General features: G+C 43.4%; 1 protein-coding gene across 1 annotated transcript; it reads right to left on the minus strand.

The window, feature by feature from the left end:
• Positions 1–4524: 4524 nt before the first annotated feature.
• Positions 4525–47703, minus strand: RERG (RAS like estrogen regulated growth inhibitor). Its single transcript, XM_077468581.1, has 5 exons — positions 47598–47703; positions 22016–22186; positions 19172–19228; positions 16181–16254; positions 4525–5173 (listed from the first exon to the last, which is right to left on the minus strand). The coding sequence occupies exons 2-5, from the start codon at positions 22074–22076 to the stop codon at positions 4766–4768; spliced, it is 600 nt and encodes a 199-aa protein (XP_077324707.1). The 5' UTR covers positions 22077–22186; positions 47598–47703; the 3' UTR covers positions 4525–4765.
• Between the last annotated feature and the right edge of the window lie 24386 nt (positions 47704–72089).

Genomic DNA, 72089 nt, shown 5'->3' on the forward strand with positions numbered 1-72089 from the left:
TCCGTCTCTGCACACTGCGCAGGGACGGACCTGTCGGAGCGCCGTTCTCCCCTATGGGAGATCGGATGACGATGGACCGCCGTCATCTGATCTGCAGAAGAATGGAAAAGTAGGTTTTTCCTCCATCACACTTTTTCAGATCGGAGCGGGTCGGATGTCAGCAGACATGTCACCGCTGACATCCGACGCTCCATAGAGGTCTATGGAGCATCCATTCAGGTCCGCCTGAAAAACTGACAGGCGGACCTGAACAGATTGGTCATGTGAAAGAGGTCTAATGCTGGAGGCTGTTTGAGTTTGCCTGTGCACTGGAGAGATGAGCAATGTAATCTCCCCCTTTTTCTACCCTTGTGTTTGCCATGTAAAACAGATGGATACATGGAGTGAGCAGTTTAGGAATATGTTTATTGTTACAAATGGCTTGGTATACTAAGGTGGTTTAACACACAGAAAATAACTTATATCTGGTGCTATTTAAAGGCGGACATAATTTTAGGTGAGTGTTCATCAAAGTGTTTGGTTATTGAGTATGATTGGATCAGAGTTCCCCATATGGGAAATCAGCAGTGTAGTTTGATATGTTACTATAAGGATAATATTGATTTATTGGGGTTTGCCTCATATTTTCGTAGGCTAAAACCAAATTGCTTCCATGAGTGATATGGCTTAAAGAAGTACCTTGATAATTTCTTCTGACCCAGTGTTTGTGGAATACTATCATGTATTAGGTAAGGAGGAATGGAACTTTCTTAGTTAGCTGTTTTGCGCATTTGTAAAGTAGGTAGAGCAGGGGTCTCAAACTGGCGGCCCTCCAACAGTTGCGAAACTACAAGTCCCATGAGACATTGCAAGGCTCACAGTTACAAGCATAACTCCCACAGGCAGAGGCATGATGGGACTTGTAGTTTCACAACAGCTGGAGGGCCGCAAGTTTGAGACCCCAGAGGTAGAGATATGGTGATTGGTTTACTAACTGTGCCATGCTGGATGTTACAGGTTCTCCGATATATTTATCCCAGCGAATTTGGGGATATTAATCTTCATGATCATTACTCTCTTGCTTTTATTCAGGAAAACAATATCTTAAACTGGTAGGTTTAAATATAATATATTCCATATATATAGCCACCCCTTTCTCCAGTGTACTTAATATGTAGCTCTAACAGGATACCTCCAATAATTGATTACGCTTCGAATACTAGATACATCTCTAGTGTACCCCTACAAACAAACTGTTGTTTTGAGGCATATTTTGCTGCATGGTGTGTTGCTGGCTCTTACTATACTTCAGGATATACATGTAAGAGGCCCTTCTTTTTTATTTGGGAAGACAGGGCATAATTGTTATATACTGTGCTGCATTATGTATATTCTGCATACTATGTAATTATTTGTTGTGAACTTTGTTTCATGGATGGGTCTAGTTTCTTTGTGGTCAAGGAATTGAGGTCCTGAGGAAGCTGTTTGTGAAACGTGTCAACCTCCTGGCCATCTTTAAAGAAACAATTTGTAGAGTATATATATGTACCAGCCTATCCAATAACCATATGATTTTTAAAGCGCATTTGCTATATAACTTTATGTGTAATTTTTTTGTAATAAAATATTTTTTATGTGAATCTAATGTGGTTCAGTCCTTCTTAGGTACCATTAAAGTCCATAAGCTTCGACTGTCTGTTTTTTAATCTGCCAACCGACCTCAGTCCACTGGGGATGAAAGCATTATTTCTGTGGGACTTCCTTAAGGGCAGAGTTTTCATCAACACCATGGCAACATATAATGTATATCCCAATATATACCCCAGTCTCTTACTACCTCCAAACCTCCCCATCAGGGTTGTTGATACAAATATTTTTATAGTAAAAATCCAGAATTACCTAAAAAATTATGATTATTCTGGTAAAAACAAACATCCTATTGCTATTGTGATGGCCCCTCTATGCCTTCTATGTGTTTTCTTCCTCCTATCTCTTCCCCCCCCTCTTCTCTTTTCTATTTATTTCCCCCTCCTCTTCTCTACCTTTACCGTCTGTTTCCTACACCTTTATGTTAGGAATATAAAAGATCCTCTGGATTGTATAGTGTTTTTCAACGAGTCTGTTATGAACATCTTGAATTGACTAGAGAGCCTTTCTATGTTGGCTTGGGATGTCACATATTTGTACGTTGTGTTTTCATTATGGCTTTGATTTAACACAATAAAAAATCATGCCATTGTTTAATGAGGATGGAGGTAAAACTTGCACAACGACATGATAGATACGAGGTCTTTCGTTTAAGGTGGGCCCCCCTGAATTATTAATATGAAAACAGATAATTTTAGGACCTTAATGTATAGCTTTGTGTCTGTGAAATTGATTAAGGTCTCTCTTATTGTCCTTATTATTTTTTTTTTGTGTAATTTTAAGGAAGTCCAATAGAGTTTTAGGAAAAATAATGTTCATATTAGTATTGATATAAGACTGGGAGGAAAGATACATAGGCATGTGTAGAAATACATATGACTAGACTTTATACATGGTTATGTTTATTGAAGAGGAAGTATGAATACTGAAGGATTTTTGTATTCTCCCCTTTTATCTTTTATATCATTTACTTCTTCCTTTCTTTTTTTTCCTGTCAATGAAAATTTAGAAATTTTTATAACATTTTTTAATTTGGCAAAACTGTGCCCGCACAGCCACATAATTCATTAACAGGAATCTGAAAAAACAAGTACTATTTGCCACTGCGGCAGAAGGATCTGTAGTTCTCAATGGAGCACAGGTGCAGTGACATTATTGCAGAAGAATAGTCTGCAGGAGTTTAAGCATTGTACTTGTAATCCACTCATTACTTTTTCATTGCTTTGCAGGCTCCACTGTAGAAAACAATAGGTGGATTTAAGCCGGGTACATACTGTACATACGGAAATTTGGCAGGTTCAGCAGGAACTTTTGGTATGTGTGTACTCCTCTCTGTTCAAAAGAAAGTGGTCTCTCACGCGTTCATGCTGGAAAGCCTATGGCTGCAGCTCTAATCTGTGCATATTGATGAGGAGCGAGTCCCCGCTGTCAGAATACAATAGTGTGACAGTGGAGATCCCACATCGCCTGTGTAGATGTAATTTTTTTGATTTTTTGTTCAACCCAGGGACTTGATAAAAGTGAACCTTTTTCTAATAATGACATTGCCAATCTGCTTAACAATGGTGGCCCATCCATTAAGGGCGCCCGAGCACCACCCCTCTCTCCACTCTACCCCCCTATTTGCAATGGATAGATTCATGCATAGAATAAATATATCACGCCTCTAGCCTTTTTCAGGGCACCGGGTGCATGAATTACAGCAGCTGTTTTTTTTAAGCACCTGATTAGAGCCAGAGGCTTTAATAGGCCACAAAATAGGGTGGGCTCAGGCGCTCCGATCCCACCCAGGTGTGTTACAACAGTGAATGAATATACCGTATATACTCGAGTATAAGCCGAGATTTTCAGCCTCTTTTTTGAGGCTGAAAGTGCCCCCCTCGGCTTATACTCGAGTCATCGCTGTCTGCCCGCTCGATCAGCGTGTCGAGCAGACAGACAGCGGCCATTCTGATTCAAAAGCCGCGCCTCCGGCTCCGCCTTCGCCTGTGATAGGCGGAACACTGAATTTCCCAGCAGCCTGTGTTCCGCCTATCACGGGCATCCGCTCATCCTCGTACTACGGACGAGGATGATACGACGTCCGTGATAGGCGGAACACAGGCTGCTGGGAAATTCAGTGTTCCGCCTATCACAGGCGAAGGAGGAGGCGCGGCTTTTGAATTTTACAATGGCCGCCGAAGAGGGCACGGGACGGAGGCAAGGCAAGGCAAGGCAAGGCAAGGCACGGCACCGCACGGGACGGGACGGGACGGAGGCAAGGCAAGGCAAGGCAAGGCACGACACGACGGCAAGGCACGGCACGGGACGGAACGGAGGCAAGGAGGCAAGGCACGGGACGGAGGCTCGGGACAAAGGTAGGCTGGACACACACACACACACACACACACACACACACACACACACACACACACACACATGGATACACACACACACAGGGATGGGTGGATGGATGGAGACACACACAGGGATGGGTGGATGGATGGAGACACACACAGGGATGGATGGATGGAGACACACACACACAGGGATGGATGGATGGATGGATGGATGGAGACACACACACACAGGGATGGATGGATGGATGGACACACACACACACAGGGATGGATGGACGGACACACAGGGATGGACGGACACACAGGGATGGACGGACACACAGGGATGGACGGACACACACACAGGGATGGACAGGCATGTCTCACCCTCGGCTTATACACGAGTCAATAAGTTTGCCAGTTTTTTTGGGGGTAAATTGGGGGCCTCGGCTTATATTCGGGTCGGCCTATACTCGAGTATATACGGTACTGTTTGCCGCCCCCCTAAAAAAAAAAATTCCCCCCCGGCCGCCACTGCTGCTTAATAAACTATTCCCAGAAAAAGACTTAACAATAACGCTACATGTAAAATAGTTTAATCATTCCTGCAACATTGCCAATATCATATATAAGCAGGTGTTCGAACATAATAAAGGATATAGCTATAACACCAGTGTATAAATATGGTTATTTACAATGACAATAAAATACATAACAATTTCAAAATATTAAAAATAATTTAAAATAGTAGCTACTAGCTAACATCTTTATTTTTAAGCAAGAAGACAGAGATCAGCTTCATACACATCGATTCTCTCTCTTCAGCTACTAATCTTAGTTAGCATTTTGTTAATAGCTTGTTTGACATGAGTCGTAGAACTTCTTCTTCTAGTCTTTCCTTGAACCATTTTGCGACGTTTTATTTCTCGGCATAGTTCATAAAAAGCATCAGTGATGTTTCCTTCACCGGTACATGCAGAGCATTCGTAAAAAGCGCAGGACAGCTCTGCGGCCAGTCTTTCTCCTTCTTCTGTACTTACTTGCCGTGAATGTGTCAGGTCTGCTTTATTTCCTACTAGAATAAAAGTAACATTTTTGGGTTTTTTGACTTCATCTAACAAGTTCTTAAAGTACATGGCATCTTCAAAACTTCCTCTGTCAGTGATGTCATAAACAATAACAAAACCTTCGCCCCAGCGTATGTGGCCATCTCTTTGCAAAGGGTCTTCCTGAGACAAGACAAAGTGAGAAACAGAAGATTATACACACTGCAAATGAAATAAAATAAAATAACTTATTCAAAATTACTTGAAATAAAAAACAGAGAGAAAACATAATTTCACCAATTTCATTCAAACTAGAATTTGTAGAATATAAGTTCTAGAAAAATCTGAGTTTGGCTGAAGAAGACAGCACTACATCTCTTAGCCCTTGTACACACGGTCGGAGATTCAGACGGAATGTGTCCTATCGGACCGGTTTGTCGGATAATCCGACTGTGTGAGTTTTCCAACTTGTCCGTAAAATTTACCGACAAAATGCTCCGATCGGACATACTCCGTTCATGTGTAGCCTACTCCGACAGACAAAGTGCCACGCATGCTCAGATCAAATTCCTAGACCAAAGCTATTGGCTACTAGCCTGAACGTAGTCCCGTCGTAACGAAATAACGTCATCGCGTTATGTACAATCGGATTTTCCGACAACTTTGTCCGACCGTGTGTATGCAACATTTTCGGACAAAATCCGTTGGACAAAATCCAACGGATTTGGTTGTCAGAATGTCTGACCATATGTACAAGGGCTCACTACAGTGGTCATCAACCCTGTCCTCAGGGCCCACTAACAGGCCAGGTTTGCAAGATAACTGAAATACATCACAGGTGATATAATTTGCTGCTCAGTGATTGCAGTATTCTGGTCTGCATCTCCCCAAGATAATACCACCGCCTTAGTAAACTAAAAACATTATGCCATGCAGAATGGGACTTTAGAAGTGCTGGAAACCCCCCCTCTCAGAATAAAGGTCAATGCATAATTGAAGGTAAAAAAGTATTTTTACATAAATAGTAAAAAAGACACGAGACATAATAGGGGTCTATCCCCTTAAAACATGAATAATTGTTCCTACACATAATATCAAAACCATAACAAACACCCCTGAAGGTGGAGTTCTCATGTAGTTAGTGGGTTGATCTATTATCTGAGGTGTTGCACCCGTGTTTTGCGGACACATTTTGTAGATACATGTGAGTAGACTGTTATGTATTCTATGGGCAAATCTATATGGGTAACATATAAAAATAAAATAAAGTAAATTATAAATGCTCATTGTTTATGGATTGTATATTATGTATATGTAGCGGTGCCCCCATGGGGTCGCTGCATGTTCTAGCTCCACACATCACCCTGCTTGGTCAGACATCCATTTCAGGCACACTTTCTCCAGTCAATAAACAGTCTTGCTTGTTTTTGTTGTTTTTATTAGGGGATTAAACTTGGATGGGGAAAAGGGACATGGGATGCCCAAATGATTAATCTTTCTTAGTTGAAATAAAGGTAGTTGAATCTAAATTGGCAGTCTCTCCTACTTCACATCACCTCCAGCACACTACTTGAGATCACTTGCTTTCCTCTACTGTCCAATTCTAGATTCCTGTCACCGCTAGCACATGGCTAGGCCTCACTCTGAATAAGTCCTAACATTTTCCTAGTAGCCATTTGCAGGCAGGGGTCTGCAGTCCCCTTAGTTGTAGAAACCATTTTAGATGAAAAGAATAGTTATGCTAACTGATACTTGGTGGACTACTGATCCCAGAAAGTCTGGTGCAAATCCTGCCAACTCTCCTGGCTGCAGTGACTTGACTTCACAACACCACAGTCTCTCCCTCTGGCTTCACATAAAAAATCCTGGCATGTCTCTCCCAGAGATTCTCACTGTGATTCTCACTCAGCGACCCCGGCATGGATCCCTCCTGAATGATCTGCCCAGCAGTGCTCCCCACTGTCCTCCTCCTGCTCCTGTTCCAGAACACCTCTCAATGACCTTGTAGAGAGAGGCTCCCTCCCAGCTCCCCAGCTCCAGGCCTGAGTCCTCCCCCCCAAAAAGGGGGTTCCCTCAAAGGCAACGACAGTCTAACACTCCATCATTCAGTTCTTCCACCAGACAACTCCTCCCACAACAGGCTGACCATGGGTATATATAGGAGACCTGCCCCCTGCCAATCCTAGTTGGGGATTGGTCAGGGCTCCCAGATGCACCCCATGTCACTCCAGCCCTCTGCCCTGCCTCCTTCCCAGAACCTTCTGGAAACAGAGGAGGCGCCAGAGAGATTAAGTACATCTCAGTCACCTGTTGCTACACTAAACCACTCCCCTACCCCATATCAAAAACAAACAGGCCTAGCTCACAGCTAGGCCTGCCTACATTTACCTGCACTGGCAGTACACAAAAAACACTAGCAACCTACCTACCTAAGGTAGAGGGTGCTACATATATGATCTTGTTTTTTCAGTTGTTCCAAACCACACATATCCCCTGAACCCTTTGACGAAGCCAATGCAGGCAAAACTCAGCACGGGACAAGTTATTCCCTGCTGTAACTTATATTAGAATAGTTTAATACTAGAAAACTCTACCTTCAGGGGTGTTTGTTATGGTTTTGATATTATGTATAGGAACAATTATTCATATTTTTAAGGGTATAGACTCCTAGTTTTTCTCATGACTTTTTTTACTATTTTTGTAATACTTTTTTACCTTCAGTTATGTTTTGACCTTTAGAGGGGGTTTCCAGCACCTCTAAAGTCCCATCCTGCATGGCATAATGTTTTCAGAATTTGAAGAATGTTTACGTATGCCTAAATCAAAAAAGCAAGTTTTCATTACCTTATATATTTTATCTTCTTTCATTTTTAATTGAATATAGATTTTATAGTTCACTAAATTACAGCACTGATCAGATAACCTTCCTGCACCCACATTGTTTAATAGATTTTCTTTATCATACATCACAGGACACAGAGCCATAGTAGTTACTATGTGGGTTATAGGCCACCTTCAGGTGATGGACACTGGCACACCCTAAGACAGGAAGTCCACTCCCTATATAACCCCTCCCACTACTAGGAGTACCTCAGTTTTTTCGCCAGTGCCTAGGTGTTGGTCACGAGTAAAGATGTGCTATGCTGAGCTCCACTGGAATACTCCTTGCTGGGGCAGACTATGCAACTGGATCCATCCAAAGTGTCTTTTCAGGCCGAATTGAATGCTACCCAGGCCTCGGGGTGGAAGAAACAAGGATTAGCCCGTAACGCTTCTCTTTTTAGAGAGCTAGACCCCGGGATCCAATGCTTTGGTTTTTTTCAGCCATAAAGTTTCCTGGCGGGGTGTTTTACTAAAGCAGGCTGAGCACTAATAGCAGCGGCAGTTGCTGGATTATTTGCTCAAGCAGTAGATGCAATTTCTTCTGGCAGTACCTCTGCATTTGTGCAGCGGGCTGGGATAGGCGGCGCTTCGGAGCATGCATGCTCCGAAGCTTTGATCAAAGCCTGATGAAGGAGCATGCATGCTCCGGAGCGCCACCTATCCCAGCCTATCTCCTGATGACACAGACTCCCTGAAGATCTGACCAAGGGCACTACAGCGACCAGCACTACCTCGACCATCCTGACCATCCTGAAGAACTTCATGGAATGGACTAAGCCACTAACCATCGGCCAAAAAGTTAGATGCTGTGAACCCTGTACTACAGCCCCATGAGTCGTGCCTATGGACATACGGATGAAACATTGTATATAAGATATGCCTTTACACCACTAATCTAATGTGAGTGTTTTTAAACCGTTTTTAATAAATTTGAGTAACTTTATTGCTGCACTTAGAGGGCGTCGTCTTTCTCTATTTATTGTTTCCTAGAGCTACTTCTTGCTTTAAGACTGGCAGCCCACTAGGGTACAGCTTGTACTATGGACCCTCCTCATGGACCACCTTGATGATCTACATAGACCATGAACCCCTTATTGTGGACACTGGTGTGTGGATATATTTATAACCCACACAAATAAATCTATATACGTTTTTTATATAGACACGATTCATTGTTCATCTAATATCTTAATATTTTAATTCATTGTATTATATATATATATATATTTTTTTTTTAATTCCCAGAGAGCGCCATATTACCCTACTCCCTCCTCTGCGTTGATCCTTGTGGCCCCAGCATGGCACAGAAGATCCTGGTATACAGAGATCATAAGGATGGCGGTTGGGGACCCATGGGCCCTACCACTACGTCCAGACCTTCTCTCGCAGGGTCTGGTATACCATCCTACCTTACAAACGTTAAATTTAACGGTTTGGCTATTGAGACCCATATTCTGAAGAAACGTGGGCTATCAGGTTCAGTGGTATCTACCTTGATTAATGCAAGGAAGTCAGCCTCCAGAATCATATATTATAGAGTCTGGAAAGCATATGTCTCCTGGTGTGAATCTAGGTGTTGGCACCCCAGGAAGTATGTCATAGGTAGAAGCCTTGACTTTCTGCAGATGGGGTTAGAAATGAAGCTGGACTTGTGTACTATCAAAGGCCAGGTCTCGGCCTTATCAGTATTATTCCAATGACCACTTGCTTCACATTCTTTGGCTCATAGATTTATTTGGGGGGTAACGCGGCTTAATCCTGCAAGAAGGGTATCAGAATTGGCTGCTCTTTCTTGTAAAGAGCCATATTTAATTATTCACAAGGATAAGGTGGTATGGCATTACGTCCTCATCCTAACTTTCTACCAAAATTAGTGTGGGGTGGCACAGTGGTGTAGTGGTTAGCACTCTCGCCTAGCAGCAAAAAGGGCTGCTGGTTCAAATCCCAACCACGACACTACCTGCCTGGAGTTTGCATGTTCTCCCTGTGCCTGCATGGGTTTCCTCCCACACTCCAAAGACATGCAGGTATGCTAATTGGCTTCTGTCCAAAATTGGCCCTAGTATATGAATGGGGACCTTGGATTGTGGGCTCCTTGAGGGTAGGGACCAAGTGTGCAATGTACAGGGATAGGGACAATTGTAGACATGCACAAAGGTTGAACTGGGTGGACTGGTGTCTTTATTAAACCTTACTAATTATGTAACTATGTCTAAACCAGGATATTGTTCTACCTTCATTTGTCATTTGTGTTGCCTGAAGGTCCTAGAAAAGGACAGGCAGCATCGAAATCTACTATTTTTAAATGGATTCGGCAAGTAATTGTTCAAGCTTATGGTTTCAAAAGGAGGATTACACCCTCTCAAATCAAAGCACACTCCACTAGGGCTGTTAGTGCTTCGTGGGCAGTGCATCACCAAGCTTCCATGATTCAAATCTGTAAGGCTGCAACTTGGTCTTCAGTCCATACATTTACCGGATTCTATCAGGTGGATGTAAAAAGGCATGGGTGTAGTGTGCTGCAGGCAGCAGTATAAGTCCTCTAGTCTCATGGTGCCCTACATTTGTTGTCCCTTCTGTTGTCTCCCTTCCTTCAGTTGGCATTGCTCTGGGACATCCCACATAGTAACTACTATGGCTCTGCGTCCCGTGATTTACGATAAAGAAAATAGGATTTTTATAACAGCTTACCTGTAAAATCCTTTTCTTGGAGTACATCGTGGGACACAGGGGTCCCTCCCCTCTTCTAATACATGTATATTGCTTTGCTACAAAAACTGAGGTACTCCCAGTAGTGGGAGGGCTTATATAGGGAGTGGACTTCCTGTCTTAGGGTGTGTCAGTGTCCATCACCTGAAGGTGGTCTATAACCCACACAGTAACTACTATGGCCCTGTGTCCCATGTACTCCAAGAAAAGGAGGGCAATACTATTGGTTGACTTTAACCTCTTTCCTCCCCACCAGGGCACTCACCTTTCCTTTATTCACCTCCACTAGGTGCTCTGCATTGATCAAGGTGAGAGCAGGGCATGTAGCCAAAATTAAAACAGTATCATTGAGTTTGGGCAGTATCAGTGATCCGTCACACGCGTACAGTCCGAAATGGAATGGTAATTTATTTTTGTCAATGAACTGCTTTATAAAAGATGAGTGAGTTTGAGATGGAGGAACTTGACTGGCCTGCACAGTCTTGACCTCAACCTGATAGAACACCTTTGGGATGAATTAGAGCAGAGACTGGGAGCCAGGCCTTCTCATCCACAGTAGTCCCTGACCTCACAAATGTGCTTCTGGGAGAATGGTCAAACATTCCCATAGTTAAAGTGGAAGTAAACCCACTTTTTTAACTTTTACCTACAGGAAAGCCTATAATAAGGCTTACCTGTAGGTAAAAAAAATATCTCCTAAACCTGTACGGTTTAGGAGATATTCCCCTCGGTATGCGCCGCTGACTGCAGCGGCGCATGCGCACAAGGGGGTTCTCTCCGCGAAAATCCGGCAGCGCTCGTCCGGCCGGATTTAAATCTCCCGCGCGCATGCGCGGGAGTGACGATATCGCGGCTCCGGCCACTCACAGCGCCGGAGCCGCGATACCCGGAAGAGACGCCGAGGGAGCATGTCGGCTTCCTCGGCGTGGATCGGGCGAGATGTCGGGGCCTCGTTCTAAGGTAAGTATTTCATAATGAGCTAGTATGCGGTGCATACTAGCTCATTATGCCTTTTGCTTTGCAGGTTTAAAAAAAAAAAAAAAAAAAATGCGGGTTTACTACCGCTTTAACAAGAGCTGACAGTGCTCATGGGTGATCCATCAGTGCCCCAGCCAGCCTCCAGTCAGCGCGGTACCGTTACAACCAGTGCTCAATGGCATATATACTGTTCAAAATATTTTTGAATAAACCGTCAACTAGCATATTAGGTGTAATTTGTGAGTCACTGCCATCACTGGTCAATATCGATCCCTCTAGCCCCTGATCGCTGTCAGCTCTTGTTGTTAACATTCTCTCCAGCATTCAATCCCATGCTATATGACAGCAGCACAGTTGAGCTGAATGTACACAAATCCAGCATAAGGTGGTTTTCACAGTCAACAGCGCCTGGAACTCAAGTTTAAACATTTCCATTGACACACTCCCAAACCTTGTGGACAGCCTTCCCAGAAGAGTTGAAGCTGTTATAGCTGCAAAGGTGTGGGACAACTTAATAGTGAACCCTATGGACTAAGACTGGAATGCCATTAAAGTTCATGTGCATGTTAAGGCAGGTGTCCCAATACTTTTGGTAATATAGTGTATGTTTTATAAATTTGTCTTGGCATAAGCTGTAAAGGACTGTGCCAGCAGGCAGGCAATTTAGATGGGTTTTACATTGTCATACAAGTCTATGTAAGGGTGGTTTCATACTGCGGTTTTCGTGCAAGTTAGCTGCACTCTCCCATAGATTTCTAAGAGGCCCTGTGGTTTTGGAGTGGTGCAGTTAACCTGCACGAAAACTGTGAGTTAGCTGCACTTTGCACAATCGCAATGGGACCGCACCAGGCAGTGTGGAGCTTTTGACGCAATATGGAATTACCTGTAAAGAAAAAGCCTTGAATCCTGACAAGTTTCACCTAACTGACATTAGCAGATAAACGCCTCCGCTAACACAAGAGCTTTGATTAGAAGCAGGATGTAAAATAATATGTGCCCTTTCATTGAGAGATCTCACTGAATCTTCCCAAGGACACCTGTTCCTGACAAAGCGTTCAATAGAAACCACTGAATGGAGCGTGGGAGGGCTGACATTGCTTATAACAAGAAATTATTACTGCAAAATGTTTTCTGGTTACAAGGGAAACATGCATTTCACTGACAGGAAGTCCCAAATTTTCCTTAATTTAGGCATGTCGGGACAGCATAAGACAGCCCATTCACTGAAATGAGCTGTCCTACACGTAACAATGTGCCAAAGTAGCTAATGCATCTTTTTTTAAAAATTTTTGGGCAGTGAGCCTCATGCATATTTGTAATGCACATATTGGCATGTTTTTCTGCTAGCTGTGAAATGGGGCAGTGGCGGCCTATCCATTAGGGACTGACAGGCGCTGTCCCCCTGATATACAGGGCTGGACGCATGGACTCCAAGGGGGGGGGGCATTTTTTTTAAAGCACGTGGTTAAAGTCAGAGGTTCTAAAAGGCTTAAAAAAAGCATGAGACCCATCCTCCGATTGGCCAAAATGAGATCCGATCAGATTGGCCGCCAGGAGGAGGAAGGAGGAAATGCTGGGGAATGGAGACAGCAGTCGCCCGGAGAGAAGCTGCCGTGGCAGTGGGTGGATTGTTTGCCACCCCCCCCAACAAAAAAAAACCAGCAGCCGCCACTGGATTGGGGTGTCATTAAAAACTGGTGTAATTTAGCATGCGTTTTTGGAAATATGCGCAAAACTGCACTTTTCTGTGCATGTTCCTGGAATGCGAAGGTGTGAATAGGGTCCCAGGTCAAAGCAATCAAAATCCCTGAAGCAAATCATATCTGGGAGATGGATTAACAAAAACGACCGCATAGTCATTAGGAGAGTTGGACTATGTACAGTATGCATACCTCCCAACTTTTTGATATGGGAACAAGGGACACCTATTAGCAAAAGTATGTAGGCATAGGACACACACCCTGCCACACCCCTTAAAGCAGAATTGCAAAAAAAAAACTGATTATTGAACCCACAAGTGTTTTTTTTTTACCCACTACTATTCCTTTATATTGGCTTTTGAAATTTAAAATTCAGCAATTGGATGAAAGGTTTAACACTGGGAAACACTTCTTAAAAGATAAAAAGTGCATTTTATATACAACTATATAGATCAGATCAAAATGAGGGACAAATGAGAAAGAGAGAGTGACAAATCATCCCAAATCAGGGACAGTCCCTCGAAATCAGGGACAGTTGGGAGCTATGCAGTGTGTTATAGCTGTAAGTTAATACTAGGGGCCTGATAAACAATCAGCTGTGCAACATTAACACATGCATGTTAAGAAGCCTCCATGCAGAGGACTTCTTTCTAGAGGGGAAGGGACAAGTGCTACCCTACAGGAGGTTGATTTTGCATCCGCCGGCCAGTCAAGGCCATTAGGGGACTGTGGCACACTCATGATTTCGAGGGACTGTCCCTGATTTGGAATAATGTCCCTCTGTCCCTCATTCCTCCTCATTTGTCCCTCATTTTGGTCTGATCTATATCAATGTATATAAAATGCACTTTTATCTATCAAAATGTATTATCCAGAGCTAAACCTTTCATCTGATTTCTAAATTGATGCATTTGTAAGTTTCAAAAGCCAATATAAAGGAATAAAAGGTAAAAATAGTGTAGCGCTTCTATGGTGATAAGTGTAATCAACATAAATTAAAAGGATAATCATATAACAGAGATCATATGAATAATATGGATGGGTGAAGAAAAAGTCCAAAAATGGGCACAAATTTCCACAATGCAGCTGGCACGAGGATGGCCGAACCGCCTCAAAGCAGGAGGGAGATCCCACTAAACGAATGTGTCCATGTGAATCAGCTTGTCTGTAAACATCAAGGAAGGTAGATAAATACTTCTTACCAACTCTGTTGGACTCACACAGTCGTATGACAGTTGAGTCTGAAAGGCTTGAGGTCACAATCTGGGACCAAGGAGTGGATCGAGGGAGGTCCGTCGAACTGGTGAGGAAACTCCAAACGGCTGTATGCCCGATGATGTATTTCACAGATGGAACATGAGGATAGTTTATAATCCAGCTCAGACGTGGCCCATTACACACCGATACTCCAATCTCCCCAAGATGGGGAGGAAGATGTTTGGGGGTTTAGACCAAAAAGAAGAAAGGGGAAAAGAAAAAAGGGCTCCACATGGTGCGGGTCAGACGGTATAAAATAGTAATTTATTAAAGTCAAAAAATTATTAATGACTTAGTGATCACAAAAAATGGAATAAAATGAAACTAAAAGCAAATAGGGCTAGCTGTTGGCACCCTACATTGCTTTTAGTTTCACTTTATTCCATTTTTTGTGATCACTAAGTCATTAATAATTTTTTGACTTTAATAAATTACTATTTTATACCGTCTGACCCGCACCATGTGGAGCCCTTTTTTCTTTTCCCCTTTCTTCTTTTTGGTCTAAACCCCCAAACATCTTCCTCTCCATCTTGGGGAGATTGGAGTATCGGTGTGTAATGGGCCACGTCTGAGCTGGATTATAAACTATCCTGATGTTCCATCTGTGAAATACATCATCGGGCATACAGCCGTTTGGAGTTTCCTCACCAGTTCGACGGACCTCCCTCGATCCACTCCTTGGTCCCAGATTGTGACCTCAAGCCTTTCAGACTCAACTGTCATACGACTGTGTGAGTCCAACAGAGTTGGTAAGAAGTATTTATCTACCTTCCTTGATGTTTACAGACAAGCTGATTCACATGGACACATTCGTTTAGTGGGATCTCCCTCCTGCTTTGAGGCGGTTAGGCCATCCTCGTGCCAGCTGCATTGTGGAAATTTGTGCCCATTTTTGGACTTTTTCTTCACCCATCCATATTATTCATATGATCTCTGTTATATGATTATCCTTTTAATTTATGTTGATTACACTTATCACCATAGAAGCGCTACACTATTTTTACCTTTTGCTTGTTGAACTTTGTTTGTTTTTGGTGTTGGCTGCTGTTTTGGCTGTTGTGGCTGTTTTTCTGTATATATTTGACTATAGCGCAGTGTTTTTTCCCCCTATTTCTAATATAAAGGAATAGTAGTGGTAAAAAAGCACTTGTGAGTTTAACCAATCTTATTTTTTGTACAATTCTCCTTTAAGGGGGTGTGGCAAGGAGTATGTCCTATGCCTGCATACTTTTGCTGATAGGTGTCCCTCATTCCCATCTCAGAAAGTTGGGAGGTATCAATAAAGGAGTTTTTTTTATCTGCCAAAAGATTTGTATTTTAGTGCATTCCAGTTCTGAGATTTACTCAGCTCTGACACACAGCACAGTCCTGTCTGACAGATCAGGAGATCATATTTTTATCTGCTACAATGACTGTCCAGTAAAAGAAAGAACAGACTGATGAGCTCATCTTTCTGTCTGGTAGCTTGTGCTGCTTTTTCCTTACCCAGTCTGTGTTCTACTGTAGAGAAAACTACAAAAGGAGGATACCAGGTCATATGGTACCTATACTGATTGCATTTAAAAAATACATTTGATAATGTATTAATAACTATAGAGCTGCATTCATTTTTGTCTTATACATCTGCCTCGAGCACAGCTTTAACTCAATAAATAATGTTTACCTGACCCGCAGTATCAAGTATTTCCATAGTAACAATTTCATCCTCCATTGTTGTCTGATGCCGATACGTTGATTCTTAAGACATGGGAGAGAGAAGAGACAAAGGCCATCTATGACTATGCTGCATGATATTGATTATCTCACTTGACGGTTTAATTACTTTTTTTTGTGACTTAAGGCGGAACTAAACCTACCAATTTAAAGCGAAACTAAAGACTCCATTACAAAAAAAACTGCAAACAGGCAGAGTCTTTATTGCAGAAGAAACTTGCAATGTCTCTTCTGCAATGAAATAAACCTACTTGCTTGCTCACAGGTCCTTAGAATGTACTCCAAACCACGCATGTGCTGCTCAGTTTATATTCCAGAACAAATCCTGTGTCGGGATGACTCAGCTCCTGTGCATGAGAAGTAATGCCATCCCGTGTGGGCCAATGAAGTCGCAGCCTGGCATCCGGAAGAAGCCAGGCAGAAGATCCCTGCACTCTTGAGGGACCTTGAACCATTGAAGGAGAGGTAAGTATTGTGGGTTTTAGTTCCGCTTTAGCTGTTTCCCAAAACAGTTAAATTCAAGGAATGCCTTGAATGATAAATGTTACTGTTACTAGTGTGCTTATGTAGGTTGTGAAGCCATCAAATGGCTGGTGTGATAGCTGACTACATGTGCAGCACCATGGCAAGTGCAGATCATATTGGAGTTAAAATAGCAGCGTATTTGGCTGTAAAAGATAGGAGAGCTTTGTTCACCTTTAATGAAGGTAATATAAACCGAGAGAATGCTGGCAAAAGACATCTGTACATTAAAGAATATCTAAAGCTGAAACACGGTTAAATGGTTAAAACCCCTGTTAGTTTTTTTGTCATTTTTGTACCATTGGGGACATTTTCCTTCATTTCCTGGCCAGTACGCACAACAGGAAGTGAGAGGAAATCTGCCATAGCGAAAAAAAAAAACCCCTGTCAGATAGCTGCCAAAAGAACAAGTATCAAGCTATTATTATTCTTGTTCCGATATTTACCCAAAATAGATTCCCTCACTTTTTCTCCCAATGTCAATTGGCAAATTGATTCAGCAATTCATAGAGGAGTTAGCAATAAGATAGAGCTGGATCAAATGAAAAGTCAGTCACATTGTAGATCTGGATTCATTGAGGTGTCAGCCACATTGTAGAGATGGATCCACTGAGGAATCAGCCACGTTGTGCAGCTGGATCCACTGAGGAGTCATCCATCCTGTTGCTGAAGAGTCAGCAACATTGTAGAACTGGATTAACTGAGGAGTCAACTACATTAAAGAGTCAGCAACATCGTAGAGCCAGATTTAATGAGGAGTCAGCAATATTTCAAATCTTGATCTACTAAGGAGTGGGCAACATTGCAGATTGGGATCCTCTAAGGGGTCAGCAACATTGTAGAGCTGGATCGACTGAGGAGTCAATAACACTGAAGAGCTAGATTCACTGAGGAGTCAGACACATTGTAGGGCTGGATCCACTCAGAGGTCAGCCATGTTGTACAGCTGGATCCAATGAGGGGTCAGCCACGTTGTAGACCCAGATCCACTGAGTTAAAAAGAATGTTCATTAGTAGAGAGATCAATCCAACTTTATTCCTATCACCTGGAGCAGCGTTACTCTTCTTGAATCAGAAAGATTTACTACCTACATTTAAAGTAGAGCTCCAGCCATAACTCTTCTTTCCATTTTGTTTTAACTTTTGATAAGTAGGAAAGGTTTAGAACATCTGTCAGGTTTTTTTTTTCCTCCTTGGGGAGATTTTCTCTCATAAAAAAACTGAAAAAAAAAGGTTCTGGCCTTCTATGGAAGTATTTTTTTTTGCTGTTAAGTCCCTGTTACAGAGATCTCCCATTACTTACTCTGCCTGTAATAGGTCAAGAAATGTGGGGTTTTCTCCCCAATCAGGTCACAGAAACGCTAGACAAAGTTTCAGAACCTTACCAGTTTTGTCCAAAAATAAACTAACATTTTGGCTAAAATGTTTTGTTTTTTTCAAGCTTGTAAATTTTCCTTTATTAATATGCTTCTAAATAGCCTATGTGTGCATGGACACATAGGCTAACATAGAAGTGTGTTTACAGGCACAAAAGTCAAATGCCTGTACAAGTAATGTTTAAAGGAGTTGTAAAGGCAGAAGATTTTTTATCTTAATGCATTCTATGTGTAGCAGCCGCCCCAGCACCCCCTAATTACCTACTTGAGCCCCTTCTCTCTCCAGCGATGTCCACTCAGCCATCCAGGCCTCTCCTCCTGATTGGCTGAGACAGAGCAGTGCCATTGGCTTCTGCGGCTGTCAATCAAAGCCAGTCAGCCAATCAGGGGAGAGGGGGGTGGGGCCAGGTCAGGGCTCTGTGTCGGAATGGATACACAGAGCTCTGACTTGGCTTGTGTGCTCCCTGTAGCAAGCTACTGGCTGAGGGGGGCACTCAAAGGAGGGAAGGGCTAGAAGCAGCAAAAAGGGACCCAAGAAGAGGAGGATCCAGGCTGCTCTGTGCAAAACCAACTGCACAGAGGAGGTAAGTATAACATGTTTGTTATTTAAAAAAAATAAAAAATAAACGAGCCTTTACAATCACTTTAAGCCCAGTTTGTATGAGCCCTTAAAGAGTGTGTTTACCTCATCTGGAGAGACAAGCCTGTTCACCTTGTTTTAGCCTGCAGGTCCTGGCTTCTCCCTTACATCCCGTTACATTGGTCCAGCTTGGACCTGTGTAAGTATGCATATTCTGTGTCTGTGAGATCCTTCTGGAAGCAGCTCATCATTGTAGTATTCATTACTACTACAGTGACCACCACTATCTTCCAGGTCCAAGGCCGAGTGGCTTCTCTGCTGCACAGTGAACACTGGTGATGACTTTGTCAGCTAGGTTAACTTAAATGTGCACAAAATTGATAATACACATTGAAGTGGCATTGAAGATTTTGTAGTAGTTTACAGTTCATACTTGCCCATCTACAGAAAGTCAGGAACTTACCTAAAGTGGGATCATACTCCCAGATGAACCTCTTGGTTAAGAACCTCACAACAAGAGCTGTAAAGACAAAATACTTAATACAGACAGTTCTTAAAATTAATGTGCAATTTAGAAGGACAAGAATTTTTTTTGACATGTCAGCACTGTGCTTATTGGTTATTGAGTAGCAAACAGATACAGACCACGTCAGGGTCAGGTGATCCTTATTTGACAGTATCTAGGAGGTCATAGATAGTTTCCTATCACTGATACCCACCACCATTGTATTAACCTCCTTAAGCAGGGTATACATTTATAGTTTTTTTTCTGTTCAACTAATGGCTGCGAGCTCTGACCATTTCACAGAAGCGGGTTGCTACCTCTGAAAACAACCTCTAGATATATTACCCAATTACACTTAGGGCCGGTTCACACTGCTGTGACTTGTTATGCGATAAAGTCGCACCCAGTTAATGCCAATGGAACTGTTCTAATTGGTGATATTCAAGTTGCTTTGGCTTAGAAAAGGGTTCCTGCACTAGTTTGGGGGGACTTCATTAGGACTTGCCTTGACTTCTGTTAAAGAAGTCATGTGCAAGCTGAGATGAAGTCACACAGGGATGCTGGCTTCAAAGTCACACAACTTTGAAGATCTACTGATGTGAACTGACCCTTCGACATAACTTTCTGTTACTGTCTCCACATGGCTGGATAGTACCCTTAGCTCTAGACCAGACCTGGGAAAATTGCGGCCCCAAGACCACATCTGGCCCTTTGGCTATTCCTGTCTGGCCCTTGATGCCTCCTCTGTTAGCATGCTTCTCTGAGCCTGTCAGTTTCCTCACTGAACAAGTTGAAAGGCTCAAAGAGGCATGCTGACAGATGTCCATGTGGAAAGCTGCAAGAACTTGAGGAGCCGATTGGTACAGTGGGGAGGCTCAGTTCTGATGGGAGAGTGTTGCCTAGATGTCCTGACACACTCTCGCCATTCTGATACCCAGCCAAGTTCAGTATCTGCGGAAATCCTCACTGTAACAACCTCAGATTCTCTCCTTCTAGTGCTTACAGCTCTGCCAGTTATCTTCCTGAACCTGTCAATCACACATTAGCAATAAGAATAGGAAATCGATGAATTAACCCCTGGGCCTGTCAGCTCCCTTACTCCTTTTACCAGCCTATCCCACACCAGCATTGTGACCAGCAGAGGACATTTCTTCGATACTGCTTCTAATAAGAATGAGTGTGCACACTATTTCATGTGCAGTTGTGCCTATTATTACTAGCGCCAGATAGTTGTCTGTATGTTCACATACTTGTGGACCTTCCCAGTCCAGTGTTGTTCACCTAAGGCTGCTGGTTTGATCAAATTTTTTTACTATAAACCAAACTTTGGTTTGACCCTCAACAACCGTACCAGTTTCTCATGTGGTTCCTTGGGAAAATGTATTTCTTACCCTGCTCTAGACTGGTCACAAATTTGCCTAACAATCGGCAACTTGCCACTTTAAATTGCTTGTTGCTACCAGGGAGTAGTCACCACTTGTGTTTTAGGCACTATACCAATAGTCTGGTGAAGACCTGGAACTTCCAGAGTTTGCACCCTGTTATAAACTAATTTGTGTTCTAATGATGGCTATGAACATCTATCTAGTAAACACAGGTCCTGTCCACATATGGTATCATTACATTAGATGTTTCAAACATCAGTATTTGACCATGGAGGAACTGGAGGCTACAATCCATGACTTTGTCATCTACAGCTGCAATGCTGCATTAATTGGTAAATAGACCGTTTGAATTTTAAGAGATGACATTGACATACATTTTGCAATTTCTTTTTATGTCTGCAAGCTTTTCCTGGGCTTCTTCAATTGCCATTGTTCAGTTTTTCATATGCTCTTCCCATTGGGCCCTGTCTACCATTTACTAGGTTTACCTTTCCCTGGTTTCACAAAGCACTAATCTTGCATATTTTAACTACTGATAAGAGAGCCATTCCTATGTACTGGCTATACATAGACCCACCATCTCAATCTCAGCTGCTGAATATCATTGCGGATATTAGGAGAATGGAATATTTCAAAGCTGTAACTGGCGGCCCTTTAACACAATTTAACAAACTTTTGGCCACTTGGAACCAATCTGAGTTTGTCTCCCTTCTTTCACATCGGTCCTTTGATGACCTAATCTTTTCTTCGGCTTTTAGCTTCATTGACTGTTAGAATTACTTATCTCTGGTGTGTACTTTATGTTTACCACAACCTCCTTGGGCTTATAGATGCTCACTATTTGACTGATCCGGGGTCAGGGCTGATCCTATCCTGGCTCTCGCATTTGTCTTTTACTTGTTGCTGTTGTGTTTTTGTTATAGCCATATGTTCTGACTTTGTGATCTCTCACTGTGCTTCCACATAGGAAAAGTTGAATCCATCATTACTTGCACTCTAAGTTGAGGGAAAGTTCCCTTATAGGAAAATAACAGTAAAACCCTGAGAGTATTGCAATTTCTCCTGCTCTATCTAAGGATGTGCATCTTGTTGCAGAGAAATATCTTCTATTCCTATTGGATGATGGAAGTCAGCAGAGCTTCCCCTCATTTACTTCTCTCTGGAGCAAATGTCCTTGTAGAGCACAACTTCACATACAAAGTGCCCAGTCAATATGCCCTTAGTAATTCAACCCCATTTTTAGCATGCCATAAGTGACAGCTTGATCAATTAAGCAGATTCTGACCACTTAATAACTTAGTCTAAAAAAGGAAATATTCAATGTGCACAAATGATAATTGCACAAAGAATAATTTAAAACAACTTGCAGAAATATGTGCTTTTTTATAAAATGATCATAATATAACCAAGAACTTACCAGATTTACCAACTCCAGCTCTGCCAAACACTGCAATCTTCACTTCTGTACTCTTTGCCATTATCACGGTAAAATTATTGATCTTCTTTAATCGTTGATGCAACAGTTGGATTTTAAATTTTAAGCTGACTGTACCATGTTTGTTCTCCTTGAACAGGTTAAATCTACAACCTATAAAGACACAAATAATCTTAGTAAATGCTGAACTATACTGTATGTGACAACATACTTGTAGGGTAAAAGGTCCTCCCCATGGAGACATCATGGGTGCCTTCTCTGTATCCATCAGATACAAATCAGGAAAAAACAGTAGCCAAACTGCAGCTCAGACCATTGACACACTAATGCTAAGTAGTCAGTAGTAGACTAATACAGAAGCAGTCATTTGCAGGTTAAATGTTTGCAGAGAAGATCACTGAACTGGAGGTAATTGATTTCCTCCAGCTCAGCAACCTGACTCCAGTCAATGAAGTCTGGGGCTCATTGTTTTCTTTCAGGAGTTTAAAACATCTCCAGAGAGAAAGGTGAATCCAAGGACCAGAGGATGATTACAGTGAATGGGGAGGAAGCCTTTGTTTGATCTGCAGCTGCGATGTTGCTGCACTTGTGATCAGTTATGACACCAGCCATTTGATGGCATGACGGTTTGGTTGAGAGCACAAGCACTTGTGACAGTTGACATTCACAGCATGCCTTCACTTCAATGTAACTGTTTTGGGTTTAGTTCATTTGTAAGTGCAACAGTGAGAAAGTCAGATTGGAATGGATGGAGTTGAATTAAAACAGTGGCAGAATATCCCTGTGCTTCAAATGGAAGTTCTCCCCAGAATAAGCTTTTGTATTATATACACTATATTACCAAAAGTATTGGAACACCTACCTTTACATACACATGAACTTTAATGGCATCCCAGTCTTAGTCCGTAGGGTATTGCGTTTACCCACCCTTTGCACAGGGGTCAAGTCCTGGGGAAAAAAGTGTGGGAACTCCCACCCAAGATCCACTCCCCCACCAAAAAAAAAAAAAATATGATACGCTCTTATATGCACGAACACTTCAAAAATTTTATTTTCATCCAATTTTCGTATTGTGTGTATGAAGCTTAACTGTTAGTACATAAAAAAAAACAATCTTCAATAAACATGGATACGGTAATTCTCTGAATAATCAGCATTCATTCAATGCAAATGTGAACATCGTGTTCTGATCTTTATTGGGGAATTTTATTTTGTATATAGAGTGTTTATGTGGTGAGTTTACGACTTTTCATTGAACAGAGTTTGGATAACACAGGGTTATACGGAAATTTCATAAATGAACTGCACATTATCTGGACAGAATGCTTGGGGAGATAGTGATGTGTTCCTGCTTAGGAGATGTATGTTAGCTTGGGGGGCTGCAAACTCTGCAGGGCTCCAACACACACTCGCTGCTATTCCAACCTAAGCTATTTCCACATAAACTTCCCTCCTGGCATTAAACTTTGCCAGGTATTGTGCTCAGCTTACCACCCCAAACTGATGTTCCTCCCTCAGCTCACCTCTTTCCCTGCATGTCCTGTGAGCAGAATAGCTGATCTACCCATCAGCTAGACTTAGACCTGATCTACCCGTCAGCTAGCTGTGATTGACAGGTAGATCAAAGTGGAAGCTGTCATGGGGCCCCCTACTGGCAATGCCTGAATGGTCAGGTGTGCGGCGCTTACTATTGCGGGCTGTGTCAGCAGCTGCTGGTGTAGCACCTGCCACACAGCTCACATACTTCAAATTCTTGCAGGACACGGCTGCTAACAGGAACTGAGTTCCTGTTGTGGAAAAAGTACAGGAACTCCGTTCCCATGCGTTCCCGCAGGACTTGAGTCATTCTTCCAGAAGCGCATTTGTGAGGTCAGGCACTGATGTGGACGAGATGCCTGGCTCGCAGCCCTGCTCTTATTCACCACAAAGGTGTTCTTTCGGGTTGAGGTTGGGACTCTATGAAGGCTTGTTTCTCCACCCCAAACTCGCTCATCCATGTCTTTATGAACCTTGCTTTGTGCACAGTTATGTTGGAACAGGAAGGAGCCATCCCCAAACTGTTCTCACAAAGTTGGGAGGATGAAATTGTCCAAAATGTCTTGGTATGCTGACGCCTTAGGAGTTCCCTTCACTGGAACTAAAGGGCCAAGCCCAACCCCTGAAAGACATCCTCACATCATAATCCCCCTCCACCAAATGATTTGGATCAGTGCACAAAGCAGAGTCCATAAAGACATGGATGAGCGAGTTTGGGGTGGAGGAACACCCTGCACAGAGTCCTGACCTCAATCCGATAGAACACCTCTGGGATAAATTACAGCGAAGACTGGAAGCCAGGCATCAGTGTCTGACCTCACAAATTTACTTCTGGAAGAATGGTCAAACATTCCCATAAACACACTTCTAAACCTTGTGGACAGCCTTCCCATAAGAGTTGAAGCACTTATAGCTGCAAAGGGTGGGCAAACTCAATATTAAACCCTACGGACTAAGACTGGGATGCCAAAAGTTCATGTGCGTGTAAAGGCAGGTGTCCCAATACTTTTGGTAATACAGTGTATATTTAAGTAAACACATTTGCATTGAATTGGTGGTCTACCCTATAGTCGCAGTTCCACCTCTAACTGGAGCACTCCCTTCAGCGTGCCTACCTCCTTTGTATGCAATTCTCAGCAATAATTCCCCTGAAAGCAAAGTGTTTGTAAACCCCTCCATATACCAAGTGAAGTGACTATCCTCAGGTGATACACAGAGATGAAACAAATCCTCCCACAAAAGTTGTTTACCTGAAGTCTTCTCTTCTCTACATCCATTCAAAGTGCAAAATGTATAAAGCTTGTCTGAGCAGTCACAAAAAATGGGCCCAAGAGCTGAAGTTGCACTGTGCAGAGCTCAGTGAGGAGAGCTTTTAGAGCTGATTGGAGGGAAGGGACAATCTCCCCCATCACACAGCACATAGGAACAGAGTTGAGACTGCCAATCTGCTGGAGGTCCCTCCCGTTACCTTTTTTTCTCTTGGCGTCAGGAAAACTTGTCAGAAGTGACTTATGCTGATAGCAGAGGAACAAAGCAGCACTCAGAAATGGCACTTAGTGCTCTTAAAGTGGTTTGTAACAGTTGAAGTTTTTATTTCTTTACCTTCATGCATCCTATGCACGAAGACAAAAAAAAAACATTCAGTATGCACTTTCCTCCCTGTAGCCACCCCTAATACATACCTGAGCCCGATCTCGATCCAGAGATGTGCACGAGTATGACTGCTCGCCGCCTCCTCATTGGCTGAGACACAGCAGCAGGAGCTATTGGCTCCAGCTGTTGTCAATCACAGCCAGTGAGCCAATGAGGAGAGACATTATGGACACAGAGATCAGGGCTTGTGAGTGAGCACGCATGAGTGCCTCCATAGCAAGCTGCTTGCTATGGCAGCACTTGGAGAAGAGGAGCTGCCAGGGAACCACAATTTAACAAGAGGAGACCAGCAAAGAGGAGGTTTAGGGCTGCTCTGTGCAAAACCATTGCACAGAACTGGTAAGTATAAGATGTTTGTTATTTAAAAAAAAAAAAAAAAAAAAGAATAATTAAACATTTAATATCACTTTAAATGAGACAAGTACACACTATAGAGGAATATGCTTTGTCCATATTTCACGTCTGAGTTTTTCAACCACTTAAATGTTTCCGAATGAGTGTACCTAGCAATGAAGCAAAGCTCTAATCCTTCTCTGTGTGCTTGCCCACATCTGAGCCTTCCCTTGTTCAGTGTTCTTATATTCAAGAGCTTGTATGCTATGCAAACACGGAGACAATTGCTCTCTGCAGCGAATGTTGGCATCTATAATAATTTCTCTCCACTGGATGCTACTTTAATGCTATTTGCAGTATTTCACATGTGCCCAGTCACCAACAGGCGGTCATTATAATAAAAAATACCTATACTGCCCCCGGAAAAACTACCTTCTTCAAGGTTTTGAGATTCATGGAGTTACAAATGCTAGAGGATCAGAAAGCAGGAAGGCTCTAAAGCAGGGATATGCAATTAGCGGACCGCCAGCTGTTGCAAAACTACAAGTCCCATCATGCCTCTGCCTCTGGGTGTCATTGTTGTGGCTGTCAGAGTCTTGCTATGCCTTATGGGACTTGTAGTTCTGCAACAGCTGGAGGTCCGCTAATTGCATATCCCTGCTCTAAAGGAAGATTCCAACAAACAATGCATTTGTGTAAAGGACAGTTAATAAACTTTGTGTTTGATGAGTTGATAAACACATACAGAGCGAGCGAGCGAGCGAGAACGTGGGCTGAAACATTGGCGTAGGAAGAACAGAATGAAGCAACCAGTTGAATATAAAAGGAAAGCGGGGAGGGTGCTGAGCTATGTATTATGAAAGAAATACTATGAATAACTTATGCATCATTCTAAAAATAGCCTAAGCTACAGAAACAGGACTCATATTGTAGGCAAACCAAAAAAAAAGAGACTGCCTTCCGAAAAAAGAAAGTGTTAATTATGATTACTAATAGTCATCAGATATAGGAGAACCTTAGAGGCCATGTTTTATATAGATGAAGATTTTTTGTTACCTTGGTTACAGAGATTTTATTGTTCATTGAATAAAATAATAAGAAACTAGTTGCTTGGGAGCGTTAATCTAACTGTGCCCACAGATTTACACCCCCAAGAGGCATTTTCACCTTCCTCAAGCACTGCTCTTAGGCAGCTTCATCATAAAAATAAATACGCAGGTCCCTAAATATAGTGCAGAGCAGATAACGATATTTGCTCTCCAATGGACACCACAAAATTATTCTACACAATGGGCCCTCCATTTTACATCCCATTCATAAAACGCAGGCTGCAGGGTGGAGACTGTCATGGAGTCCTTTAGCAAGTGGAGCACTGAACCCATTTGTGTTTTGTAGTGGTATGCAGGGCCATCTTTAATATTGATTGGACCCTGGGCAAAAATGTTCTTCGCCCCCCCCATACAATTTCACTCTCCACCTGCTCTGAGACATACAATAAATAGCAGCTAGACTTAAAATCAGTTTACTGCATCAGATCAGGCAGAAATTGTGATTGGTTGCCAGCAGTTAAATCATATCATTACTGCTTAATGACTGGTTGCTAGAGGTTACAGCACACATTATGGCTCACTGATTAGTTGCTAGAGGTTACAGCACATCATCTTCTCACTGCAGGGGAGCATGATATACATATGAATGCTGCCTTTATTTACATATCAATGCTGCCAGCTGCAGTTATTAACATATGAATTCCGGTTATTTACATGTAAACACAGGGTCTGCAGGTGAGTCATCTGTACACAATAGGGCAGAGCTGGGCAGCATCAGTACCAGCACTTCACTCTGAAATATCGGCACACAGCACAGGACTAAAACTTCAAGGGACAAGGGAATTTAAACTGGGATAGTTGGCAAGTATGAGGAAGCTGCTTTGGGCCCCACAACAATGACAGGGCCCAGGGCAGCTGCCCCTTTTGCACTGCCTTAAAGACAGCCCTGGTGGTCTGTCTGCAAGATAGGAGTGGCCAGATGCTGCCAACAAGGTTAAGCTGGAGGCTGGGGGGATGTAGAGCATATTTTTTAACCTACCTGCCAGATAGTTCCCAGCCAAGTTAGTTAGTTGGCAGGGACTAACCTGACCCATAGACATAAGATCAGGTGGTTTTGGTGATGAAAATAAGGTCTGGGCAACCCCAAAACTCAGAAACCCTTATTATGGTAAAAGGTTGCAACACAAGTTAGATTCAAATATAATGCCGTCTGTAAGGCATCACATAATGGATTCCATAATAAGCATCCAAGTCTGGTGTTTAATAGCTATCATAAAGCATTCCAGTTTAAAGGCTTAAGTAATTAGGAAGTACACATCCATCCAGGTTAACATTAGGCTAGGCTTATTACCCTATCGTAGAATAGTTTAGCCTGCAGAAAAGGCATTCCTGGCTGAATATCTCTCCTTGCAGAGTAAAAATGTAAGTGTGTTTCAGCCAAGGAGTTAACATTACATCAAGATTACATTAAGCTGCTCACATGTATCAACTAATTACCAGCATTTTAGGATCAAACATACTATATTATGAGTTAAAAATCCTTATTTCAACTTCCAAATGCCCAGATTCTTAGACTTATACAGCTGCGGCATGCCTACCAGGATGTGCTCCTGTATCAGTCACTTTTTAAAGTCTAGAGATTTTACTGAGGAACGAGGACATAGTCGATACGACGGGGTTAAAAGCATTATATACAAAACGTTGATGTCCAAAGCACAAGGGACAATATTTTTAGTGTAACATTACTGTTTCCACGCCTTTATTTCAACATGTTTCGCCAGATGGCTTCTTCAGGAAATGGCATGGTGTCATGATTACTAGATAAATATTGGTACACATGTCAACGGGGAGGATGTGTGGGAGGCTCCATTCACTAGGCTCATCTTGACCAGGGACCAGCTCATAAATTGTACATTTTTGCATTAGGGCAGCACAGGGGTGTAGTGGTTAGCACTCTCACCTAGCAGCAATAGGGTCGCTGGTTTAAATCCTGACCACAACACCACCTGCCTGGAGTTTGAATGTTCTCCCTGTGCCTGCATGGGTTTCTTCCATGTACTTTGGTTTCCTCCCACACTCCAAAGACATGCTGGTATGTTAATTGTCTTCTGGTGGGTGGACTGGTGTCTTTATTCAACCTTACTAACTATGTAACTATTGTATTTATCTGACACTTGCTAAACTAGGGAAGATTTTTGGTACTGTCCCATCTTCCTGTTGGATGCCCTGCCACCTGGGGCAGATTTAATGCATATTTTCTGGGATTGCTCCGCTATTTGAGGTTATTGGACTCAGGTCCCTCAGTATATTCAATCAGTTACATAAATTACCTTTAGCCCCTCTGTAGGGACCTATCTACTGGGATTCGTGGAGGGATAACCCCCACAAGAGTCATACTTACTTTGCTCGCCCTTTTACTCTATTATGCAAGAAAACTAAGAATACTCTTGTGGAAGAAAATAGCTGCCCCCACTATTGAGTCTTGGAAGGCACTAGTCAATAGGGCTCTTCCACTTTATAAAGCGACTTACAACAGTAGGGGAGTGCCGCATAAGTTTGACAAGGTGTGATGGTGGTTGAATCACCTCACACTGTCTCCAATTGATCTGTTGTGATATACTATTTCACTGCCTTAACCTAGATTTAAAGGGTTTAGGCCTTTAAATTTAATTATGAGAGATGCAGGGAGGCCCTCCTATCCTGTATACTCCTTACTTACAGAGTGTGCTGTACTAGCTGCAGGCAAAGCTGTTTTTCTTAGTTTTTTTGTACCAATTTATTTTGTGTTTATTTCTTTGTTTTTTAGACTGCCTGTCGTTTACTGTGTATACAGGCAGTCTCTGTTTGTAATGCTTAGGTAAACATCAATAAAAATAATAATAATACAAAAAAAACACACCTTCAAGCGGGATTCCACCCTAAAGTGGAACCTCCGCTGATCGGAACCCTCTCCCCCTTCGGTGTCACAATTGACACCTTTCAGGGGGGAGGGGGGTGGAGATACCTGTCAAACAAGGTATTTTCACCCACTTCCGGGCATAGACTCCCGTGGGAGTCTACGCCATTTCCTGCCCTGCCGCGCTGTCTGCTGGGACACACACGGGTCCCAGTGACAGCGCGGAGATTTCCTATTGCGCGGCGCGGCTCGCGCATGCGCAGTAGGGAACCGGGAAGTGAAGCCGATTCGCTTCACTTCCTGATTCCCTCACCTAGAATGGTGGCGACAGCAGCCGAGAGCCGAGCGATCGATCGGCCTCGGCATCGCTGGAACCCGGGACAGGTGAGTGTCCATTTATTAAAAGTCAGCAGCTGTAGTATTTATAGCTGCTGGCTTTTAATATTTTTTTTTTTGGTGGAATCCCTCTTTCAGTAGGAAATTGATTATTTGCTCCCCTGCATATTTTGTAAGTTTGCCCACTTACGAAAGAAATGAAGGGTCTATAATTTTTATTGTAGGTTTACTTTAACCACTGCAGCCCCGTACGGATTTGCCCCCTTCCTGAACAGGCCAATGTTTGTGATATGGCACTATGTCATTTTAACTGACAATTGCATGGTCGTGCAATGTTGAACCCAAACAAAATTTATGTCTTTTATTTCCCACAAATACAGCTTTCTTTTGGTGGTATTTGATCACCTCTGCAGTTTTTATTTTTCGCGCTATAAATAGAAAAAATTGTGGCAATTTTGAAAAAAACACAATATTTTGTACTTTTTGCTATAATAAATATCCCAAAAAAATGATTTCTTCATCAGTTTAGGCCGATATGTATTATTCTACATATTTTTAGTAAAAAGCATATATTGATTGGTTTGCGCAAAAGTTATAGCGCCTACAAAATAGTGGATAGATTTATGGCATTTTTATTATTATTTTTTTACTAGTAATGGCGGTGATCTGTGATTTTTATCGGGACTGCAACATTGCGACAGACACTTTTGACACTTTTTTGGGACCAGTGATCACAGCTAAAAATAGCCACTGATTACTGTATAAATGTCACTGGCAGGGAAGGGGATAACACTAGGGGGCGATCAAGGGGTTAACTGTGTTCCCTCACTGTGTGTGGGGGGGATGTGGCTGACTAGAAGAGGAGAGAGATCGTTGTTCCTACTTAGTAGGCACTCCATGACCTTAATGTGCTACTACTTGAGCCACCCTTTGTTGCCTTGGCAGTATGTTTTGGGTCATTGTCATGCTGAAAGAGCCACCCACTGCCCATATTCAGAGTTCTAGCTAAGGGAAGAAGGTTCTCATCCAAGATTTTACAATACATGGCCTCATCTATTGGCCCCTCAATGTGGCAAAGTTGGCCTGTACCTTTAGCAGAGAAACATCCCCAAAGTATCATGTTTCCATCTTTGTGCTTGACTGTAGGGATTGTGTTCTTAGGGTCATAGTCAGCATTTTCTTCCTCCAAACAGCTAGTCGAGTTAATGCCAAAGAGCTCCATTTTGGTCTCATCTGACCACAGCATTTTCTCCCAATCCTTCTCTGAATCATTGACTGTAGATGTTCATTGGCATGACTGTACATGTGCCTTTTTGAGGAGGGGGATTTGCGGTGTTTGAATGAAGAAAAATGCTGACTATGATCCTAAGAACACCATCTCTACAGTCAAGCACGGAGGTGGAAACATTATGCTTTGGGGCTGTTTCTCTGCTAAAGGTACAGACTGACTTTGCTGCATTGAGGGACCAATGGATGGGGCCATGTATTGTAAAATCTTCGTTGAGAACCTTCTTCCCTCAGCCAGAACACTGGAAATGGCTCATGGATGGATCTTTCAGCATGACAATGACTCAAAACATAACACCAAGGCAACAAAGGAGTGGCTCAAGCAGAGGCACATTAAGGTCGTGGAGTGGTCTAGGCAGTTGGCAGACCCTAATCCTACAGAGAATTTATGGAGGGAGTTTAAACTTCAAGAAACCTCAAGGATTTAGAGAAGGTCTGTAAAAAAGAGTGGACCTAAATCCCTCCTGAGATGTGTGCAAACCTGGTCACTAACTACAAGAAACGTCTTACCTCTGTGCTTGCCAACAAGGGTTTCTCCACCAAGTACTAAGTCATGTTTTGGTTGGGGATCAAATATTTATTTTACTCACTGAACTGCAACTTAATTTACAGCATTTGTTTTATGTGTTTTCTTTTCTGGATTTTTGGTTGATAGCCTATCATTTAAAATGCACCTATGATAAACATTATTACATATTATAGTGGGCAAACTTAAAAAATCTGCAGGGGGTCAAATAATTATCTTCCCCGCTGTATATTATGAAGTACCGGAGTTGGGTTAGGCACATTCCATCTCCAATTTTATACAGACATCTGATAAGTATCATATCTGTATTCATTCAAATGGTAATACAATTCTGGATAACAATATATTGTTTTCCAGAATGTAACCTGTAGACATCCGCAACATACAGTGGTGTGAAAAAGTGTTTGCCCCCTTCCTCATTTCCTGTTCCTTTGCATGTTTGTCACACTTAAGTGTTTCGGAACATCAAACCAATTTAAACAATAGTCAAGGACAACACAAGTAAACACAAAATGCAATTTGTAAATGAAGGTGTTTATTATTAAAGGTGAAAAAAAATCCAAACCATCATGGCCCTGTGTGAAAAAGTGATTGCCCCCCTTGTTAAAACATACTATAACTGTGGTTGTCCACACCTGAGTTCAATTTCTCTAGCCACACCCAGGCCCGATTATTGCCACACCTGTTCACAATCAAGGCATTACTTAAATAGGAGCTGCTTGACACAGTAAGGTCCACCAGAAGATCCTTAAAAGCTACACATCATGCCGAGACCCAAAGAAATTCAGGAACAATTGAGAAAGAAAGTAATTGAGATCTATCAGTCTGGAAAGGGTTATAAAGCCATTTCCAAAGCTTTGGGAATCCAGCGAACCACAGTGAGAGCCATTATCCACAAATGGCGAAGACATGGAACAGTGGTGAACCTTCCCAGGAGTGGCCGGCCGCCCAAAATTACCCCAAGAGCGCAGCGACGACTCATCCAAGAGGTCACAAAAGACCCCACAACAACGTCCAAGGAACTGCAGGCCTCACTTGCCTCAGTTAAGGTCAGCGTTCATGCCTCCACCATCAGGAAAAGACTGGGCAAAAATGGCCTGCATGGCAGAGTTCCAAGGAGAAAACCACTGCTGAGCAAAAAGAACATCAAAGCTCGTCTCAATTTCTCCACAACACATCTTGATGATCCCCAAGACTTTTGGGACAACATTCTGTGGACCGATGAGACAAAAGTGGAACTCTTTGGAAGGTGTGTGTCCAAGTATATCTGGCGTAGAAGGAACACTGCATTTCATAAAAAGAACATTATACCAACAGTAAAATATGGTGGTGGTAGTGTGATGGTCTGGGGCTGTTTTGCTGCTTCAGGACCTGGAAGAGTTGCCGTGATAAAAGGAACTATGAATTCTGCTGTCTACCAAGAGATCCTGAAGGAGAATGTCCGACCATCTGTTCGTGTACTCAAGCTGAAACGAACTTGGGTTCTGCAGCAGGACAATGATCCTAAACACACCAGCAAGTCCACCACCGAATGGCTGAAGAAAAACAAACTGAAGACTTTGGAGTGGCCTAGCCAAAGTCCTGACCTGAATCCTATTGAGATGTTGTGGTATGACCTTAAAAAGGCTGTTCATGCTCGAAAAACCCTCTAATGTAACTGAATTAGGACAATTCTGCAAAGATGAGTGGGCCAAAATTCCTCCAGGACGCTGTAAAAGCCTCATTGCACGTTATCGCAAACGCTTGGTTGCAGTTGTTGCTGCTAAGGGTGGCCCAACCAGTTATTAGGTTTAGGGGGCAATCACTTTTTCACACAGGGCCATGATGGTTTGGATTTTTTTTCACCTTTAATAATAAACACCTTCATTTACAAATTGCATTTTGTGTTTACTTGTGTTGTCCTTGACTATTGTTTAAATTGGTTTGATGTTCCGAAACACTTAAGTGTGACAAACATGCAAAGGAACAGGAAATGAGGAAGGGGGCAAACACTTTTTCACACCACTGTATTATTACATATAGAAAACGGTATCTGAGGGAGTGGCATCTGCTTGATCATAAACATTTTTGACATCCCCTCAGCCATTTCTTAGACCCTTTGATTGGTAAGATCATTTCTGTCAGCACCCTCAAGGACCAGAAAAAGAGTGTCTTTCTATGAAACAAAGAACATCAGCCAATTTTTTTGATGTGGTGCCAACACTGATCCATCTTACGCCCATTGGCTGAAGATTGCTGGAACCCAAATGGCCCAAAACGTTGTTAAAGGCATTACTGTATAAACTTTCCTAGCTGCATCTTGTGTTTTTCACCTGCATAAGTTGTTCACTGATCGTGTGTTTTCCTGTGACAAATGTGTGTCATTTGTCTGTTGTGTGAAAACTGAACTTCCTGTGAAGAAACTACATACCCCACAATCCCTGGGTCTCTCAGTCTAATGTTCTGCAGGTGAAAGCTGCATAGCAATGAGACTTGAAGCAGACAGGGCAATGAATGTAAGAGATGTGCTTTATCATATTAGAATTCCTGCATTTGTAAAACAGATACTCATAGAGAATGGAGAGACATGGATTAGACACCGCATGTGCCAGAACAAAAAGTAGTCTGTCTCTTAAGCGAACAGGGACAAGCTAGCTAAATGAATACATTAACAAGAGAATTTATCAGCCGTGGCACTACAAACTGCAGTAGCAATATGTGAGACCATCATTACAAGGTAAAGCAAACAAGCGACAAAGGGAATATAACTACTGTAAAGGCTTTGTAGACAGTTTGAGTTTCCCAGTAAGGCATATGGTGACAGTTGTTATAATGTGTAACAGGTTCAATGCGTAGTTTACCACTTGACATCCAGAAGATATACCCCTCTTTATGACCAGGCAATTTTTTGCTATTTGGCACTGCATTACTTTAACTGACAATTGTGCAGTCATGCAACGCTGTACCCAAATGAAATTTGTGTCCCTTTTTCCCAAAAATATAGCTCTGCTTTAAGGGTAGTTGATCACCTGTAGGTTTTTTTTTGCATTTATAAATAAAAAAGACTGACAATTTAATTTTTTTTAAAAAATTTTTACTTTCTGCAATAGAACATATCCAATAAAAAAAAAAAGTAAAAAAATCTAATTTCACCATAAACTTAGGCCAATATTAATTCTGCTACATAGTTTTGGTAAAGTAAATCCCAATAAGCATATATTGAATAGTTTGCACAAAAGTTATAGCGTCTACAAACTATGGGATATATACTGGAATTTTTTATTTTTTTTTATACTAGTAATGGTGGTGATCAGTGACTTATAGCAGGACTGCAATATTGTGGTGGACAGTCTGACACTAACTGACACTTTGTGGGAACCAGTGACACTAATACAGTGATCAGTGATAAAAAGATGCATTTCAGTTAAAACCGCATCCATTTCGCACATATGGGAACCCGGCCTTACTAGAATTTGGAGCAACTGCACTTGCGGAGTGCAATGACACTTGCAAAAGTGCGCAGTCTATTTTCCTTTAGTAAATCAACCCCTTAATCTTACTTCACTAAAGTTAACATTTATTAATGGTCTATTGTGTACAAATTTTCTGCAAAATAATGCTAAAATTATACTGCAGCAAAATCAAATGAACTGTTCTTTTCTATCTGAGCAGCTTGTACACACTTTTGTCTGCAGTTACTCACATTGTTGGCCACATAAAAAATAATAGTAATAAAAAATCATGTGACATATCATTTCAGTAAAATTAACACACAATTGTCTCTACATATTTTTTTTTTTTTAAGTCTCTTTTGTGAGTAATTCCTTATTAGTTCTTTTTTTTTTTTAATGCACATTAAAGAGCTTGTAAACCTCAGATATGAAATATGAACAAAGCATATCCCTTTAAAGTGTGTACATGTCTCAATCCGGAGCACTAAGTGTCATTTCTGTCTGCTGTTTCATTCCCCTGCTATCAGCATGATTCACTTCTGACAAATTTTCCTGACACCAAGAGAGGGGGGGCTTCCCTCCAATCAGCTGTCAGAGCTCTCCTCACTGAGCACCGCAGAGTGTGACTTCAGCTCTCTGCCTCCTTTTTCTCACATCTCAGGCAATCTGTATAAATTCTGGACTTTGAATGGCTGTACAGAAGAGAGGACTGCAAATGAACAGGTACAACTTTTGCAGGAGGATTTGTTTCATCTCTGTGTATCACCTGAGGCCAGTCCATTTACTGGGTATATGTAAATCCCCATACACACTATCAGATTTTCTGCAGATTTTTTCCTTCAGATTTACCAAAACCATATAATATGAGGTCAAACCTCAGGAGTTTCAATTTGTATGCAATCAGGCAGGCCCTTGCACTACATGGTTTTGTTAAACCTGAAGACAAAAATCTGCAGAAAATCTGATCGTGTGTATGGGGCTTTTAGGGTTTAAAACCACTTTAATGTGAGAGGACTCATAACAAACTTCAGTAGGAATGTAGTGAGTGCTTGGGAACTACTGGGTTTCGCTCTGTGTATCTGCGTGTATATTTACTAAATGATTGAACAAAGGTGTCATATGTTCAAAAAGATGATATTTATAAATGAACACAGGTGGTATTCATGGACAGATACAGTGCCTTAAAAAAGTATTCATACTCCTTGAAATTTTCTACATTTTGTCATGTTACAACCAAAAACTTATTTATTTTTTTATTGGGATTTTATGTGCTAGACCAACACAAAGTGGCACATAATTGTGAAGTGGAAGGAAAATGATAAATGGTTTTCAAAACTTTTTACAAATAAATATGTGAAGAGTGTTTCGTGCATTTGTAGTCAGACCCCCTGAGTCAATACTTTGTAGAACCACCTTTCACTGCAATTACAGCTGCAAGTCTTAGAGTTACCATTAGACATGTGCAATTTGTTTAGTTCCGAATTTGTTTTTTAACAAATTTTTACAAATTAGTTAATTACGAAATTTTCAAATTTCTGAATTTTTGGGGATTTCCGAAATTTCGAATTTTCGAAAAATTCTGAACTTTGTAAATTCAAAATTTGTCAATTCAGAATTTCTGAAATTCTAAATTTCAGAAATTCTGAATTTCAGAAATTCGAAAATCCAAAAATAAGAATGTAGCAGGAATGTTGTAATGCAATTTCTTCTTTTGGACACAAGATGGAGACAGAGAGATTCTGACTGGTGACTGACTGGTCCTTCCAGAGACACAGAGCATACTCGGAACAATGGGGAGTTTCAGGAAGTGCTGAGGGGATGGAAGAGAGGGAAGTACTAAGGTAAAAGGGAGAATGCTGACAAGACACAGTGAAGAGAGGAGATTGCTTAAAAGAGAGGGAGATACCAAGGCTTAAAAAGTCTTTTGCTGGGACACAGTGACACTTAACAGTGAGGAGAGGAGGAGTGTGTGAGGGAAGGAACTGAGGTGCCAGAGTGAGGAAAGAGACACACGCTGACACCAGCCCCAAACAGAGGAGGAGGCATATCCTGAAGCCCGGGAAAAAGAGTCTGTGAGGAGAATAAGGAGAGCGGTCTGAGGAGAGAGAGAGAGAGAGTGTGTGTGGTGAAACTGAGAGAGAGAGACTCTATAAGCATGAGAAAGCCAAGCTTTTCCAGAGACTGCCAGGAGAGTGTTGCCTGGAGACGGAGGAGTGAGGACGCCTGAGGGGAGCCAGGAGCAGAGATGGCCATGTGGTCCATTACTATTTAGTCCAGGGACCCTACTAAACATCCCAGCACCACTCATCTCAGCAGATACGACCCACGCCTTTCAATGATAGAGATACCCATGAGGGTATCGGGTCTGCTCCTGCCTGTTCACCATGCTAGTTTCACTACCAGTCATCTCAATTGGCCATCGGCAAGAGACTCAGTGCCTTACAACATTCATAGGAGCATCAGGACCAGCACCAGGGACTATCGCTGTGTCATCGCACAGAGGACTGGTGTGCGGGTGTAAACCAAACATCCTTCTTGACACCATCCTGACACTGCATACAGACACCAATTTCCCTTTTTAGTGTCACAGGATGCTTGTTTGGAGCTGCCATCTCCAGTAGTTTGCCCTTTTAAATCTCTACCCAACGGAACATTCTAGAGGATTACTGCTCCATGCAAGCGTGTTTAAACCTACTCTTAAAACAAGGGCCCCACCGTTTTCTAGCAGAATATACCTCAGGATTCTTCACCTCAGGACCTGCAACATTTTTTCTTTTCGTTGTGTGTTTGCCTCTCAAAGGTGTTTGCAGCCCAGAAGGAGCTGAGAAGTTGACAAGTCTTCTCTCCTCCCTCTCAGCGCCTGTGTTAAGGACAAATAGATTACTGCCCTTTTTATACCGGCAGTTGCTAAATATTGAAGGTTGTCTTTTCTAATGTATTAGAGCTGCACGATTAATTGTCAAGAATCGTTATTGTGATCTTGACTAAAGTGTTTCACAATTCTTTCTATGCAAAGAATTCTCTCTGCTCTTCTGAAGCCACATCCATCAAAAGAAAGGAAGAGAAAAACTGGGCAGTCTCCCAAGAATCAAAACATTCTTTATCAGTTGAACTTAAGTATAAACATTGTAACAATTTGTCAATGGAATAGACTGTGTGTAAGTGAAAAAAGATTAACAACTTAAACACTAAACCTTTTTCTGACATTTGTTGGTTTCAAGTTAAAATCATTTTTTTTTTTTTGCTAGAAAATTACTAAGAACCCTAGAGAATAAAATGGTGGGTATTGCAATATTTTATGTCATATTGTATTTGCGTAGTGGTCTTTCAAATGCAATTTTTTTTAAATTACTTTAATGAATTAAAAAATAAATAAAATAACCAGTAAAGTTAGACCATTTTTGTATAATGTGAAAGATTTTACATTGTGAGAATCGTGATCTTTCTATTCTAAGCAAAAAAAAATCGTAATTCTCATTTTGGCCAGAATCGTGCAGCTCTAGTATTATTTATATGTAGCAAGGTTTACCAGTGTTGTAAGTTTCCAAATGCTTTAAACCGTGCTAATATATTCAACTTGTTTATCACTACCAGGTGTGTGTCTATTTTTGGTGATAATCCACAGCCAGGATAATGGTATTTACCACATGTCCTTAAATGTGTTTGCAATAATTTTATTTAACCAGGTGTGTCAGAGGGGCTAAGGTCATTCTTGGAGTTGAGGCAGAGATCAGAAAATCCAAATTCACCCAGCGGCTCCTTTGGGGGTAGCGCTACAGAATGAAAATCTGAAAATTCAAGAGAACGAAAATTCGAAAACCAGAAAATCTGAAATAACAACTAATAATAACGTAGCTATTACTAACTATTAAATTATAGGTATTGGAATTTCCTTTCAAATTTGACTGTAATGCTGCGTACACACGAGCGGACTTTTCGACAGACTAGGTCCGACGGTCTTTCCAACGGACTTTCCGAATGAACGGACCACACAATCACACCAAAGTCTGACGGATTCTAACATGATGACGTACGACTGGACTAGAATAAGGAAGTTCATAGCCAGTAGCCAATAGCTGCCCTAGCGTTGGTTTTTGTCTGTCGGACTAGCATACACACGAGCGGATTTCTCAATAGGAACTGGGTCCGGCGGAGTTCCCGGCGAAAAAATTTGAAACATGTTCTATTTCTAAAGTCCATCAGATTTTTGGACAGCAAAGGTCGATGGAGCCCACACACGATCGAATTGTCCGCCAGATTCGTTCCGTCGGATCTTTGCTGTCAAAAAGTCCGGTCGTGTGTACACAGCATTAGTGAACGCAACGAATACAAATTATCCGAAATAACGAATGCCGTATCTAAACGAATGGAATGTAACAAATTAATAATAATAAATAATAATAATAGTAATACAAATGTTTTATTATTATTATTATTTATTATTAATTTGTTCTATTCTATTTGTTTAGAGGCGGCATTCGTTATTTTACATAATTCATAACTTCAGATAAGTTTGTAACTGTTACGTTCATTAACAGACAAATTTAAAAGGAAATTGCAATATCTATAATTTTGATGTTAGTTATTATTAGTTTTATTATTAGTTAGTTATTCTTTAGAATTTTTTTTTTTTTTAAATTTTATGGACTTTCTTTCTTATTTTCGGATTTTCAAATTCTGAATTTCCAAATTTTCCGATTTTTGAATTTTTGGATTTCCTAATTTTCAAATTTGCAAAAATTCGGAAATTTGAGAATTTGGAAATCCGAAAATTCGGAATTCAAAAATCCAAAAATATGGAAATTAAAAAATCTGGAAATTAAAAAATCTGGAAATTAAAAAATCTGAAAATTCAGATTGTCGTATTTCCGAATTGCGAATTTTCAAAAAAAACAAATTAAACAAAAATGAACACATTTTTTGGCAGTGCACATGCCTAGCTACCATGGTCCTCTTGGTTGCATCTCTCATTAATAATGCTCTCCTTGCCCGTCCTGTAATTTTAGGTGGACAGTCATGTCTTGGTAGGTTTGAAGTTGTGCCATACTCTTTCCATTTTTGGATGATGGATTGAACAGTGCACCGTGAGATGTTTAAAGCTTGGGATATTTTTTTATAACCTAACCCTGCTTTAAACCTCTCCACAACTTTATCGCTGACCTGTCTGGTGTGTTCCTTGGCCTTCATGATGCTGTTTGTTCACTAAGGTTCTCTAACAAACCTCTGAGGGCTTTACGGAACAGCTGTATTTATACAGATTAAATTTGGACTCTATTTATGATTTAGGTGAATTATGAAGACAATTGGTTCAACTAGATTTTAGTTAGGGGTATCAGGGCTGAATACAAATGCACGCCACACTTTTCAGGTATTTATTTGTAAAAAAAAATGTGAAAAACATTCATCATTTTCCTTCCACTTCACAATTATATGCCACTTTGTGTTGGTCTAACTCTATCATATAAAATCCTAATGAAATACATTTATGTTTTTGGCTGTCACATGAAAAAAATGTGGAAAAATTCAAGGGGTATGAATACTTTTTCAAGGCACTGTACAGGTGATATTCATGGACAGATACAGGTAATATTCATGTAGGGACACTGGTGATATTCATGGACAGATACAGGGGATATTTATGGACTATAGAAGGGACAGACCGCACCTAAATGAGGAGGGTGCAGATCTGTTGGGAGTGAAGATGGCCTAAAAGTTTACGTTTTTTTTTTTAACTAGGCGATGGGGGGGGGGGGGGGGCAGAGGTAGAGCTAGTCAGCGTGAAACATATCCCAGAGGGTAGTATTGGGGGCATTAGTGGTAGGTTGACCAAAGCACATAAACCCAAAGGTAAGTATAGTAACAACTCCTAGTTGCAATCTTGAAACACCCAATAAAAGGATAGTATGCGACCGGTCTAAACTATGTGGCATGTTTACTAATGCCAGGAGCCTGACGGACAAGATGGGTGAACTAGAGATACTGTTGTACGAGGAGGATTTGGATTTTGTGGGAATTTCAGAGACCTGGTTCAACAGCTCTCATGATTGGCTGGCAACTAATCAAGGGTATACCCTTTATCGCAGGGATAGAGAGGATAAAAAAGGGGGAGGGGTATGCCTATATATCAAGAATAATGTACAATTGAATGTGAGTGATGACATCACACTAAGGGAGTTAGGGAGGAGGTGGAATCCTTACGGGTAGAGCTCCAGAGGGATGAAGCTAAGGGAAAAATAAAACTAGGAGTATGCTATAGGCCCCCTAACCTGAGGGAGGAAGGGGAGACAAATCTCTCAAACCACAAGTTGGATTAGCAGCAAGGATGGGAAGTGTTATCATAATGGGGGATTTTAATTATCCAGACATAGACTGGGTGGAGGGAACCACACATTCGTCAAAAGCCTCATACACACGATCGGACTTTGTACAAACTTTCCTGTGGACTTTTGTACAAAGGGCATGGTCCACAAGTTTGTATTGCATACACACGGTCGGACTTTTTGACAACAAACACGAACGTAGTGACGTCACAACGTACTGACGCCACTTCAAAAGAGGACGTTCAATGACTCCAGCGCCACCTTTGGTCAACTTCTGTATTGTAGTCTGATCTTTTGCATTGGTTCTGAGCATGCATGTTTGTACTTTGTACAAAAGTCTGATGCTTTTGCGTACACACGGTTGGACTTTGCTCCATCGGACTTTTGTTGCCAGAAAGTTTGTCCGTTCGCACAGCCAACAAAAGTCAGATGAAAACAGAAAAAGTTTGTCCGATGGAGCGTACACACAGTCGGATGTTGCTCCAAAACAGCTAATTTGTATGTTTGTTGTCAAAAAGTCCGACCATGTGTACGGGCCTTAAGGCTCGCCAGTTCTTAAATTTCTTGCAGGACAAGTTCATGGTTCAGATGGTAGACACACGAACTAGAAATAAAGCGTTACTGGATCTACTGCTTGCCAACAATACAGACCTGATCACGGATGTGGAAATACGGGGCAATTTAGGAAACATCGATCACAGGTCAATTGGCTTCAGTATAAGTCACACAAATAGGAAACATAAGGGTAATACAAAGACACTGAATTCCAAAAGAGCCAACTTCCATAAACTACGAACCTTGCTATAAGGCATGAATTGGGATAAAATCTTAGGAACAAAGAACACGGAAGAGAGATGGGTTTGCTTTAAGAGCATATTAGCTAAGGGCATTAGCCAATGTATCCCATTGGGTAATAAATTTAAAAGAAAAAAGTCCTGGATGGCTTAACTCCAAAAGTAAAAATGCATATAAAAGCAAAGGAGAAGGCCTTCAAAAAATACAAGGTTGAGGGATCATCATCAGCATTCAGACTTTATAAAGAATGCAGCAAGAAATGTAAGGGTGCAATTAGGGCGGCTAAGATAGAACACGAAAGACACATAGCGGAGGAGAGCAAAAATAAATCCCAAGAAATTCTTTAAGTATGTAAAAAAGGGAGGACAGTCCATAATGGCCCCATAAAGAACTAGCAGGGACATCTGGTTACAAAGGATGGGGATATGGTGAAGGTATTGAATTTATTCTTTTCCTCAGTTTTCGTGAGGGAATCGGGGGGCTTCAGTAACCAAAACTGCAGTGTTTATACTCACTCATGACACATCACAGGAAGCACCTCCATGGTTAACAGAGGACAGAATTAAAATTAGACTTTGGAAACTAAACATTAATAAATCACCGGGACCAGATGGTTTTCAATCCGAGGGTACTTGGGGAACTCAGTCAAGTAATTGCCAGACCATTGTTCCTAATTTTTACTGACAGTCTACTGACTGGAATTGTACCAGGTGATTGGAGAAAAGCCAATGTAGCACCAATATTTAAAAAGGGCCCAAAATACATCCCTGGGAATTACAGACCAGTTAGCCTAACATCAATAGTATGCAAGCTCTTGGAGGAGATGATAAGGGACTATATACAAGATTTTAGTAATGAGAACGGTATCATTAGCAGTAATCAGCATGGGTTCATGAAGAATTGTTCTTGCTAAACCAATCTATTAAAATTCTATGAGGAGGTGTGTTGCCATCTAGATAAAGGAAGGCCCGTAGGCATGGTGTATCTGTATTTTGCAAAAGCAACTGACACAGCTCCCCATAAATGTTTACTGTACAAAATAAGGTCCGTTGGCATGGACCATAGGGTGAGTACATGGATTGAAAGCTACAAGGGTGAGTTCAGAGGGTGGTGATAAATGGGGAGTACTTGGAATGGTCAAGAGTGGGTAGTGGGGTCCCCCAGGGTTCTGTGCTGGGACCAATTCTAATTAATTTGTTCATAAACGACCTGGAGGATGGGGTAAACAGTTCAATCTCTGTGTTTGCAGACAATACTAAGCTAAGCAGGGCAATAACTTCTCCATAGGATGTGAAAACCTTGCAAAAAGATCTGAACAAATGAATGGGGTGGGCAACTATATGGTAAATGAGGTTTAATGTAGGAAAAATGTAAATAATGAATGAAAATATAAATGCAATCTATACACTGGGGGGAGAACCTCTGGGTGGAATCTAGGATGGAAAAGGACCTGAGGGTCCTAGTAGCATGCATTAAAAACGGAATCAACTCCAGAGATAAAATTATAATTATGCCACTCTACAAGACTCTGGTCCGGCCGCATCTAGAGTTTGCTGTCCAGTTCTGGGCACCGGTCCTCAGGAAGGATGTACTGGAAATGGAGCGAGTATAAAGAAGAGCAACAAAGCTAATGAAGGTTCTGGAGGATATTAGTTATGAGGAAATGTTGCAAGCACTGAATTTATTCTCTCTGGAGAAGAGACGCTTGAGAGGGGACACGAATTAAAGCGGTAGTAAACCCGCAATTTTTATTTTTATTTATTTTTAAACCTGCAAAGCAAAATGCATAATGAGCTAGTATGCACCGCATACTAGCTCATTATGAAATACTTACCTTAGAACGAGGCCCCGACATCTGGCCCGATCCACGCCAAGGGAGCTCACATGCTCCCTCTGCGTTTCTTCCGGGTATCGCGGCTCCGGCGCTGTGAGTGGCCGGAGCCACGATATCGTCACTCCCGCGCATGCGCGCGGGAGATTTCATTCCCGGCCGGCCGGCCACTGCCGGATTTTCAGGCAGAGAATCCCCTTGTGCGCATGCGCCGCTGCAGTCAGCGGCGCATACCGAGGGGAATATCTCCTAAACCGTACGGTTTAGGAGATATTTTTTTTACCTACAGGTAAGCCTTATTATAGGCTTTCCTGTAGGTAAAAGTTAAAAATTTGGGTATACAACCACTTTAAATTTATAAATACCGTACTGGTGTGATCCCACAATAAGGATAAAACTTTTTCGCGGAAGGGAGTTTAACAAGACACGTGGCCACTCATTAAAATTGGAAGAAAAGAGGTTTAATCTTAAACTATGTAGAGGGCTCTTTACTGTAAGAGTGTCAAGAATGTGGAATTCCCTTCCACAGGCGATGGTCTCAGCGGGGAGATAAGCACCTGAACGACCGCAACATACAGGGATATACAATGTAATACTGACATGTAATCGCACACATAGGTTGCCATTGATGGACTTGTGTCTTTTTTCAACCTCACCTACTATGTTACTATGCAACTATATGTATAGGCACAGGTGATATTCATGGACAGATAAAGGTGATGTTCATGGACAGATACAGGTGATATGCATGGACAGATACAGGTAATATTCATGTAGGGACACAGGTTATATTGATTAGCAGATAAAGTTGATATTCATGGACAGATACAGTTAATATTCATGTAGGGACACAGGTGATATTCATGGACAAATACAGATGATATTCGTGTATGGCCATATGTGATATTCATGTATAGACACAGGTGATATTCATGTATGGACACAGGTTATATTCATGTATGGACACTGGTGATATTGATTAGCAGATAAAGATGATATTCATGGACAGATACAGGTAATATTCATGTAGAGACACAGATGATATTCATGTATAGGCACAGGTGATATTCATGGACAGGTAATATTCATGTAGGGACACAGGTGATATCCATGTACAGATACAGGTGATATTCATGGACAGATATGGGTGATATTCATGTATGGACACAGGTGATACTCATGTATTAGCACAGGTGATATTCATGGACAGATATGGGTGATACTCATGTATAGGCACAGGTGATATTCATGGACAGATACAGGTGATATTTATGTATGGACACAGGTGATATTCATGGACAGACACAGGTGATATTCATGGACAGATAAAATTGATATTCATGGACAGATACAGGTGATATTCATGTAGAGACACAGGTGATATTCATGGACAGATACAGGCGATGTTCATGGACAAATACAAGTGATATTCATGGACAGACACAGGTGATAGTAATGTATGGACACAGGTGATATTCAGGGACAGATACTGGTGATAGTAATTTATGGACACAGGTGATATCCATGGACAGATACTGGTGATATGCATGTACGGACACAGGTGATATTCATGTAGAGACACAGGTGATATTCATGGACAGATACAGGTGATATTCATGGACAGATACAGGCGATGTTCATGGACAAATACAAGTGATATTCATGGACAGACACAGGTGATAGTAATGTATGGACACAGGTGATATTCAGGGACAGATACTGGTGATAGTAATTTATGGACACTGTACAGGTGATATTCATGGACAGATACAGGTAATATTCATGTAGGGACACTGGTGATATTCATGGACAGCTACAGGTGATATTTATGGACAATATTCATGGGCAGATACAAGTGATATTCATGGACAGATATAGGTGATATTTATGGACAATATTCATGGACAGATACAGGTGATATTTATGTATGGACACAGGTGATATTCATGGACAGATACAGGGGATATTTATGGACAGATACAGGTGATATTCATGGACAGATACAGGTGATATTTATGAACAGATACAGGTGATATTCATGGACAGATACAGGTGATATTCATGGACAGATACAGGTGATATTCATGAACAGATACAGGTGATATTCATGGACAGATACAGGTGATATTTATGGACAGATACAGGTGATATTTATGAACAGATACAGGTGATATTTATGAACAGATACAGGTGATATTTATGAACAGATACAGGTGATATTCATGGACAGATACAGGTGATATTTATGGAAAGATACAGGTGATATTTATGGACAGATACAGGTGATATTTATGAACAGATACAGGTGATATTCATGGACAGATACAGGTGATATTTATGTATGGACACAGGTGATATTTATGTATGGACACAGGTGATATTCATGGACAAATACAGGAGATATTTATGGACAGATACAGGTGATATTCATGGACAGATACAGGTGATATTTATGAACAGATACAGGTGATATTCATGGACAGATACAGGTGATATTCATGGACAGATACAGGTGATATTTATGGACAGATACAGGTGATATTTATGAACAGATACAGGTGATATTCATGGACAGATACAGGTGATATTTATGGAAAGATACAGGTGATATTTATGGACAGATACAGGTGATATTTATGAACAGATACAGGTGATATTCATGGACAGATACAGGTGATATTTATGTATGGACACAGGTGATATTTATGTATGGACACAGGTGATATTCATGGACAAATACAGGAGATATTTATGGACAGATACAGGTGATATTCATGGACAGATACAGGTGATATTTATGGACATATACAGGTGATATTTATGGACAGATACAGGTGATATTTATGGACAATATTCACGGTGAGATACGGGTGATATTCATGGACAGAAACGGGTGATAGTCATGGACTGATACAGGGGATATTCATGGAGAGATATTGGTGATATTCATGGACGGATACAGGTGATATTCAAGTATCAGCAGTTATGTTATTGATAATAATATCTGGATTCAGGTAATGTTCATCTAAGTACACATGTGATAATTCTGGATGAACCCTGGTGATAATTATGTACCTACAAAGTAAATAGTCCTGTATAGACGCAGGTGATAAATATCTATGTACCAGCAGTTATTAATGATCATGTATGTACACTGGATATAACGATGCATTGACAGTCAACATCCATAGACAGGCAGGTATGGACAGTCAGTGTTGATGTACTGGCACTGCTGTGGTCACTCACTGCTGCATTCGTCATCATCAGCAACACAACAATACAGCTGCAGAAAGAAGTGTGTAGAGAGCAGCCTGATGCTCCATGTGCAAACAAACATGATTCTGCAGTGCTACAAATATGCCAACATATACATCATACACATCATTCACAATATACACATCATACACAATCTGAACATCATTCACAATATACACATCATACACAATCTACACATCATACAAAATCTGCACATCATACACAATCTGCACATCATACACAATCTGCACATCATACACAATCTACAAATCATACACAATCTGCACATCATACACAATCTGCACAATTTACACACCTGCAGAGCCCAGAGAAGCTGTTCACTCTCCACTGCAGAAGGAGGATGTGTCTGCACTTCTCACCCTTCCCTCTTCTCCCTCTCTGATTGAGTGGGAGGTAGAGGCAAAGCCTAGCCCTAGAAGAAGGTGATTAGGTGACCTCTACTGGACAAAAAGGGGTATTGCAAGAGTTGAATAGTCATACGCCCACATGCTATACAATGTTGAATTTAATTAATCAAGTATTCATTAACAACATAGTTGCAAAGTGTCAAGAATTCTGCAAGAAAGTCTCCACATTTTAGACCTTGCTCTACAGTGTTTGCGTCCCATGGGCTGCTCCACAGGTTCTACGACCCTGTGCAGAGAGACCACTGGTTGCCAAGTGTTGGAATGCCCTGTGTTCTAGAGATGGGCACTGCAATTATTCCACCCTACAAGGATGAAGATTACCATGTGTGATGTAGATGACAAAAAAATTATGCTCATTTTCAATAAGAGCCACACTCATTGAAAATTCCAATATAACTATGATTACCATTTGTCCCCATTTTCCTGTTGACAGTACTCGTAGCAAAGAGGTCCGTGCCTTGTAAATGATCACCCCTTGATTTGTCCTCAAGAGCTACTGGGTAGAGTAAAGTTTGTAGTGCACACACTCCAACCATGAATTGGTAACAGACGGAATAAAAAAATTAGGCTTACTTCTAAACCCTGAATTCTGTGCGTTACTTAATACTGATCCCTGAACTATGTGCATTACTTAATCCTGACCCTTGAACTCTATGTGTTCCTCCATCCTAACCTCTGGACTATCTGCTTTACATAATTCTGACCACTGAACTCAGTGCATTACTCAAACCTAATTGTACCCTTTTAAACCCTGCCCACTGTTGCTGCAATTTGGCTACACCCACAATTTACCACAGCACATTATGTCCCCGCAAAAAATCCCTAAAAAACATTGAGGGTTTTTTTTTTCCGCTGTACATTTAGCAAGTCATGGTAGGCAAAAAATTTAGTTTTATTTAAAATGGGTATGGTTTTATAATGTAGGGGGGTCACATGTGGCCTGTTGCAATTCCCTTTTGGGCCACTAGATGTCCTCGTAGTCAGGGAAGACCCGGGGGTAAGTAGAATTGAGTGCCAGCTGATCTGTCATCCCTTCCATTGGGTGGATGTCCATGCAACATCTGGTGCCTACACATCTTTTGGCCGCCCTAGCACAGGCCCTGATATGCCTCAGTCAGTCTGATGAGGTTTGGGGGAGATCGAGGTTCATAATCAAGCATTATGTTTAATATGGATTGTCTGTCAGCCATATTTTAATCCTTTCCATTCTTGGAATTCTTTGACTTTGATTTTGCAATAAATCTTTTAGTCACAAAACCATAGCATAGACCTTTTTTATGACCTTTCTGAGGTATGCCTCAAGTGGTTTGTAGCTATCACCCCTTAGCGCTGGATTTAGAGGAATCTTTTGTTGTTTGTTGTTATAAAAATTATGCTGTTGCAGACTCCCTTCACACTTACAAATGTAGCAAGGTCCCAGGCCTCCTTTGATCTAATGAGAACCTCCAGGGCCAGGGATAGATGACATCCTTCTGTATGAAGTGGATTCTGAAGCATGGTGGGTGCAGAGTAGTTAAAGTTATTGGGTGCCAATAGAGGGTTAGAGCCAGGACAGCCTTAGGTAGTTGCAAGATTAATTGGCAGACTCTGAGACTTCAATAGGAGAACAGCCATGCAGGGAAAGGCATCCAGCAAGACGCCACATCTGCATGTGCAGGAATGCTGTCTCCTATGGCAACATTCTTTAACAGTTCCTAACACAAACATAACAGTTCTTTCACTTTCACTACAATCACTCCTTGTAGTTCTTCAGCCCACTGAGCTCCCGGTCTCTCACTAGATCCACTGATTCACTGCCACTGAATCCCTTGAGCTGCTACAATCTTCATGAGTGGTATCTTCCTCAAGTGTCACCATCTTGAAGTCTCTCTGCTGGGTCCCTAGCTTGGCACTCAAGATACCTCTCAAGGTTCAACCCACTGGCCTGCTCGGTCCCTGACTTGACACACAAGGCTGCTCTGCAAGCATCACCTCCTCTGGCTGGGTCCCTGGCTTGATACCCACTGAAACTTCTTGATCCTTCACCGTCCTCAGTTGGTGAGAATGCTGCTCCTGTACTTGCTTAAGTTACTCACTGTGGTCCCTGGTAATTAGGCGGATAGTCCCTTACTGGCAACAGCTTCCCATCTACCTCCAACCACAACAGGTTCTCTGACCGGCAGAACCATCACTTTTTGTTGGACTGCAAGCCGCAGTCCCAACCCTGCACTGCTCTCTTGCTTCTGGATAGGCCCTCAGACAGCCTAGCAGCCAGATGTGCTCGGGATAGGCTCCATCTCTGGCCTAGCAGCCCGGGCACTACAACTCACATCCATATGGCACAGAACCTAGATCACCTGACTCCACCTGACACCCCATATACCCATAACCTGACCTTGCATTGCCCTTCTCATATCTAGTACCACCAAGTACCCAGCCACCTAGTGGTAGAAGAGAAAAGTGCAACAAGGCCAAACTTAGGGAGAAATTAATAGATCTCTAACAATCAACCAGGATAATTATTCCTTCTGTTTGTGACAAGAAAACCCTGCCTAAACTCCAGGGTGCTACACAAGCACATGGCTTTTCCATTTGGGACTGCTGCTCCTCTCTGCCAATCCCTTCACTGGCTTCCACTACCCCACCATATAAAATTCTAAATACTAACCACAACAGGCTATACACAACATCACCCCCAGCTACATCACCAACTTCATCTGCAGATATCGCCCAAATCGTCCTCTCCGCTCCTCCCATGACCTCTTGCTCTCTAGCTCCCTTGATACCGCCTCCCATGCTCGCCTCCAGGACTTATCTAGAGCCTGTCCCATCCTCTGGAACTCCCTGCTCCGTAATGTCCGGTCAGCCCCTACTCTGTCCTTCTTTAGAAGATCCCTGAAAACTCATTTATTCCGGGAAGCCTATCCCACACCAATTCCCTTTTGGGCCACTAGATGTCCTCGTAGTCAGGGAAGACCCGGGGGTAAGTAGAATTGAGTGCCAGCTGATCTGTCATCCCTTCCATTGGGTGGATGTCCATGCAACATCTGGTGCCTACACATCTTTTGGCCGCCCTAGCACAGGCCCTGATATGCCTCAGTCAGTCTGATGAGGTTTGGGGGAGATCGAGGTTCATAATCAAGCATTATGTTTAATATGGATTGTCTGTCAGCCATATTTTAATCCTTTCCATTCTTGGAATTCTTTGACTTTGATTTTGCAATAAATCTTTTAGTCACAAAACCATAGCATAGACCTTTTTTATGACCTTTCTGAGGTATGCCTCAAGTGGTTTGTAGCTATCACCCCTTAGCGCTGGATTTAGAGGAATCTTTTGTTGTTTGTTGTTATAAAAATTATGCTGTTGCAGACTCCCTTCACACTTACAAGTGTAGCAAGGTCCCAGGCCTCCTTTGATCTAATGAGAACCTCCAGGGCCAGGGATAGATGACATCCTTCTGTATGAAGTGGATTCTGAAGCATGGTGGGTGCAGAGTAGTTAAAGTTATTGGGTGCCAATAGAGGGTTAGAGCCAGGACAGCCTTAGGTAGTTGCAAGATTAATTGGCAGACTCTGAGACTTCAATAGGAGGACAGCCATGCAGGGAAAGGCATCCAGCAAGACGCCACATCTGCATGTGCAGGAATGCTGTCTCCTATGGCAACATTCTTTAACAGTTCCTAACACAAACATAACAGTTCTTTCACTTTCACTACAATCACTCCTTGTAGTTCTTCAGCCCACTGAGCTCCCGGTCTCTCACTAGATCCACTGATTCACTGCCACTGAATCCCTTGAGCTGCTACAATCTTCATGAGTGGTATCTTCCTCAAGTGTCACCATCTTGAAGTCTCTCTGCTGGGTCCCTAGCTTGGCACTCAAGATACCTCTCAAGGTTCAACCCACTGGCCTGCTCGGTCCCTGACTTGACACACAAGGCTGCTCTGCAAGCATAACCTCCTCTGGCTGGGTCCCTGGCTTGATACCCACTGAAACTTCTTGATCCTTCACCGTCCTCAGTTGGTGAGAATGCTGCTCCTGTACTTGCTTAAGTTACTCACTGTGGTCCCTGGTAATTAGGCGGATAGTCCCTTACTGGCAACAGCTTCCCATCTACCTCCAACCACAACAGGTTCTCTGACCGGCAGAACCATCACTTTTTGTTGGACTGCAAGCCGCAGTCCCAACCCTGCACTGCTCTCTTGCTTCTGGATAGGCCCTCAGACAGCCTAGCAGCCAGATGTGCTCGGGATAGGCTCCATCTCTGGCCTAGCAGCCCGGGCACTACAACTCACATCCATATGGCACAGAACCTAGATCACCTGACTCCACCTGACACCCCATATACCCATAACCTGACCTTGCATTGCCCTTCTCATATCTAGTACCACCAAGTACCCAGCCACCTAGTGGTAGAAGAGAAAAGTGCAACAAGGCCAAACTTAGGGAGAAATTAATAGATCTCTAACAATCAACCAGGATAATTATTCCTTCTGTTTGTGACAAGAAAACCCTGCCTAAACTCCAGGGTGCTACACAAGCACATGGCTTTTCCATTTGGGACTGCTGCTCCTCTCTGCCAATCCCTTCACTGGCTTCCACTACCCCACCATATAAAATTCTAAATACTAACCACAACAGGCTATACACAACATCACCCCCAGCTACATCACCAACTTCATCTGCAGATATCGCCCAAATCGTCCTCTCCGCTCCTCCCATGACCTCTTGCTCTCTAGCTCCCTTGATACCGCCTCCCATGCTCGCCTCCAGGACTTATCTAGAGCCTGTCCCATCCTCTGGAACTCCCTGCTCCGTAATGTCCGGTCAGCCCCTACTCTGTCCTTCTTTAGAAGATCCCTGAAAACTCATTTATTCCGGGAAGCCTATCCCACACCCACCTAAGAACTGTATCAGAGCCATCCCCATCAGACATTCTCCCCGCAGCTATTACCTTTGTACCACCACCCCTCTCCCTCTGAGAAGTGAAAGAGGACACCAGTGGCAACCTGTGAAGCTCTGGTGAACTCCATGCCAAGAGGGTTAAGGCAGTGCTGGAAAATATGGTGGCCACACAATATATTGATACTTTGGGCCCAATTTGGACATTTTAACTTAGGGGTGTACTCACTTTTGTTGCCAGTGGTTTAGACATAATAGCATTTGTTAACATAAAAAAATGGATTCTGCTCCTTTAAAGTATGTTACATAACACAGTGCTTATCCTGTGTCATTTGGCCCCCTGTAACACCTAAAAAACCTGGCTGATCCTGCCAGTTTCCCCCATGCCTCTGTAAACTGACCACAGTGTATCATAGCTGCTGAGCCCTGACACCGTGGTCAGTTTACGTGCCTCTGTGATCAGCAGCCTGCTATCTGCTCCCCCCTCTACTCTTGTGTCCTCCTCCCCCCTCCCCTCTCTGTCTGTATGTGAGCCGCCCTTCCCCCCTCCTGCTGCTCTCATAACACTAACCTGTATACACCATCAGCACTGCCTCCTTTTGCAGTGTCCCCCTCTGTGAATGATTTATAAATATAAATGCTGTAAATACCTAATTTAAGAGCCAAGATTGCGATCACAAACCAGCCAGCTCTTCTCTCCTCTCCTCCTTACCTCCTCCCCTCCAGACTGACATCTGCAGGGGATTCTCAGCGCCGCCCATTGCATCTCTCAGAGGAGAGAAGGAGAAAGCTGGCCAGCCATGTGATCGCAATCTTGGCAGCAAAATTAGGTATTTGCAGCATTTATTTTTATAAATCACACACAGAGGGGGATACCACAATAGAAGCCAGTGCTGATGGTATATACAGGCCACTCTGGCTTAACCCTTTTGCTGCCAGGCCCTCTGCTCCATTTTATACTCAGGTGGCCAGACCATTTTTGCAATTTTTCCTTTGTTTTTTTATTTTTCACATATAGCTTTCAGAATTTGTGAAAGACCACCTAAACCATATATTTTCTGAAAGCAAATGGTCAGTAGAATAAAAATAGGGTGCTACTGATTTTTTAGACCCTGCGGTATTTGCGCAAATATTTATCAAACCAATTTGAAAAAAATACACTAAAACCATTATACACAGATAAAAACAGAGCAAACTTTACAAAATTCCTACTAAATATAAAAGCTTAACCTGTATTGAGTTAATAAATAACAAATATTTGTAACTTTTAAATTGCGCCTTTTTACGAAATGGTGGAAATTGAACAGACGCAAAAGTGTAAATATCCAAATTTCTCTAAAAGTCTGAAAGTTCTAATTTTTCCCTTACAGCTTATATAATTTGTGAAACACCCCCAAAACCATATATTTTCTGAAAGCATATGACCTCTAGAATAAAAATAGGGTGCTACTTTTTTTTGACCCTGTGGTATTTGCGCAAATTTTTATCAAACCGTGTTCGGTATGCCGTACTAACTTTTCATTCAAATGGAAAGAAACTGCAATTACTTACTTGGGAATCCAACTCCCAGCCTCTCTATCAAACTTATACTCCTTAAATTATGCCCCGTTGATACAAAAGATTGGGGCCGATCTTCAGAAGTGGTCCCCGGAAAAATTTTCTTGGTTCGGTAGAATAGCAATAATCAAAATGAACATTCTCCCACGAATTTTATACCTACTGCAGACTATCCCTATAAAACTTCCTCCTACATTCTTCTCCACATATCGCAAAATATGTACACAATTTGTCTGGAACAAACGTCGTTCACGCCTAAATTTCTCCAAACTTACTTTACCTAAATTGAAGGGGGGTACAGGCCTCCCAGATATCTACAAATACCAGGTAGCTTGCCACCTTACCAGGATTATCGATTGGCATATACATGCCCCGTTCAAGGATTGGGTTCGTCTCGAACAGGATATGTCCCCTAACCCATTAACCTCTCTCCCGTGGCTAGATCATACCTATCAAAAGCGAACATATAAGTCCCACCCTCTGATAGCTCCAACACTACACTCTTTCCATTGGGCGAACACTCACCACCACATCTCTTCCACAAAAGGTCCAATGACCCCCCTTCGCGGCAATCCAGATTTCCCACCTGGTAACCTCCCATCCTTCCCTACACTAAGGTGGCCATATAAGACGGTCAGAGCAACACATTTCTTCCGCGATAATGTTATCCTCTCAAGGGAGGATTTGGCATCTCTCGTAGAACAAGAAACCTTTCCATTATGGACATACCTACAGATCCACCACTTTCTACTTAATCATACAATCAGACCACAATGGTCCAGAGCTTTGACTACTTTTGAAGAATTATGCAATAAGGAAGAACCCCAACGCCACTTAATCTCGCACACATATTCACTGCTGTTTCAGGACAGCGCTAAGCACAATCTCCATATACAGCAAAAATGGTCTACTGACCTTCAAATGGAAGTTTCTGAAAGTGATTGGGACCGTATATATAGATGTGTCCATAAGGGTTCGGTTAATGCCAACACGCAAGAGACTGCCTTTAAAATAGCTTCCAGGTGGTACCTTACGCCACACAAACTTCACATAATCAACCCCTCCATCTCCCAGAAGTGTTGGAGATGCAACACGGATACTGGAACTTTTTTGCATATTTGGTGGTCATGCCCGGCCATACAAACATATTGGTCGGAAATACATAAAACAATAGAAGAAGTCACGACTTACCATTTAGAGTACACTCCGGCCCAATTCCTGCTACATCACTCAGACCACTCACATGGTTCCTACCTTAAGTCTCTAGCCATGCACATGGTCAATGCTGCCAGAGCTTGCATTCCACGGAAGTGGCGCTCCCATGACACCCCCCTACTCAAGGATTGGCTTCAATGCATTAACAATGTAATGACTATGGAGGACCTAATACACCAGGCCAATGATACCCCTGCAAAGTTCACAACTACATGGGCCTGTTGGATTCATTTTCAGACCTCTGATAAGTACAAAAGTCTTATGCAGACCTGAGAGCCAGGGATGAGGCATGGACCTCTTTCATAGGAATTTAACCCCTTGAAATGAACTCATTTATTGTATCACAGCATATAACCTCTTAGACTCCCAGGATTCAGAAGTCTACAAAACCCCTTATATATTTTGCTAAATACTCATGTTGATAGATTATACACACACTTTCCAATAGTTATTCACAAAAATCGCTTTATTCCTCTGTCTATACTCTTAACGATTAATGTGCCTTGAAAGGGATGCCCAAATCAAACAAAACATCTTCAGAGACTCGATTAAACACCTATGATCCACAGGTAGCAAGTTAGATACCTTATAAATGTCACACGATATATTCTCATTTGCTAGTGCACCCCTTTATAGTCACGCATAGCATATTGTTGTCTACTATTATATCTTGTCTTTCATTCAAGGCGCCTGTGTTCGCCTATAAGTTGTAACAAATGCCATTGATTCATTTTTTTTTTTGATTGTACACTGTTTGTACTTTCTGTATTGTGATTTGCATCTTCAATAAAATGTTTTTGAAAAAAAAAAAATTTTTATCAAACCAATAAATTGGCAAAAAATACACTAAAACTGTTATTAGCAGATAAAAACTACAAAATTCCTGCTAAATCCCTACTAAATATAAAAGCTTAACCTGTATGGAGTAAATAAATAACAAATATTTGTCAATTTTAAATTGCGCCTTTTTGCAAATTGGTGAAAATCGAACGTACTCAGAAATTTTTCTAAAAATCTGGAGGTCTTCAGTTTTCACTTACAGCTTTCAGAGTTTGTGAAAGACCCCCAAAACCATATATTTTCTGAAAGCATATGACCTCTAGAATAAAATGAAGGTGCTACTGATTTTAGACCCCACGGTATTTGCGCAAATGTTTATCAAATCAATATATTGGCAAAAAATACACTAAAACCATTATTAGCAGATAAAAATACAGCTAATTTTACAAAATTCCTGCTAAATCCCTACTAAATATAAAAGCTTAACCTGTTGTGGTAGTTCGGAATCTCCAATCCTGGGACCGGGTTTTGGGAACAGCCAGCAGTCTGGCTGGATGATTGCACAGGTGGGTCTTGGGCTTAAAACAAAGCCAACACCATGGTTCTGGGCTCCACCCTCCCGAGGAGTCCAGGCGTGTAAGGGAGAAGAAGTGTGCATGTCTGCACAGGTCGGTCTGTCAGAGCAGACAGAGGGTCCAAGCTTGTGGGCTGAAAGAGAAGCTGTTAAAGAGTGCTGAGGTACTGGGTGTACAGGAACTCTGTTAAAGAGCCAAGAGGGCTGCAGCAGAAGTCTGAGCAGCAGTGCTGCTAAAGAGAGCCAGGTGGCTTGGTATTTTTGGTTCTACATACATTACTGCTGTGGAAAGCTGAAACCCCTGTGTGGGCAACTATTTTGTTATCTGACTTTTCTTTCTTTAATAAAAGTGGGCCTACGAGCCCTTAAACGACATCTGGTGTGGATCCAGCTCACTGGTAAGCTCTACCTTGAAGCTAAAATAACCCCCAAATATTACAAGTGGTGTTCGAATGCGGGCAGAAGACGGTGGAATCCGGGTCCTTGCTCTACAGTAAGTTCAAGTCAGGAACTATTGGCTGTGTGTGGAAGTGCAGCCAGGCAAAAGGCATTGCGTGTTGCAGGTGGTGTACCTGTGAATGAAAAGTCAAAATTTTTTTTTTTTTTTTTTTTTTTCCTTGCTATGAACTGTGTTTGTGTGCCTGAGACAGCACAATCAGTGTGTGCAATGTGCAGGTGAGGAAAGCTTGCATTAAGAGAAAAGCAACTTGCTTTAACAGACACTAAAAGAGGCAAGGTTTGCTGAAATGAGAGACAGAGCTCTGTGGTTGGAGGGGTTGTTACCACCCAAACGAGCCCCATACATACCTGATCAGAGTTTATCAAGGAGAAAAAGGGCTGGGGTTGTCCCTAGCAACCCTGGTGCAATGAGTGCACAGGTGACTGCTGTTATGGAGAGTCCACCAGCATTTGAATCTGCAGTGGATTGGTGCAAGCGGCATTTAGCAGCACTGGACCAAGCTACAGAGGAAAGGAAGCCAACCCTCAGTGCAAGGGGAAAGCCGCTGGATGTTCATAACTGGAAGAGGGCTGCTGTTGCCCCTGGCAAAGCTGATGCAGTTAAAACCGCTATTGTGAAAGATGTGAATGTGTCACAGCATGAGACGGGATCCAGCAGAGAGAAGCCCATGCGATATGCAAGGAGAGTGGTTGCCCATAGCAACGCAGAGGAAGCCAGTCGGGCTGTCTCTGTACCATGGGCTAATATGTCTAAAAAGGATCGTGGAAAGTGGCTTAAGGAGAAGCCAATTTATCATGTTGGAGAGAGCCAGAAAAGTTCTGCTGGGAGAGTGCGGTCTCCCATGGCAACCGGAGTGAAATTTATGCCTGAAAGGAGCTGCAGTAGAGGTTTGGTTCAGCGTCCCCACAAAGAGGCCTGTGCATTCCGGCCAGCTGGGAATCGCCAGGAGAGAATCGCTTTTGGAAAAAATCGTCCAGTACCATGCCTGGAATGTGGCCAGCTGAGGCATGGCAGGTTTTCTTGCCCTAGGTTGTGGAATACGGCTGGAGATAATGTTACTGAGAAAAAAGTTTTGTCTGTAGGCCCAGATTCCGGTGAAAATATGTTTGCAGTCACCCCTAGCAACAAGAAGTTTCCTGTTGTGCCTGCAGGGGGTGCTAAACGGTGGGAGATGCCTGCTGTAGTTTCATCCCATGGCCCCCAGGAGGAGTTGGCCAGTAAAAGTGCAGCAGAGGACTGGTGCATAAGACGACGTACTCAAATGAAGATGGTGACCCCAACTACTGCGGTGGGTAAGACTGTCTTTAATGAAGTGATGGCTGGAACTGCTGATTTCATGTATAAAAGGACTGGTTACGAGACTGTCCATGATGATGTGAGAGTGACCCCAGTTAGTGGGGCCACTGAATGTGCACTTGAGAATGACTTTTCCCTATATAGTGGGAATGCAAGGGTTAAAATCCAAATAGAACCTGTGTTGATGTCTAAAAGTGTTGTGTCTAATGACTATCAGGCTCAAGTTGACCATGGGCTAGGACAGCCTACAAATGTGAAAAATGCTATAAGTGATACTGTTAATGAAAAGTTTGCTGCTGTTGGGAAAACTTTTGCTCTGAAAGAACCTGGGGTTATCAAAAATGGGCCGTTGCCTGTAGCAATTGGTGGTAAGACAGCACAGTTGTCCACAGGAATCTCCAGGGAACTTCATGTATTGGAGTCAGAGGTTGCCTTGGACAACTGCGATTTCACTCTGGTGGGACAGAATGGAACTGTACTGTGTAATAGTAATGTGTTAGTGCAAACTGCTAGTACTAAAAATGTGCAGGTAAATGGTGGATTAACGCAACCTGTGAAAAATGCAAAGGTGTGTGAGGCTTATGAAATGCAAGCAGAGAAAGGTGATGAATATGGTGTATTGCAACCTGTGCTACCACAGTCTGACGTGATTTACAATGACTGGTGTAATGAGTCTGCAACTAAGCCAGTCTGTTCTTATGTGTCTCCTTGGGCAGATGGATCGGTGCTGAGGAATACCGCAGAAGGGAGCGCACATACAACAGATTGGGATGGTTGGAGCAAAAATCTTATCTCCCTGATAGATAAGGCTTTTATGCACAAAGATAAGGTGGACACGGTTTCTGCTGGGCCAGCAAGAGGGGCTGCAGAACAGCCTGTACCTGAGGGCGCGGTGGCTGCTGCAGGGGTTAACCCTGGTGAGCAGGATGAAGCAAATAAGGGCACAGCAGAGACATTGTCCGTGACCCACAAAACTGAGGTTGGCATGGAGTGTCAACGTGATGTCACTGGTAATGTTCTGGAGCAGTTCACTGATGCTGAGCCTGAGAAGTTGTGTATAAGTCCAGCACCTGGCAGCGCTCTGGTGGAGCACCAGGCTGGGTTTACCTCCAGACGGGAGGAGGTTCCGTTAACCTTCGCAACTTTTCAAGTCTCAGCAAGTGGGTCTCTCTGCATCCCCAGTGTCATGAAAATCCCCAGGAAGGACTTAGGTCTGGAGTCAAGGGCCTGGTTTATAACTGAAGCATTAAAAGAGATGCTTGAACTTTGGGATGTACAGCCAATCTATACTAGTGTGTCTCCTCCACAGTCTGATGGGCTGGTACTGCGCAGTACCACTAGGTGGAGCACTGTATGGCAGGCTGTACAGAGCAAAGCAAAACAGGACAGGAATGGTTTATTCCTAAATTTGCTACTTTTGTTAAAAGTTGCCGCTACGTATGCTGCTAGATTAGATCGAGAAGAAATATTTGAGACAGACATTGGAGAAGTTGAAAATAAGCCTAAATTGCCTGCGGTTACACCTCCTAACAGCCAGATGGGAAGCATTTCTGCTGCTATGGTCCAGTGTGGTGCTGGTCAGTTGGTGAAGGGCGCGTATACTGCACCAGTAGAAAAACCACATGAGGTGGAAGGGCCATGTGTGGACCTGAAAGCAGCAGAGATCCTGACCAGGGCTCAAACAAAGGTGGTTAAAGAGACTGGGGTCCCCAGTCCAGTGCTTGGTTTAGGTGACAAACCTAATAAGGTCCCCGGGACAGGGGAATGGGCAAGGAGCGTGGTAAAAATTGTATGTGGATCAGACGAGAGCTTGCCTGTTCCGGTGGGTAAAAATACAGGTGGCATCAGAACGGGTCAAGTGGTAGGACAGCTGCCTGCAGAATGGGTGAACCCAGGGGAGGTAGCATCCTGTGAGGTTCCTGTGGGTGATGGCGGCCCTCTAGTATGTGTGCCCTCTGCAGACTCTGCCCTAGCAAATTTTGAAAAAAAAAGGCATTGGTGACATGTGCAACATTGAGAGGTCTAATGTTGGTTTGAATATGTCTGTCAATGATGAACCAAATAATGTGTTAATGGTACATGATGATGTGGTGCCCAAAGGTACAGGTAAACCTGGTAATCAATTAGTGACTGCTGAGTCAGGTACCAGAAATAAGAGGTGGGTTTCCATTCTAAACACTATAGAAATAGGCCCCCTACAGTCTCAGAACAGTACTGCTGAGAAAGTTTTGGGGAGACCTGGGAACCTGAAGCGTGGAGGCAGAAGGGTTGGTAGGAAGACCAACGGGAACCCATTAAGATTTCAGGAGAGGAAGTGCTTATGGAAATTCACTCGGAAGAAAAGTTGGGAAGGTCGCATCAAAGCTCATAGCAGAGTGAGAGTAAGGCTTGGAGGGAGACACCAAAGGAGGCATTGGGTGGAGTTCCCCATTAGGAGAAGCGAGGTTGGACAGGAGGGTACTTCTGTAAATGGTATCTGGCACAGAGGTGCCAAAAGTAACTTGGGTGTTCCGCCCTCTGGGTCGAAACAAAGGGGGGGGGATATGTGGTAGTTCGGAATCTCCAATCCTGGGACCGGGTTTTGGGAACAGCCAGCAGTCTGGCTGGATGATTGCACAGGTGGGTCTTGGGCTTAAAACAAAGCCAACACCATGGTTCTGGGCTCCACCCTCCCGAGGAGTCCAGGCGTGTAAGGGAGAAGAAGTGTGCATGTCTGCACAGGTCGGTCTGTCAGAGCAGACAGAGGGTCCAAGCTTGTGGGCTGAAAGAGAAGCTGTTAAAGAGTGCTGAGGTACTGGGTGTACAGGAACTCTGTTAAAGAGCCAAGAGGGCTGCAGCAGAAGTCTGAGCAGCAGTGCTGCTAAAGAGAGCCAGGTGGCTTGGTATTTTTGGTTCTACATACATTACTGCTGTGGAAAGCTGAAACCCCTGTGTGGGCAACTATTTTGTTATCTGACTTTTCTTTCTTTATTAAAAGTGGGCCTACGAGCCCTTAAACGACATCTGGTGTGGATCCAGCTCACTGGTAAGCTCTACCTTGAAGCTAAAATAACCCCCAAATATTACACTGTATTGAGTTAATAAATAACAAATATTTGTAAATGTGCGCCTTTTTGCAAAATGGTGAAAATTGAATGTACCCAGAAATTTCTCTAAAAATCTGGAGGTTTTCAGTTTTCACTTACAGCTTTCAGAATTTGAAAAGAACCCTCAGGCTCGGTTCACACAGGGGTGACTTGTCCAGGCGACTTCGCCACCTGACAAGTCGCCCCCGTTCTGTACTACGAAACCGTTCTAATAGGAGCGACTCGAGTCGCTCCGACTTAGAAAAAAGGTTCCTGTACTACTTTTGCTGCGACTTCGGGCGACTTGCATTGACTTCTATACAGAAGTCGTTTTGCAAGTCGCCGCTGAGGTCGCGGCAGGTCGCGGCAGGTCGCGGCGCTGCAAGTCGTGCCGCGTCCTGTGTGAACCGAGCCTCAAACTAGACATTTGCTACAAGCACAGGACCTGTAGAATAAACAAAAGTGCTACTGATTTGTTGGGCCCCGCAATAATTGTGCAAATGTTCATCATATCGCTATTTTCATTAAAAATACACAAAAAGGGGGCGTGGCTTGGGCATGGCCGAGTGAGGAAGCAGGATCCCAGAGCTCCTCACACACCGCAGCTACATCAGCTTGTTCCGGCGCAGATACTGCCTGAAACCCATCCTTACCGGCATGTCCCAGCGGCGGAGGGCATCCTCCAGACATCGGGGTACCTCGCAGCCTGGAAGCGGCTCCATAGGGGCATATTTCGGCAGCAAGGGCGGGCAGCACGTGTCTCCCAAGATGGCGGCCGTGAAGGGACGCGGAGCGGACGCTATGGCGGAGGCATGTGTGCAGCAACAGACGGCCAGATCTCCTATACGGACGCCGCAGCTGGTAAGCGACACCGCTCCCCCTGACTCCCCTGGCTCTTCAGCCTCTCTTGATCAGGGCTCTGAGGCCTCAGCTTTGATGGGGGATAGAGACTTGAAGCAACATATCTGGTCTCTCCCCACAAGAGAGGACCTAGACCGCTTTGCAACTAGAGTGGAGAAGGCCTTTAAACAGGACATAGAGCAATTGAAGGAAGATACAACTCAGTTGGGGAATAGGCTAGAAACCCTTGAACAGACTGTGGAGGAAGCTTTGCCAGTGATCACACAGTTAAGGGACAAGTGCGCAGCGCAGGATCAGCAGATAGAGGCACTGATTTCACAACTGGATGATTATGAGAATCGCAGCCGTAGGTCCAACATCCGCATACGGGGGTTGCCAGAGGCAACAGGAGCTAAGGACATTGTACCCACCTTGCAAGGCATCTTTAAAGAGCTCTTGGGCCTCCCCCCTACAGCAACCGTGGAAATTGACAGGGCGCATAGGGCCCTTCGTCCCCCGTCGCAGGATGCCGATAACCCGCGGGATATCATTTGCAAATTGCATAAGTACACGGTGAAAGACCAAATAATGCAACTCATGCGCAAACGCCCCTTCTTTGACTTTGATGGTGCACGCCTGTTCTTTTATCAAGATCTGTCCAGGCGCACATTGATGCAGCGTAGGGCACTACACCCTCTCTTGGACTCCCTCCGCACAGCAGGCATTACTTATAGATGGGGGTTCCCCTTTAGCCTCCATGCTGAACGAGACGGGAAGTCGGCCACTCTGCGTTCAAAGGATGACCTTCAGCGTTTCTTGCTGCAACTGAACCTGGACCCTGTGGACTTTCCTGATTGGAGGCTTTCCACGAATATACAGACAGTGCAAGCTCCTCCGCCGTGGCAGCAGGCCCGACCCAATCGACCTCCGCGGCATCGCAAACGCTCGTCCTCGGCGGCAACGCGACAGGAGCCCATGGCTGGGAATTAGTGGCGCTCCACTCGCCGACTTCTTCTACACGTTGACCCTTGGCTGACTTTTGATCAAGAGCCCGCAGCTCACGACAGAGTTACCAACAGGATGCGCAGTGGCGCGGTGTGCCTTATTTGCTTGGTCTGCGGCTCCTCTAGTTGTCAGTATTATTTTCGGTCTTATATTTTTATTTTTATTTTATTTTTATTTTTTTTCCCTCTCCCCCCCCCCCTCTTTTTTTTTTTTTGGGGGGGGGGGGGGAGGGAGCCGACAGCACGAGGCCGAAGGAACTGCCGTGAGAGATTGCAAGTTGTTTATTGTTCACTACTAGTTTTATGACATGTCTGGGACTTTAATGGTTTTTTTTTTTTTTTTTTTTTTTTATCTCCCGGACTCTTACAACGTTTTTTGGTGGTGAGGGGCGGGGTTTTCCGGGTTGTCCATGTCCAGTTACGTTCCCCACGTAGGACTACCCGTTTTGGGTAATAGCCCAGGATTGGGCGCATTGCCGGGCGCCGGCTGCCCCCTTGTAACGGGGGGGCGGCGGGCGGCAGGCAAACAGTTTTGGGTACTCCTGTGCCGCATTATTGTGGCGCAGGTGGGCCCAGTCTTTAGGATGTTATCTGTTTTATGCACTGTGTTAATGCTTTCCTTTTTCTCCCCCTCCTTTTCCCTTTTTTTGTTTTTCTGTCTATTGTTTTTTGTCCCCATCCCCCTTTCTGCCCCCCCTCCTTGCTTCCCTTCATCCCAGCCTCCCTTCTTGCCCCCTGATAGGTTGAAGCTACCGGAATCTTGTCTCGCCGGACACCGCAGAACTAGGAAGGTCGCCTGGACGGAACCCTCAGACACAACATGGCTACGCTTAAGGTAGTGTCCTACAACGTGAGGGGTATGTGCTCCCCTAACAAGCGAAATAGGCTATGGTTAGAACTGAAACGCCTGGAGGCGCAAGTGGTGTTCTTGCAGGAGACCCACTTTACCGATACCTCTCTCCCTAAATTGCCCTCACACCTATTCTCGCAATGGTTCCTGAGTAATTCGCCTAGGCCCAAATCCGGGGGCACGGCTATAGCCATTCACAAAAATTGCCCATTCCAACCCCAGGAACATAAGGTAGACCCTCAGGGACGCTACGTGTTTCTGAAAGGTACCCTCCTCGGACAGACATACACCTTAGCTACACTCTATGCCCCTAACACCCAACAACTTACATTTATAGATCGAACCCTCTCTGCATTGGCGGATTTTAGGGAAGGTAGGTTAATTCTGGGAGGGGACTTTAATGTTAGCCCTGACCCCACCCTGGACACCTCCGCAGGTAGATCATCACATTCCCATGCCTTCCTGAGACATTTCCGCAGATCCCTCCAGGACTACGCCCTGGTGGACTGCTGGAGAGCAATACATGCATCTGAAAGGGACTATAGCTACTTCTCTGGAGTACACAAGGTGTACACTAGAATTGATTTGCTGCTAGTGGACCAGGACACCTTGGATTTTATACTGGGAGCCACCATAGACCTCATAACCATTTCGGATCATGCCCCGGTGACGCTTACGCTTTCACTAGCCCAGGCCTCGACTAAAGCAAGGACGTGGAGACTGAACGAGAATTTGTTAGACGACCTGGCGGTGGTGACGGGGGTGCAGGAGACTCTGACGCACTATTTTGCGGAGAATGATAATGGGGAGGTGAGCAAGGGCATTCTCTGGGAGGGGCATAAGGCCGTGGTTCGGGGCACCTTTATTGCACTGGGAGCCAAACTTAACAAGGAGAGGCGGGCGAGTTTCCTGAGGGTGTTGCAGGAGCTGAGACGAGCCGAGCTTGCACATAAAAGGACGTCGGGCTCTACGGAGCTCGGGCGTTTGACAGAACTCAGACAAATGTTTTCTAAACTGCTGGACCGGAAAATTAACCGAAAACTGCGCTATCTGGCCCACACTTACTACGAACATGGCAACAAGTGCGGCAGGCTACTGGCCAGGGCGCTTCGCAAGAAGAGACTCCTGGCTCATGTGCATAAATTGTGCTCCCCTACAGGGGACTGTACACAGCACACATCCAAGATTGCCTCTATGTTTCGCGATTATTACGCAAATCTTTACCACCTAGACCAGGCCTCCTCCCCGGCCGACATAGCCCTTAAGAAGACGCGTATACAGTCATACCTCTCCTCTGTAGGTCTCCCCACCCTCACTGCGGATCAGGCAACTGACTTAGAATGCCCAATTACAGGGGAAGAAATCTTAGCTACGATTAAGTCTATGCCTGCGGGTAAGAGCCCCGGCCCTGATGGTTTTACCAGGGCCTACTATGTGAAGTTTTTTGACCAGCTGCAATCCCCTTTGCGTGCCCTTTTCAACTCCCTCGCCTCGGGCGGGGTTTTACCACAAGAGACCTCGCTAGCGCATATTACCGTGCTCCCGAAGGACGGGAAAGACCCATCCCAACCGCAAAGTTATCGCCCAATCTCCCTCCTAAACACGGATCTTAAAATCTTTTCCAAAATTATTGCCAACCGCCTGAAACCGTTGTTACCGGAGTTGATCCACGCTGACCAGACGGGTTTTATAACGGGGCGAGAAGCTAGAGACAACTCCAATAGAGCGGTCCAGCTTGTCCACTGGGCACGTACACGCGGTCGGATGCCTCCATACCTGGTGTTGTCTACGGATGCGGAGAAGGCATTCGATCGCGTGGACTGGGAGTTTCTGAACGCGGTGCTTGGGGGTACGGGGCTGGGCCCACGCATGCTGCGGTGGATCTCGGCTCTTTATGTGTCTCCTACGGCCCGGGTTAAGGTGAATGGTGGCCTTTCCTCGTCGTTCCCTATCCGTAACGGCACGAGACAGGGCTGCCCGCTCTCGCCCCTTCTATTTGCACTGGTTTTGGAACCGTTACTACAGAGGGTCAGAGACAACCCCAGTGTCAGGGGGGTGATGGCGGGCTCCCTAGAACACAAACTTTCTGCTTATGCAGACGACATTTTGTTTCATGTGGTGGACCCTCTGGTCTCGTTGCCGAATCTGATGGGAGAGCTACAGGCGTACGGCGAAGTATCCAATTTTCGGATAAATTATTCAAAATCAGAGATACTGCCGATCACCGTTCCCCCGGCTCTGGGGGACGCTTTGAAGGGCTCATTTCCGTTTACATGGGCTACCCCCTCCTTGAGATATCTAGGTGTCCAGCTCACAGATAGTACTGACTCACTGTACGCACATAACTATTTGCCCCTACTGCAGAAAATTTCAACGGATTTGTCCACTTGGGACAAATCACTTTTTACATGGGTGGGTCGAACGAATATTTTGAAAATGACGATTCTACCTCGCATTTTGTTTCTCCTACAAATGATACCGATACACCTGCCGCGGGGGTTTTTCTTGAGCATACGTAGCCTTTTTGTTAAATTTGTGTGGGGCGGGAAGAAGCCGCGTTTGGCCATGGCGACGCTCCAACGGTCTAAGCTGAACGGCGGTCTAGGCATACCTAACATACTTCAATATTACCAAGCGATCGCATTACAACGCATTTTAAATTGGAAGTTTCATACGCGACATAAGCTATGGGTCCCTCTGGAAAAGACTATGGCGGGAAGAGACCTAGCCTACGCTCCCTGGGTCCCGGCTGGGGACAGGGGGCTCTCAGCATGGGTATCCCCATTTACAGTCCACTCCCTGGAAACGTGGGATAGGGTTAACGCACGCTTGGCACTAGCACCGCAGCTATCCCCTCTAACACCGGTGAGTGGGTATCCGTGGTTCCCCCCGGGGGAACAGATGGCCGCGTTCGGTGCGTGGGTACGGGATGGGACGGCTAGCCTGGGCAGATTCGTGGAGGGAGGGGAGGCGGTGCCACTTTCTACTTTAAGGGAGCGATATGGTAGCTTCCCCTTTGATTTCTGGAGGCATCGCCAACTGGAGGCCTTTATAACCAAGCACAGTAAACAGACCCCACTTCGGGCCACCCTGACAACTTTCGAGAACATGTGGGCTGCCGCGGAGCCTCTGACACACATGATCTCGGAGATGTATTGGCTGTTAGAGTCCGCCACGCCTGCTCCCAAACCACACTATATTACGGACTGGGAAAAGGACCTCCAACATGACTTTACGGGTGACCAGTTACATTGTCTATACCGACTAACACATACCAGCTCGATAGACTCTAAGACCCAAGAAAATAGCTATAAAATTCTATCCAGGTGGTACAGGGTTCCCGTCACCCTGGCTAGAATTTTCCCAAACACTTCGGATGTATGCTGGAGGGGGTGTGGAATGAAAGGCACCTTCCTCCACATTTGGTGGGAGTGCCCTGTGCTCGTGCCGTTTTGGACTATGGTTCGCAAACACGTGTCAGACAGCCTGGGTACTGATATCCCGGCCCTGGCTAAGCACTTCTTGCTCCACATACCCACTATGCCTCCATCACGTTATAAAAAGAGTGTACTCCCCCACCTCCTCAACGCAGCCAAACGCTTGGTGCCACTATATTGGAAGAGCTCGCAAATTCCAAGCGAGCAGGAATGGTTGAGGAAGGTGGGGGAGATAATGGAAGCAGAGAGCTGGATGGCCACTTGTAGGAACACCAGGGAGAAATTTGAGCACACATGGGCGCCATGGAAGGCCCATGTCCAGACCGCAACTGTGGTTCCATCCAGTCTAGATGTCGCGCTTCTTGCCTTAGCAGACCCTGAATTTGGGAGACTTGTCCAGGCGAACCTTCCTCCTCCGCATGCATCTTCTGCCGGTGAGCTGAACACATAATCCGGTGAGGCTTGAGGTTCACACTTTCTTTCCCACCCCCATCCCAACTCTCTTCTCTTTCTGTTTCCCCTTTTATCTTTATGCATATTCTCAGGGAAGAAATTTGGTTTTGATTGATTTAGTGTATTCTTCTCTTTTACTATGCGGTAGGAGCCACTTGTAAGGCTTTAACAGTGTTAAGGGGGCACCCCACCCTCTTCTAGTATGGGAGAGGGACCTGCTCATGGGATCGAATGTCTGGAGCGGGAGGGGTGCTGCCCTGGGTTTGTTGAATGGAAGTGACTCTCCGCCGCCATGTATGCTTACATGTAACTTGACTAGGTTGTATGTATTCCCTCACCCCTCTTTCTCCCTTATTTTCCCAATGTATGTTGATTTTTTGTGTTGATTTTCCTTCTCTTTGTTAACTTTTGAAAATAACAATAAATACCAATTACATAAAAAAAAAAAAAAAAAAAAAAAAAAATACACAAAAAGAATTAATATTGCACATAAACACAACGTAACTTACAAAATTCCTGCTAAATTAGTAATAAAGCATCGCTCACATGTGGCATACTAAAGTGTACGCCCATGGGGGTCATGTTTACCAGCACAGGAATGCACAGGTGTTCCATGCATCCCTGTACAGGCAGTCCCATTTATGTCAAATAAGATGCAATGGCTGCACAGGTATAGCTGCTTTTCCCACTCGGACATTGATGTGGGTACTTGACCCTGAACACAGACAGTGTGAGCTCAGGGACATGCATGGGTGTAAAATTGGGAGCAATGGCTCTGTTGGTGCAGTTGCTACATCCCAATTGACATCAATGGGACTGCCTGCACAGAGAAGCATGGAACGTCTGTGCATCCCTGTAAAGGTACGCTGTGTACGCTCCCTGTGAACAAGGGTTTAGGCCCCTTTCACACAAGCACAACAATTGGGTCTGCCTGTCTGTTTTTCAGGCGGGCCCAATCGGACCACTCATTGTTCTCTAGGGAGAGACTAATGTAAATGGACATGTGTCCGTTTACACCCACCTACATCTGATCCAGTCCGCTAAAAACAGACGGATGGGGATTCCATTCACCATCCATCTAGCTCTAGCAGATCGGATCGGATTGTGTCCGATTGAAATGGACAGATGATCCATTTCCAGCTGACTGTGTCCGCTTTGCATCAGTGGAGGAAACACCGACCTGTCACCCTTCTGCTCAGCGGGGATCAGCAGACAGATCCCATGCTGAGCAGGCGGATCTTCTTGACAGAGTCTCCTCCATGTGAATGGAGTCTTACCAGGAGCCGCCGGTCCATTAGGGGAGCTGGGGCGCCACTCCCCTGCAGGGAACCGGACTCATATTTCTGTATGAGGTTTTTTTTCAAACCACATGATTAGATCCTGAGGCTCGAATTGAAAAAGGTTGGGCTCGGAGCACAGAGCATTGCACCCCAAACCCACCCACTTGTGACAGTAGCAAATTAATATTCGCTATCGTCTTCTGGCTTTTTTACTTTTTTTTTAACAGTCATTTTATGTTTTTTTTTTTGGGGGGGGGGGGGGTCTGTGGTGTGATATCAGAGGTTTAAACAGACCCAATATTTCTTTTTTTTGAGACAAAGGAGGGACTGAAGATAGTCCTTTTCTCTGTTTCACTCTACTTGAATGAATGCATTCACAAATTGACAGTTTCATACATAGTAACACTCATGGTTACTATTATCATATATTAGTGGGCATATAGGAGCGATCATAGTGATCACTGCATGCGCCCAGGGTGCCACACTTAGGGGGGTGGTAACACATGTTTACCAAGCCCAAACATCACCCGCAATGATCCTCCTCCCCCGCCGTGATCCCCAACCTGTCACATTGCCGATCAGAAGCTGCAGGCTGTGAGAGGAGAAGGAGGGATGCCGCAGAGCAAGGATGGATCGGGGGTGCGGGGGCTATCTGAGTGATGGGGGAGACACATCTGGATCCCCCCAAGCCCCAGCAGCACCTGAAGCTGGTGGGAGCAGCAGAGGAGGAATGCCAGCTTATGATGGTGGCTACGGGGGATCGAATTTGGGGGATCGGATCAGGTGAAAGGGGGGTACTCAGTGCTGGGGGGGTTGAAGAGGGGTAAAGGGGATATAAAGAGTGGGGGGGGGGGGGGAGTTTCAAGTGACATTTAGCAGCGGAGGTGGAGAGGCAGGGGACAGGGAAGCAGCAGCATGGGTGGGGTTGGGGGGGGGGGCGGTCACATTAGGGGTTACTAGGGCACTTCTGTACGTCCGTACGGTGTACGGACCTGGTAGTGAAAGGGTTAACAACCACTTTAATGGCTGTGTTATTTTGAGGGGACAGCTAATTTACACTGTTATACAAGCTGTTGTTAGGTGTGACCTCAACAAGTCACCTATTTGTCAGGTTATGTTACCGTTTCCCAATTGTTAGTTAGAGTTCTTATCCAAGCAAAGAGACACAGAGGTATTCAGTATTTCTGCTCAGAAGTCCGTCGTTAACTCTGACTTTCTCTGACTGACTCTGGCTCTGAGGCTTCTTTATTACATCTTTTATAGACAGAAAAGAGCAAACATCAGCAAATGTAAAAAAAACAACATTTTCAAAGAAAAGACAATTCTCCGGGTGTTATCAGCTGATAAGACAATCTTCTGGGCGTAGACTGCTTTTTAGGGCTGATGCGGCCTCTCCTTATGCGTACGTGACAATAGATGACGAGTCCTTATTTTACAGAGAAGGATAGAAAAATACATGTATTTAGAAAGACATATTGTCAACCATTTTGTTTTGACACCCCTTAATCCTTACATTTCCCCCTTTGACATCACCCCTCCCTCTTGCCCTGGGTCCACCTGAACAAGTTCTAGTCGGCCTATATCCAGAGTACTCTCCCTGACCGCGAGTTGTCAGAGGGGTATACACCCATCCCCCTGGACAGTACCAACATCTAAAATTCAGGAAGAGTGGCTTTTCTGACAGATGGGTGATGTCAAGAAACTAAATCCACCTATCTTCACAAAAGTTCCATCTTTTCCGCATCATTTACCTTGGCTTTCTTGCAAAAGCACATAAACAACTTAAAGCATGCATAAAAGAAAAATACGAATAAGAGCACCACTATAATCGTCATTGCTGCCTTCTTAACCCAAGAGAATAACCCTGAGAAACTAAAAGTTCCACCAAACGGATCCCAGTCGCGACCAATATTTCGGGCCTTCTCTTGTAAATTCTTTACTTCCGTACGGTGTTGTGCAATGATGTCATAATAGTCAGGTACCTCAATGCTGGTGTTATGTATCCAAGTACAGCACTCATAGTCCTCAGTAGTTTCACAGAGTCCTGTCAGTGCTGCACTCATACTTTCAATTGCTAATTCATGTAATTCTAATTGTTGTCTGATGGCTCTGGTCTCCAGATTTAACTTAGTAATATCATCAGAGTTTTTCTCCAAAACATCATTAATAATTCCTGTATAGTTATTTAGTCTTTTCATTAAGTCTATACCCCATCCTGTCCAGGACGGGAACCAAGCCCATGCCATGTCCTTCTTCAGGAATATTTCTCTTTTACTACGATACCTGAGGGGATATCTAGGGTGCATGCTAGCTTCTAATAGGTGATCACCTCGTTCATCACCTACTACTCCCATTACTGGTACTAAACTTGCGAGGTAGCACCATCCCTGAGCTCTTCTAGGTATCCAAGTATAACATTTATCCTCACAACAGATGTATATATTGTTTCCTAGAGCTACTGATCTTGAACTGATATCATTTCTATAACGAGAGGTGTATCCATAGAGGGATAAGTTACTCACTAACCACCTGGTGTTGTTGTCTGAAATATTACCGAGGAACTCAGCTAACGATTGGTGTGTGTGGGTTATACTAGGGTAGAAGACCGTGTTTTTCCCAGGAGTAGCTTTTGGTATGAAAATGGACAAGTTAAATTTGCTGTCTTGGCATTCTCCATTTCCTCCCGTT

The sequence above is a fragment of the Lithobates pipiens genome, unplaced genomic scaffold, assembly GCF_037356315.1.
Source record: "Lithobates pipiens isolate NorthernLeopardFrog02 unplaced genomic scaffold, aLitPip1_a1.2 Scaffold_8, whole genome shotgun sequence".
In the NCBI taxonomy this organism is placed as follows: Eukaryota; Metazoa; Chordata; class Amphibia; order Anura; family Ranidae; genus Lithobates; species Lithobates pipiens.

Bases quoted from the DNA above. Each gene is read 5' to 3' on its own strand.
- RERG (XM_077468581.1), bottom strand. From the start codon at position 22,076: ATGGCAAAGAGTACAGAAGTGAAGATTGCAGTGTTTGGCAGAGCTGGA. The intron at 19,229-22,015 runs GTAAGTTCTTGG...TTGTCTTTACAG, and splicing joins AGCTGGAGTTGGTAAATCTG to CTCTTGTTGTGAGGTTCTTA. The intron at 5,174-16,180 runs GTAAACATTATT...GTCTTGTCTCAG, and splicing joins TACTTGATACTGCGGGTCAG to GAAGACCCTTTGCAAAGAGA.